The sequence below is a fragment of the Plecotus auritus genome, assembly GCF_963455305.1.
Source record: "Plecotus auritus genome assembly, chromosome: 9".
In the NCBI taxonomy this organism is placed as follows: Eukaryota; Metazoa; Chordata; class Mammalia; order Chiroptera; family Vespertilionidae; genus Plecotus; species Plecotus auritus.
This window is the reverse complement of record NC_137783.1, coordinates 132397083-132469171: the sequence shown is the minus strand read 5'-3', so window position 1 is coordinate 132469171 and position 72089 is coordinate 132397083. Positions and strand designations below refer to the sequence as shown.

Sequence of the window (72089 nt, the reverse complement as noted above, 5' to 3'; positions counted from 1 at the left end):
GCGTTGCTGTTTTTTCTCCAGTCTTCTACAACAGTAGTACTCTTCAATTATTATGACAACAAAAAGTGACTCCACAGATTTTCCAGATGTCACCTAGGGGTGGTATTTCTTTGAATAAGAACCACTAAAATAATATATTTTTATGTGTAGTGCCCAGATTACAGCAAAGGTGTAAAGTTAGTTACCTTTCATTTGTCACTTCCACTCTTGTTTCCCTTCATCATTTGCATGCACTGAGGACTTACAAAAGGGTGGGAGGACAACTATGTCCAAATCACCGCCTTGGGAATAAGGCAATGAGAAAAGCAAACATCAGTTAACTAAAAGAAAATCCATTCCCATTCATAGGGCCCTTAGCCATTATTGTTTCCCTGCAAGACATCTGTATTCTATAAGGAAGCACCTCCACCTACTTAACTTATTGGTAGATGGGAACTTCATCATGTTCAAACAATTTAGAAGCAGCTGCCAAAGGATTAAGGGAATAGTCTTAGTTGTGTTTGCTTCAAATGGTATTGAAAACAAAGGTGTCATCAGACTTCCCTGTGGGCATCTGTTTTGTTTCACAGGGAAACTGAAAAGGAATTGCCTGTTAAGGAAGAGTGCATTTGGCCATAGGAATTCCAATGAGTATCTTTATGGTACTGACAGTAACCAGAGTCAGCTGATGATTCCGGGTTCTTTGGATTCTGTGTCCTTCGGGAATGACCACAAAACTTTGAACTTGGGACTGGAGGCCAGTAAAGGACTTTGGAGCGATAAGGTGATAATAAATTGGGTTAATTAGGGTCCTTCATGGAACTCATTTTGATGCTATTATCTCCCAGCTCAGAGTGCCTCATGGATGTTAACTCCTTCATCTTCAGAACTTTCTCTAAATTTATTATAGAATGAGACATGAGAGCGTTTCAAAAGATAAAGTATTTCAGGAAGGGAAAAGAACAATTTTGATGAACATACAGGTGGGTGGGTAAAAATCTCTAAGGTTCTGGAGGGGTGGAGTTTTGAAAAGATAATGTTGAGAACAAAATATCAGAATTAGATGGATGATGATGATGGTGATGATGATGATGATGATGATGATGATGATGATGTCTCCTTAGTACCGAGCAATGAATTAAGTGTTTCAAATCCTCATGGCAGTAAAAGGTACATTTTACCATCACATTTTACAGATGAGAAAAACTAGGCTCCAAAAGGCTAAATACTTTGCTAAAGGTCTGACAGCTATAATGATGGGTATATAGTGAATGTGCCAGCTCCATATGTATGAGCATTTTATCAGGAATAGAATCCATGATTACATAGCCTTTGAGTCTTCCATTTCCCTACTCTCTCTCAGGTGTAAAATGTCCTAGAGTAAGTTCTTACTTTCCTTGGCACTGAAATTGTATATAATAAAATTTAAAGGCAAAAAAAGTTTGGTAAATTTGACCACATAAAATTAAATTTAAAATTCTCAAGTCAAGAAACACCTTTTTAAAAGGTCAAAAAATAACTTACAAACTGGGAAAGAAATATTTGCAGTATATACCACAATGGGTTAATCCACTTAAGAAACCTAAAGAGCTCTTAAAATGTGAGGGATAAAAGAATCAAATGCATGATGCAACAATGCAAAACAAAACACAAGATATAGAATAGCTTTTAAACATAAAAAAAAAATACCCACCAATCACTATTAGAGAAATGCAAATTAAACTAACATTCATCTTACACACTTTTTTTTGCCTATTAGATTGGTGAAATTAACCAGCAGACAATACATCCTATTGTCAAGACTATGGCGAAACAAGCACTCGTATAAATTACTGATGGGACTCCAAATTGATACAACCATTCTTAAGTATAATTTGGCAATGCCTAACAAATCTATGTAATTATTTTTTGATTCAGCAATTTTACTTCTAGGAATTAATACAGAATATATATGTCCAGCAATGTATAAATACATATTCATAAGGTCATCTATGTTCTCATTACTTGTAATTGCAAAATATCATAAAGAACTTAAATGCTCATACATATGGAGCTGGCACATTCACTATATAACCATGAAAAAAAGAATTGGATTAACTTCTGGAATATGTTGTTAAATTTAAAAAAGCAAATCATAAAGGGTATTTATAGCCATATATATGTATGCATATGCTCATTTGTGCAAAAGAAATACAGAAAGGCAAAATTAGAAAGTAATTGAATTAATTACTGAGAGGTGGTGGGTGGCAAGAGGATGGAAAGAATGGGGTAATGGGAAAAGGGTAGCTGGGATGGGAGAGAGTGACACTTCTCTGAGTGTATCTATAATAATAAAAGCGTAATATGCTAATTAGACCAGACAGCCAAACAACCTTCCGGACAACCTTCTGGACATCCTTCCGGACGAAGCCACGGCTGCGAGGGCTGAGCCCCTTGCACGAATTTCAGGCATTGGGCCTCTAGTTTTTAAATAAATAGCTCTGCTATATTTAGCATACCCCCAAAATAAATTTAAAAAGTTAAAATCAACCAGGATGTGAGTAGATCCCCAATGGAATACAAATAATAAAAAAGAACCTAACTATATGACAAATTAATAATATATATACTGAAAAAGAGAGAAGAGAAGAACCAAGGTAATTTTGGAAAGGAGTACTTAGTTATTATTCAGCTAAAGACAAAAATAATTCTATATAGATACTGTATTCCAGTTGGTAAATTTAATTTTCTCACAGGGGCATGGGCTGGCAATTCTGAAACTCTTTACATATGTTCTATGCTTGAACAAATAAATAAATGTATTGTAGTTAATGAAAGCCAGGTCTCTCAATGTGGGAGAAAATGGTTATAAATCAGAAAAGAGGGAAGACCAGAATGAATATTTTAGAGCTTAATTAGAATCAGGTATCAGCATGAAGTCATGGTGATAGATGATAGATAGATAGATAGATAGATAGATAGATAGATAGACAGACAGTAGACTTGAAAATGAAGATATGTATGATTGCATGTGTGAGAACACTTTGTATATTTTCAAGCTCTGTCCACTGAAATGGCCTAGAAGCAATGATACCCTGGTCGCAACAGGCACGTCTTGTGCCCAGATCTTGGTTTTTCTTTAGATAAATGTTTGATTCAAGGGCTGGGAAAGGAAAGCACAAAATACTTCTGGAATATCTTGTGTGCCAGGATGTAAAGAAATGCTAAAAAAGGATGGGGGCATGTTAAAAGGACACAGAAATGAACTTGAAGGGGCTCTGAATGATCAACTCTGGGCTGGTTTGAGAAAACAATTATAGTAATGAACAAAATAACTAATCATTAGTCTATACCTACATAAAATAATTGAATACATAAAAGGAGGCAAAGGGACAACTCTTTCTTATAGTAGATTCCCGATTAGCAAATGTGGAATAAAAGAAATAGAAAAATCACCATTGGGAAAACACAACAGTTATAGACAAACAGCATGATGGATACTAAAATTAGTAGGCGAAAGTATGTTGAGAAACAGGATTTTCATCATCTCAAATTATCTTCCCATAGATACCGATTAAGTGAGCAAGGTTAACAAGAGCAGTATAAAATAGATCGACATAATGTAACTTCTGATATGATGTGCTGAGAGGGGCACACCGTGACTTCCATGATATTGTTTGCCAAAATGTCAGAAATGCATGAACACAGCCTGAAAGCACGCTCACAAACTCAAGTTGGGGAACATCCTACAAATAACTCGGCAGGACTCTAAAAAATCAAGTTCATTAAAGACAAGAAAAGACTGGAAAACTGTCACACAATGTGACAGAAACAAACAAACCACAAACCATAAACCTGGTGGCTTATAAACAATATAAGTTTATTTCTCACAGTTTTGGAGACTGGGAAATTCGAGATCAAGGTGAAAGCAGACTTGGTGTCTGGTGAGAGCCCACTTTTTGGTTTATAGATGCTGTCTTTTTGCTGTTTTCTTATATGGAGAAAGAGGTAAAGGGATATTTGGGGTCTCTTTTATAAGGGCATTAATTCCATTCATGAGGGCTCCATTCTTCTGACCTAATCATCTCCAAAAGGCTCCACCTCCAAACACCGTCACAGCTCAGATTAGGTTTCAACATTGCCAGAAGCCAAATCCAGCATGTCAGCAGGGTTGAATCATCTGGAAATGGCTGAGGACATTTCCCCAAACCTGAAAAGGATGCATAAATGATTGTTTGCTGCCAGACAGCTGAGGGCATTTCAATCTACATGTTATTGCCTCCTACTGGCCAAACACCTGAACAGCTGAAGGCAATTCCTCCAATCTGACAATGGATTCTGTACACTAAACCCTGGCCTTTGATGTATATCCGCCTTGCCTTAGGACAATTGGTGTTAATAAAAAGCAAGGAGTCCTGAGACAAGGGAGAACTTGCTTTCTTTAGCCAAGCTCCTCTGGCCCCCCCCAAATGCCTTCCAAAATTATGTTTCATCTCTGGACTCTTGAGTAATTTACACACAGCACCTTCTCCAGATTCCTGAACCCTTCTAGATGCTGGGAAACACAGACCGGCACAACATAAGAATTTTGGAAGGACACAGACATTCAATTTATAGCTGTAACTCTTAAAATTATTTCAAAATAAAAACTTTAAAGGCCTATAATATTTTTTTCTCTGAGGAAAATTAACACCTGTTAATTGTGGAAAATTGGGAAAATTTAGAAAAGCACAAAGAAAAAATAAAACCATCAGTAATTTCATCACCAAGAGATCAAATCTACTATAACTGTACACACCTTAATCTTCTTTCCAAAATTAGGCTGATAAAATATTCATGTTATGTGATCTACTTTTTTTCCCCTACTCAACAATATATCATCAGCACTTATCCCATAGAATCAATCTTCTTGAACATTGTTTTCAATAGAAACAAAGCATTCCATAATACAGGTATAGAAATTCATTTAACCTAGCAGTTCCTGATGTATATTTTGCAGGGCATGTTATGAAATGTTATGTTAAAGAGGCTCCATGACCAAATGAATTTGAGAAACAGTAAATTCAACATTGTTAGATTTCTTTATTGCAGAAATTCTATAGAGAAAATTCTTGCTAATATGACCGTACCTCCTCAGAAGAGGGCTATAGTATGTTTATCTCAAATATTTTAAATTAAACAATTGTGTGTGTGTGTGTGTGTGTATGTGTGTAGACTATTAGGAGACCAGTTTCTACATAACACATTTTGTGGTATTCCAATCTCCTTTAGATTATTTTCACTATCATAAATAAAGCTGCTGTAACTATCTTGCTATATAAATCTTTCCATATTATTGTGTAGGCATCTCTGGTTTCCTTGTGATCAAATCTTAGAAGTACAATTGTTGGGTCAAAGTCCACAGAGTGTTTTAGAGTTTCCTGATACCCACTAGTCAAATTGTGCCTGTGGAGGAACGACTCACATTCCCACCAGCAGGGTAAAAATGGAGAGAGAAATTGGCTGGAGAGAGAGAATAGATTTCAGATGTCAAAGGAGAGGGCTGTGAACCTAAACTTTATCAGAAGCACTAGAGAAGAGTTCATTTTTCTTAACATTGTGTTACCCAAATTGGACTGGATTAGACCCTTTCTTAGCATTTTGGACTGGATTAGACCCTTTCTTAGCATTTTTTCATTCAATAGCTCAGTACTGGTACCAAAAAATGATTAGTTATACAGTAGTGGCTGGAATTAAGCTCAGTTTTTGCCAGTTTATAGCTACCCGAAATATTTCACTCAACTATCTCCATATTTTAATGTTTTAAAAATAATTTGATTCCATTAGATCAGAGAATTCCCATGCTTATTGAGAATCAAGACTGCTGTCAGGTCAGTTTCTGATTGGAGCTAAGTGGGACAAAGGAGGGTGGGGGGATGGTCACCCTCTTTGACATGGACACCCAGTACTGGGAGGCCATCTGTCTCAATTGCAGGCCCAAGCAGAGGCCCGTAAGAACTCAGAACCTGCAACAGTCTCATTGATCTTAATGCCTGGCCCAGAGGGATGGTGCTGTTTGGTTTCCTTTAGGGGTGAGGGATTTTTAGCTTACTTATAGCTACAGGTAAAGTCACAAAATCAGGAACCCTGAGCTAGATTTTAACAAAATTTCATAAAAGCTAAAAACCATGTAATGATGGTGTGTCTCAGGGACATAGCTGCATATGGAACCCAGTTCCAGTTTGGTTTTCAAGAAAAAGCAACTTTGGTCTCTGAAATCAATAAAAATATTTTAAAAAAAGAAAAGAAAAGAAAAAAACCGCCGAAACCGGTTTGGCTCAGTGGATAGAGCGTCGGCCTGCGGACTGAAGGGTCCCGGGTTCGATTCCGGTCAAGGGCACGTACTTTGGTTGCGGGCACATCCCCAGTAGGGGGTGTGCAGGAGGCAGCTGATCGATGTTTCTCTCTCATCGATGTTTCTAGCTCTCTATCCCTCTTCCTTCCTCTCTGTAAAATATCAATAAAATATATTTAAAAAAAAAAAAAAAACCCTAGCCGGTTTGGCTCATGGATAGAGCGTTGGCCTGCGGATGGAAGGGTCCTGGGTTCAATTCCGGTCAAGGGCACATGCCTGGGTTGCAGGCTCAGTCTAACATGCAGGAGGCAGCCAATCAATGATTCCCTCTTATCAATGATGTTTCTACCTCTCTCTTCTTCTCCCTTCCTCTCTGAAATCAATCCAAATATATTTAAAAAAGAAAAGAAAAGAAAAAGCAACTTTGGTAAATTATATGAAGATGGTTGTGAGGCAGAGTGGTATGGTGTGAGAACATTTTCCTGCAAATGTAGAAGCCAGGGTTTTCCTTTGGTCTCTTCTACTAAGCCAGTGGTCTGTTGACTAATGAGTTTGCCAACCACTGCACTAAGCTAACTCCTTAACTAGCTGTGTGACCTTGGGCAAATTACTTAACCACTCTGGGCATCATGTTACTCTGTCTCAAATTATGTCTTTAATTAACTCAATTTCCATCTCCAGACTGACAAAAACTCAAAATTATTGTAGGGAAATAAAGCACTTAATTTGTAATTGCCATAACTGCTTATGGCATGTCAAGGAGTTGGGCAACAGCATAGATTTTAAGTTTCTCCTTGAGAGGCCTCCTTTCTGACCTTCCAAACCACGAGGTTCTTTCCAGCCTCGGGGCGTTTGCACTTGCTACTACAAAATGGTTCCTTTAATCTGCAGCTGTTCCTCATTTCTCCCATTTCAGCTAAAATCTCCTCAAAAATGCATTATGTGGCCACTCATCAGTCACTATCCATCCCATCATCATTCTACTTTGTTTCCTAACATTTGAAATGATCAAACTTATCGATTTATTCATGCATCTCTTGTCTGTTTCCCTCCACAGAATATGAGATCCACAAAAGAGAGATATTGTGGCCTTATTCAAACTGTGCCTAGGACATTAAAAATGTTTGCCCAGCAGTAAAAATAACCCAAGGCAGGAAAAAACTTAGTGAGCCAGAAATTAGAAAGGAGGTCATGTGGCTGGCTCTTTTGGAGTGAGGAGAAAAGAGTTCAGAGGTAATGTGAGCGAGGTAGGCAGGAGTTAGACCACATAAGGACTTATTACTGATGGTGACTAGTGAGACTGATACTGTTATAGGTAAACCTTTGCTTCTTCTCACCTGTACATACTTCTACAAAGTAAACCATTTGCAAGTATCTATACTTTACCTACTAGTAGTTATCAACCACTTGAACCATGTTTTAGAGCTGATCACCTCATTGTTGTATGCCCCAACTTTATCTATAATATGCTAATTAGACCGGACGTCCTTCCTGACGACCTTCCAGAAGAAGCCCGGGTCCCAGGTGCCAGAGGGAAGCCAGTGCCAACAGCTGGGGGAAGGAAGGCCTACTCTTGCCTGAATTTCGTGCATTGGGCCCCTAGTAGCTTCATAAGATAATCTCAGAGGCAGGGCATCTCAACCTGGGCTCCAGGGAGGGGCTTCAGAAAGTTTGTGACCCTGAAGTAAAATGAAAAATTTTGCTTATAAGTGAAAGCACACACATGTGCTTCTGGGAAGAGGGTCCACTGGCTTCAGTCTCAAGGGGACCCTTTAACGCCCACATTTAAGAATCATTGATTGCCAGCTCTTAGCTTTCTCTGAATGCCTTGACTCTGACAGCACCTTGTTCTAGGCTGGTAGATATGCTCGCTGTCCATTTAAATCATAACTAAAATGTGTGAGCTATACTTTCTCCAGTAAGCAGGCAGGGAAGTAAATATGGAAAACACTTACTCTTCTAAAAGATCAATTAGCAAATGACAACACATGATCAGTCGGTGCCTGAGTGTTAAGTAACCTGAGTGCCCGTGGCAAGTGCTCATTTTCCTCCCAGTGACAGTGGCTGAAATATCCATATAAGATGATCTTTAAATATTTGACTGTTGCCTTAAAATAGCTACCTTGATTTTTTAAAAAGAACATAATTTTAAAATCCTTAGCTTATTTTAAATTTATAGTCCTTGAAAAAAATATAAGTGGCTGGCCCAATCATTTATATGCTTGGGCAAAAGCAATACATCTATATAAAAGTACAGTGATATATTTCTGTAGCTGGTTTAATGTGCTGCTCCTCGCCCTGTATGTTCTGATTCATTGGAGAGTAGCAATCATGTCGACAGGCGCTGTTCTTCAGTTCCCATCAGCGACAACTAAAGGCCAATTCAAGGTTGTGGTGGGGTCATGAATCTAACACAGTCGCTGATAGAACAATTTCCCTTCCACATAGCATTGTCAGTGGGACACACTGGGAATAGCCAGGGAGGCTGGCTGTGTGTATCTCTATCTTCTTGCCTTTCCTTTTGTTTCTGGGCCAGTGTCTGCTGTGTGTACCAATCTAGTGCCATTAGGGAATAGAGGGCCAGTCCATGGAAAATTGATAAGGGAGAAAATTTCTAATGCCTAAAGAATTTGGGCGGGGGGATGAGGAGGGGGGAATCCTGTCCCTCTGTGCAAACAAGTCATCTAACAATGCATTACAGGGGACAGGGGAGATGTCAAGAGCAGAGAGAATAGAAGGAGAGGCAGAAATAAAGGCCTGTGGGTTGAAAACAAGAGAGATCTTGGGGCTTTACAAAGAAAATATTTACATTCCAGAGACTCTGAGGGCTAATTAAATAACTGAGTTCTCTGTTTTTTCATTTCCCAAAGAGTGTCTAAGTAAGTGAGGATGCTGTCTGTCCCTGTGGCTGCGTTGTCTGTTCTTCTTATTCCTTCTAGGCTGCAGCCTGTAGTTGACCAGAGAGCCAAGCCTTACCACCATCAGTCCACAGGATGCAGGCAGGTTGAATGGAAAACGAAGTCTAAAAGGTAAAGCACGTTGGATGAGGCTTTCAGAGGGGGTGTCCTGTTTTCTGTGCGCTAAACCTCCAGTTGTCTTGAGATTAAAGACATCTCTGGAAAGTGGGGTGAAGGATGAGGATAAAGAACGAGGCTGGTGATCGGTCCCAAGTCACAGCATTCAAAGCGCATGGAGTGTGTTAGGTGTTACCGCATTTCCTAAAGGTTTTAAACATAGGCCTGGGATCCAGAGAAGGCACAGAAAGGTTAAGAACTCACTCAAGGACACTCTGGGGAGCATGGGGCTGGGATTTGAGTCAAGGCCTGTTGGAGTCCAGAGCTCACGCTCTTAGCCACTAGACTCAGAGCTCTCCGTTTCGGATGTCCACACAAGGAGGTTAACCAGGCACTTCCTCCCTTCCACGTGCTCCTCAGGACCCCAGGAGAACTGCCCTGAAAGCAGTCCTGGTTTTCAGACTGGAATTCTTTGATTTAATGGAATCAAATGTTTTTAAAACATTATAAAACAAATGTCAGGTAAACGAGTACACTGTTTTCGGTAGCTATAAACTGGCAATGATGAAGCTAGTTCCAGCTACCACAACATAACTAACATGCCTTTCTTCCTTTTATTACTTAAAAGGAATAATAAATAATAACACACACTAATTAAACACAGTTAATAAATCCATATAAGAGCCAAATCCTTACCTTTGAAATGATGTTTTCCCCATTATAAAATGAGTATATTATTACTAAAGAACATTTTGGAAGTACTGAAAGATAAAAGGAAGAAATAAACCAGCCTTTGTCCTACCGCACTATTAATAGTTTAGTTTATTTCTGCTTCACCTCTTGTATGTATAATTTTTGTCATTTTTAACAATCATGCTTCATAGGTAATTTTGAAACCTAATTTTGAAAGTTTACCATTTCTAAGCATTTGCCCATCTCTTTACAAACTCTTAAAAATATAGTTTTAATAGCTGCTTAATATTCCAACAAATGGGTATCCCAGAGTTTACTTAATGATTCCTTGATTACCAGACATTAGATGATTTGGTTTTGCTATTACAAATAATGTCATGATAAATATTTGTGGGCATTTCCCACATTTCATATTATTTCCCGAGGCCACATTTACAGAAATAGGATTGCAGCGTCAAAAGATATGAAAACATTTGACACTCTCAAGAAATATTGTCATATTGCTTTATAAAAAGGTTGGTGCTATTTTCACTGCCACTAGCAACTAATCAAGCAAACCTGCAAAGTGAACGAACACAGTTTATGGAGTTAGACCAGGGTTTCTCAACCTCAGCACAACTGACCTTTGGGGCTGGATAATTCTTCACTGTGGGAGAGATGGCCCTGTGCATTGTGGGATGTTTAGCAGCATCTCTGATATGTGCCCATTAATTGCCAGTAGCAATTCCCCCATTGTGACAGTGAAAAATAAATCTATACATTACCAAATGTCCAGGAAAGGGTGTAAAAATTACCCTCTCGTTGAGACTTGTTGTGTTAAGCAAACTTCAACTTGTATTTGAGCTCCTCCTCATACTAATATGCTAACATGGGCAGGTTACTTGATCTCTTTGGCTCATTATTTATTCACTAGAGGCCCAGCACGCGATTGAAATCATGTGAGGAGGTGCCCTGCCTCTCGCTGTGTGAGGAGGCACCCCGCGGGGGGCCAGGACCCACGCCTGACTCGTGCAGCGCCAGCCGTCGTGGGAGTCAGGCCAGACTGGCGCCGCAGGAGGCCGGGACCTGCACCTGACTTGCAGCATTCCCCAGCCACCCTGCCTGTGTCCACTCTGGGGCTGCCCCAGCTGCCATGCTGGCTCGGGCAGGCCCCCATGCCTCTGTCTCCGTCTCTGCTCTGGTCCTCACCTGTGCACGCAACCTCCTCCTGTCTGGTCATGACCCGTTATGGAGTCCCAGCCTAATTTGCATGATATATATATATATATATATATATATATATATATATATATACACACACACACACACACACACACACACACACACACACACATACTAGAGGCCGGTGCATGAAATTCGTGCACGGGGGGCGGGGGGGATGTCCCTCAGCCCAGCCTGCACCCTCTCCAATCTGGGACCCCTCAAGGGATGTCCGACTGCCCAGTGGGATTGGGCCTAAACGGGCAGTCGGACATCCCTCTCACAATCCAGGACTGCTGGCTCCCAACTGCTAACCTGCCTGCCTTCCTGATTGCCCCTAACCACTTCTGCATGCCAGCCTGATCACCCCCTAACCACTCCCCTGCCAGCCTGATTGATGTCTAACTGCTCTCCTGCCAGCTTGTGTGCCCCCAACTTCCCTCCTCTGCTGGCCTGGTCACCCCTAACTGCCCTCCCCTGCTGGCCTGATCGCCCACAACTGCCCTCCCTTGCAGGCCTGGTCCCTCCCAACTGCCCTCCCCTGCTGGTCATCTTGTGTGGCCATCTTGTGTCCACATGGGGGCAGGATCTTAGACCACATGGGGGCAGCCATCTTGTGTGTTGGAGTGATGGTCAATCTGCATATTACTTTTATTAGATAGGATAGAGGCCTGGTGCATGGGTGGGGGTCAGCTGGTTTGCCCTGAAGGGTGTCCTGGATCAGGGTGGGAGTTCCCTTGGGGCGTGGGGTGGCCTGGGCGAGGGGCCCATGGTGGTTTGCAGGCTGGCCACGCCCCCCGGCGACCCAAGCGGAGGCCCTGGTATCTGGGATTTATTTATCTTCTACAATTGAAACTTTGTAGCCTAGAGCGGAGCCAAGCCTTCTGCTTGCTCTGTGGTGGCAGCCATTTCTGTTGGGATTTATTTATCTTCTATAATTGAAACTTTGTAGCCTAAAGCGGAGGCCAAAGTAGGCCAGGGCTGCGGAAACTTGGCTTCCTCCATTGCCGGGGGCAACCCTAGCCTCTTGCTCTCTCCAGCTCTGTGGCTGCAGCCATTTTTGTTGGGATTAATTTATCTTCTATAATTGAAACTTTGTAGCCTTAAGCAGAGGCCTGGGCTGGCCAGAATGTGCAGAAAGCTTGGCTTCCTCCATCGCTGGGAAAACCCAAGCCTCCCTCCTGCTCTCTGTGGCTGTAGCCATCTTGGTTGGGTTAATTTGCATACTCACTCCTGATTGGTTGGAGGGCATGGCTGGTGGGCGTGGCTTGTGGGTGTAGCAGAGTGATGGTTACTTTGCATATTACTCTTTTATTAGATAGGATTGTAAAGCAGGGATGATCACACTCAGCTCAGGGGTTGGTTGGTAAGATTAAGATAACTGATGTACGGCATTTCACATACGGTTTGGCACATAGTAAGAGCTTGTGGTCATTTGCAATGAAGATCATGGTATTGATGCTATTAGTCTCCAATGAAAAGACCTGGCCTTTATATGTGAATGAAGGAGAGATGGAAATCTCCAATGGTAAATTATTGATATTCATTCATTCATTCACTAATTTAATACATATTTATTGAGCTCTTACTACACACCAGGCTTTGTTCTAGGCACCGAGGACATAGATATGAATAAAACACTGTCTTCATTCCATTGGGGAGCCAGACTAAATAAGAGTGAAAAAGCAAATTATATGGTGTGTCAGAAAAGAGGACAGGAATTTCTTGGGAGGTGGGGAAGGTAAAAAATTTAGGTAACGTAGCTCAGGATGTCTCCATTGAGAACATTACAATTAGGACTTGACTTCACCATGTGTACACTGTGGCGAGAGCAACTCAGACAGAGGAAATAGCAAGTGCAAAGGCCCTGAGGCAGAAACATGTATAAAATGTTCAAGAACTAACACATAGGGCATGGTGCCTGGAGGTTGGAAAAGGAATGATGTGGGTGGGGGTTGGCTGGAGGCTTGATGATGAGGTGCTTATAGAGACTTTTCTTTTACTCTGAGTGTGATGGGAAACCATTATTTTGTAGCGTTTAAAATAATTTCTGGTAAGAAACCATGGAAAGAGAAATAGATGATGTAAGATTATCTATCCAGGGGGTGAAAACTGTAAGCTAAGAGTGAAGAAGTAGAAACAACTTATTTCTTCTTGGCTTATCCAACCAAGCTCCAAATCTTGCCAGTTTGGAAATTCCATCTTATCTCCACTGAGAGATCTAACTTGGCTGAAGGCAAAGGCTCAGGTTTCATAAAGAGAGAAGATTGTATGAATCTTCTATCATTAACCAAGAGGTGGGCTTGTTTTTCCTGTCCTCTTGTTTGTGGGTGTGATGTCCATGGTCATGGATGCAATGGTCTCTTCAGAATATGGAACTCAACCCTCTCTCCTCTCTCTGTGTTAGCAAGAAGGCTTAAAACATCCATGGAAGGTATGCCCATTTCCAAACTGATTGGAAAATGAAGTATTAGAGTGCGGAACTGAATCAATAATTGAAAAGAACCAAGTGCTGTGCGGAGGGTTGAGCGTCCTCAACCATAGCTTGCTCTTATGGCTGCAGGGAGATGACACATGTCATTGCAACAAATTTCCCTTCTCTTGTAGGATATGGCAGATTGGCTTTCTTGGTAAGACAGTATCCGTGGTATGCATTTCTCAACAGTCTTTTCTTCCAGGTTATGACTCAGATTTAAGATATATCCTTTATGCATATCAACAAGTATAAACACATGCTTGAATGTTTTTCTCCTTCAGTCCAAGTTGATATTAATCAGAATTCATTTCAGATAAAAATCTCAACATGCACTTGAATTCAAAGGTGAGAGTGCATTCCGTTCTGTGCTATTTTATAGGGCCACTCTTCTGCCAGATCTGGCTTGGCAACTTGAGCCTCCTGCAAAGATGAGCGGCCACAGAGTGGGGAGCCTCTCTCACAGCCTTCCCAGCCAACCCCTTTCCCCCCACCCTGTCTTGAAGGCAAGAAAGGTCAACAGCTTGATGATTCATAAGGTTTGCAGCATTTGAGACAATTCTGTGAATTTTGAACTTTTAAAACATCTCTTTATATTTTTTGCAAAAGTGAAATTGTTTAATCCAATTCTGCATCCTGCTATTCATTGCAGCGTTATCTCAGGGGGATTTGCTCAAGGACCAAAGACAACTGCCAAACCCATAACAGGCAGTTTTCCTATATAAACATTATAAAGACGGAATGCTTGGGACTGCATTTATTCATTTCCCAATGTTCATTACCATACTTCATCCTGTATTCATTTCTTGATAATCTCTGCTTATCACTTTGTGAATTCTACCCCAAAATGGGAATTCAGCCACTGCTTCCGGCCAAGTAGACAGCCTTCATCTACTTGGGATGACAAAGATCCAGTCACCTGTTCCTTAGTCAGTATCCCTTTGGCAGAGGCATTGGAACTATTGGGAACACTCTGCCAACCTGTCTGATCTTGCCTTGTCACCTAATCTTGCCTTGTCACCTAATAAACCTGCCTTTTCAAAATCTATCACCTTGATTGCGAAGGAAAACTGGCTATGTGTGTAGCCATAAATGCCTCCTCAGACTCGAACACTTCCCCTCCTTGTATTAGGATGGTGATGGTATGAATTGTGACTGTTTGCTGCAGCTACTTTGACCCCACAAACTGCCCCATGAGATGGCACAGGAAATCCCTCCCCTTAATTCTCCAACCACAGTGGATGGCTTCAGTGGCTTCTGGAATCATCCACAACAGGAGTGCGGCTCATTCTTTGGTTTCATGGTGTAGCACCTGGTTTGTAGTGATTGGCATGGCAGACCAAACCTGAGGACAAGAAATGGGTTCAGGGCACAAGGAATGGAGGGTCCCTGCAGCAGGGATAAGCAGATATAGGTTCAGTCAGTTGTCACTTCTTTAGATATGTCTACCTTCTTGGGGTGGAGAAATAATAGGCTTCAAGCAATTGAAAAACCCAGAGCAATCTATACTGATTTGCGGAATCCTGAAAGGAATGAGATTCAAATAGTTTCTTTCACTGAAACCATGACAAAAACTAGTATCACTACCAAGCCTACTAACCCCTGCAAACAGCTGCTCTGAGAGGGAGAGTGGGTGTAGAAGTATTGAACCAGTGAATACAGACCAACAGATGAAAATAAGGACCAAATGATACAGAAAGAAAACCATATAATTCTGCACAGTAAACCTGAGCTGAAGAAAATGATATTAATCCCTTTTCAATAAAAAACTGAGCATTCTAGTAAATAAAATGATTTGGGGGAAATGTGATTCACTTTCATGGAAATATAATGTACCAACTTAAGGGTAACTTATATATAACTAGAGGCCCGGTACACAAAATTCGTGCACTGGAGTGGGGTGGTAGGGGAGTCCCTCAGCCCAGCATGCGCCCTCTTGCAGTCCGGGAGCCCTCAGGGGATGTCCGTCAGTCAGACACCCTTAGCACTGCTGAGGCGGGAGAGGCTCCTGCCACCGCCGCTGCATTTGCCAGCTGTGAGCCTGGCTTCTGGCTGAGCAATGCTCCCCCTGTGGGAGTGCACTGACCACCAGGAGGCAGCTCCTGTATTGAGAATCTGCCCCCTGGTGGTCAGTGCACGTCATAGCGACCACCGTTTGATCAATTTGCATATTAGCCTTTTATTATATAGGATTATCAAGGACATGAGAGACAGTGGAGTTCAAGGGTCCTCGTAATCTGTAATAAACTAAGTATTATAATGAGCAGCTTCCCCCTTCTCATGAGCCACATGGAAGAAGATGGATAGTCAGGCGTAGGTACAGAGGGGCAGCCTCCATGGCAGAGGGTGAATGTCCTTATTTTGCACGAGGTCCTGGAAATAGGACTTGGAATCTTCAAGGGGCAGGTGTATCTCTTTTTTCTCTTGGCAATTGAAAATCTGGAACATTCCAGCTGCCTCCAAAATTGGCAGCAGATAGGGTTAACCAGATGTAAGACAATGGAAAGGGTGTGCCTGAAGGGACACCCTAAAGGATTCTTTGGCCCCTTTTAGGAGGTTGTGTCCATCCCACACACTCCTCGCCTGAGGAAGGGCTGATGCTAGCTAACACTGGGGTTTAGAACCCACAGCTGCCGATGGCTTGTTTTCTGAACAAGTCCAAATCAGAGGCAGATCAAGGTTAAGCTCACACAGAGGATTTTTTAAGCGCAGGGTAAAACTCAAATTTTCTGATTAGAGAAACGAGAGCTCAGGCGAGATCATGCTAATGAAAGACTCCAGGCAAAGGCGGCAGGGCTGGCTGCCAGCTCACAGACCGAGCTTGGCAGACAGACAGTGGAACTCTGACAGGGAGTTTCTCTGTGCATTTTCGAAGAAGGCAGAATAGATCTAAATGCAGCCAACCTATTGATTTATTCTCTTTGTGCTGGACATGGCTTTTTATTAAAGAAAGCAGATATTCAATAGTGTTAACTAGTAATGGGAATTGACTTTTCACTAATTGCACAGACCTTGGCATTAATATACTTTAATGGAACCTGGGCTCTGCATCCCTCAGATCAATCCTGAAGTTTTTCTCTAAGCCTTTCTGGTCAAAGGACACGAACAACATTGTAACCGAGGGAAACCTTTTTAAATCTTTTTAAGAAAAAAATTCATAGAATGACTAGGCTGAGGGATTTTCTTTATTCCAGAGGACCAGAGAGAGGAATGGTTTTGTAACCTGTAAAATACATAGAAACTTCGCAGTCTGAACTGGTGTCTGCTGTTTGGAATTCAGCTATAAATGCTGGAAAAGAGTTTGGCTTCCCAGGCACCTGGCTGGGTCCTGCCCCTGCTGGATTCTCTGAGGTAGAAGACTCATCACTTATTTATCCTCCATTTGTTAGATTTACTAAAAGTAAATAGGATCCCTGACAGCTGCTGGGCTCACAGACAGGCCTGGAAGCAGGAGGTGAGGATGTAGGCTGCTCTCACAAGCCTCCAGCAGCATCTGACCTCACCCCGGCAGGACAGCGTGGAATATCAGGTCCTGCCGGGAGCGGGGACCTTCCTGGAGCTCCCAGATGGCAAAGGTCCATGTCCAGTCCTTTGGGATTCAGGGCTGCATGCTCCCCCGGGCCTTGCAAGGCAAAGATGCTTCTAAGACAAAGTGTAGGACTGTGAGATCGTCAGGGAGGATGCTTGTATCGTATTCATCTTTGAATACAATGCCTGGAGTCGGCGTGGCAAACGCCATTTAATTCATGGATGTACCTTTTTCTAGCTGAGTGGCACTAAGTAAACCAGGCTCTCTGAGCCTCTATGCTCTTATTTGAAATAAAAAAATTAAATTAAATTAAAAATAATTTAACTTAATTTTAAAAAGAGTAATAGAGTGTGGTGAAGGCCTAGGAGGGATGGGTGGGGGGCTGGAGGGGGTCAATGGGAAAAAACGAAATAAAAACAAAGGGGAGCCCTAACCAGTTTGGCTCAGTGGATAGAGCGTCGGCCTGCGGACTGAGGGGTCCCAGGTTCGATTCCGGTCAAGGGCATGTACCTTGGTTGCGGGCACATCCCCAGTGGGGGATGTGCAGGAGGCAACTGATGGATGTTTCTCTCTCATCAATGTTTCCAACTCTCTATCCCTCTCCCTTCCCCTCTGTAAAAAAATCAATAAAATATATTTAAAAAAAACGAAAGGGGATATCTGTAATACTTTCGATAATAAAGATAAATTAAAAAATAATTTTTAAAGGATAATAGAAACACATGCTTTGCAGAGTTGTTGTGAGATTACATAGGGTACAGTACGTAAAACTCTGGGCTCATGAAGGCACTTAGTAAACTCCAGCACATGATAGCTCTGATTATCATCGCCTTTGAGTCCTTTGCACTCAGGGCTGGGCATTTGGTAAGTTCAGTGAACAGGTTCATTCTTTGATGCAACTAGTTCTGTGCCTAGCATGTGCCACGCACTGTTTCGCAATGCACGGGCAGACCTATCCCTGACGTCATGGAGTGTACAGTATCGTTTGGTGGAGACACAGGCAATAAACAAGTAAATGAAAAAATAAACTATGTGAAATGTAATTTAGGGTAGTGATAAGTGCTGTGAAAGAAACTGAGCAAGATAAGGGGATAGAAAATGACTGAGAGACAGAGCGAGAGGGAGAGACAGAAAGAAGCTGAAAAATAAAGGGATGTTGGGGAGAGGAGTGAATAAGTAAATGAACAGGGATTTCTCCAGGAACCTATAATGCACCTTGCCATGTTTTAATTCCTCATATCATACGTTAACACAATCATTTCTCTTTACCTGAATTTTGGTGCTATAGGAGTTTCTCACTACCTAGTGAGGTGAGATAACGCCCGTTATCTGAGCCTCCTCATTCCTTTCCATTCCTGGCCTCACATCTTTTTCCTAAAGTGTCCCCCACCCAAACCCAGGACTTCCCCTAAGAAATGAACACCACAACCTGGAAATTCTCCTACATCAGGGTGACTTGCGGGGGTCAGGAAAACGCCCCTCTTTTCATATCTTACTTCTGTGCCTCCAGGCTTGCCTTCCAGAAGTGGACAGACATGGCTTCAAAATGTCTCGAAGTGGGAGGGTGTCTTCGCTTCCCATTTGCCTCTGCGAAGTGTTGCACCACTAGACTGCCGTATTGAATTATTTTCAGCCGTAGGAATCCTTCGGTGCCCCATCAGACCGGGCTCTAATTCGAAAGCAATAACATTTGGGCAAAGCTCAGATGCACTAAGTTGCTGCCCAGGGCTTGGTGGGTTTGGAGGTAATTGGTTTTACTCAGTTGCTGATGCTTCACTTGGACAAATGCGAAATCAAACTACAGCTCAGTTTGCAGAAGAGCCCACGTCAGCAGTTTAGTCTGACTACTATTTCAGAGCTTGTTATGTTATTGGCAATAAAATGCAACTAATATACTGTTAATTAATATTGCGTCCTACAGCTAGTTTATCACATTATTAATCAGAGTGATAAAGCCAAGGAAAATGCGGCTCACCTTACGTGTCTTTTCATCTCTTTAAAGCACTCGTTTTAATGCACAAATACATGTTTTGGTCAACACTGCCAAGTGTTTGGTTGTTCCTGGATGAGGGTATTCTATTTTCAAACAGTAACTTGCCCCTCAGGAATATTTTATTTAGCAAGACAGGACTTAAAGTGAAAGGGTAACCATTTCTGATCGTAACCTTGGCTTTGTGCTTCTAGTAATTATCCTTTAATTGCATTACCCTATTTGAAATAGAGTTGTAATTGGAAAAAAACAATTTGACATTCCCTGATGCTTACTCTGACATGCACTATTTGCTTTTTATTCAAATGTAAATTTTCTCCATAATACTTTCAAAGAAAGAAAAAAAATTAAGCAAAATTGAAATGTCAGTAGCAATTTCTGACATGCAGGCAATGCCATTCACTCGTGCTGTCTGGAAGGCAAGACTTTCCGTTCAGATGGAAAGGAAAAAAATGATGAAATTAGCATGCTCTGAGGAGAGGGAGAGATGGATGGCAGAATCACAGAGCAATCCCTCTGGGAGACGTGTCCACTTTGCACAATGCTTTCAAAATATCAAACAAGCTGCCAGTTATAATTTTTGGATGAATAATCCTCTTTGCTGTATACTCATCCTCCCCTCCCCCTGTTTTTCCTTAAAAAGTGAAGGATAATAACCTGACCTCTAGAGTTATTTCGCCTTAGGTGTCTTGAAGATGCAGTTTTAATTTGGGGCATGTGATATATGAGAAGCAACCTCTAAAATGGATCCAGGGTTTCAGTATCCAGACTGGCACACCCTTTTGTAATCTCTTCTGTTTGAGTGTGGCCTGGACCTTTTGACTTGCTTCTGATGAATAGAACATGGCAAAAGTAATGGGATGTCACTTCCAAGATTAGGTTACACAATGTATTTGGGGCTTCTGCACTGGGCTTCCTGGTCTTGCTGTCTCAGGTGCTCACTTCGGGGAAAGCCAGCTGCCATGGTGACCTGCCCTATGCAGAGGCCATATGGTAATTGAGGGAGGTCTCTGGCCAACAGCTAGGGAGGAACTGAGGCTCTCCACCAACAGCCAATGTGGAATCGAATCCTACCTATAGTTTGGAAGCAAATAATCACTAAGTCGAGCCTTCAGATGAGCCTGCAGCCCCAGCTGACAGCTGCTGCTACCTCAGGAGATATCTTAAGTTAGAGGCACCCTGATGTGTGGCACCTGGATTCCTGACCCACAGAAAGGGTGAGTTAATAAGTGTTTGTTATTCTAAGCTGCTAAGTTTCAAAGTAATTTGTTATGTGGCAATAGATAACTGATTCAGGGCAGGGGAGAGTGGTTATTAAAGAAATGAATCATTTTAGAACATGTTTGGCTTTAAATTTTGAAATTTAAAAAGTAGTATGTAAGCCCTCACTGTGATTATTAGGATTTAACACATCATTCTCTGTGTTAGCAGTGATGAGGTTATCTGTTTAACCCCTAGCACACTGAAAAGAAGGGAAACAGCTTGGGTAAGTTTTCATTGTTGAGCTCAGGGTGAAAGCAAGGGTATGTGATCAAAAGTTAAGCATATCCAATTCAAAATAGTTTGGGGGAAAAAGAAGAAGGAACTTTCTGAAAGAACAACACACTTAACCTAGAGTGGAACAAGGGTGGAGCTCTTCCTCAGGAAAATAGGAAAAGACACTCAAACTCAACCAGCATTTCACTTTTCTCCAGAGAGAGCATCCTTCTCTGTTATGTAGATTTCTTATTCCATACACTGGGAACCTGGCTGGTTCCCAGTATTCAAATCCTTCAGCTCCCAAAACCCAGAGGAGGCGGATCCTCTCCTTAATTTCTTTTTTTAAAAAATTTAATAAATATTTATTGTTCAGATTATTACAATTGTTCCTCTTTTTTCCCCCTATAGCTCCCCTCCACCTGGTTCCTACCCCACCCTCTGCCCTTACCCCCCCACCACTGTCCTCATCCATAGGTGTACGATTTTTGTCCATTCTCTTCCCGCACCCCCCACACCCCTTTCCCCCCGAGAATTGTCAGTCCACTCCCTTTCTATGCCCCTAATTCTATTATATTCACCAGTTTATTCTGATCATCAGATTTTTAATTCACTTGATTTTTAGATTCACTTGTCGATAGATATGTATTTGTTGTTCATAATTTTTATCTTTACCTTTTTCTTCTTCTTTTTTTTTTTAAATATATTTTATTGATTTCTTACAGAGAGGAAAGGGAGAGGATGGATAGTTAGAAACATCAATCAGCTGCCTCCTGCACACCTCCCACTGGGGATGTGCCCGCAACCCAGGTACATGCCCTTGACTGGAATCGAACCCAGGACCCTTCAGTCCGCAGGCCGACGCTCTATCCACTAAGCCAAACCGGTCAGGGCTACCTTTTTCTTCTTCTTTCTCTTCTTAAAGAATACCTTTTAGCCCTAACTGGTTTGGCTCAGTGGATAGAGCGTCAGCCTGCGGACTAAAGGGTCCCAGGTTCGATTCCGGTCAAGGGCATGTACCTGGGTTGCGGGCACATCCCCAGTGGGGGGCGTGCAGGAGGCAGCTGATCGATGTCTCTCTCTCATCGATGTTTCTAACTTTCTATCCCTCTCTCTTCCTCTCTATAAAAAAATCAATAAAATATATTTAAAAAAAAAAAAAAAAAAAAAAAAAAAAGAATACCTTTTAGCATTTCATATAATACTGGTTTGGTGGTGATGAACTCTTTTAGTTTTTCTTATCGGTGAAGCTCTTTATCAGACCTTCAATTATGAATGATAGCTTTGCTGGGTAGAGTAATCTTGGTTGTAGGTTCTTGCTATTCATCACTTTGAATATTTCTTGCCACTCCCATCTGGCCTGCATAGTTTCTGTTGAGAAATCAGCTGACAATCGTATGGGTGCTCCCTTGTAGGTAGTTAACTGTTTTTCTCTTGTTGCTTTTAATATTCTCTCTTTGTCTTTTGCTCTTGGCATTTTAATTATGATGTGTCTTGGTGTGGTCCTCTTTGGATTCCTTTTGTTTGGGGTTCTGTGCGCTTCCTGGAGTTGTAAGTCTATTTCTTTCACCAGGCAGGGGAAGTTTTCTGTCATTATTTCTTCAAATAGGTTTTCAGTATCTTGCTCTCTCTCTTCTTCAGGCACACCCATAATTCTGATGTTGGTATGCTTGAAGTTGTCCCAGAGTCTTCTTACACTATCTTCATATTTTTGGATTCTTTTTTCTTTTTGCATTTCCGGCTGAGTGTTTTTTGCTTCTTTGTATTTCAAATCTTTGACTCGATTCTTGCAATCCTCTAGTCTGCTGTTGGATCTCTGTATATTATTTTTTTTATTTCAGTCAGTGTATGCTTAATTTCTAGTTGGTCCTTTTTCATATCCTCCAGGGTCTCACTAAATTTATCGGCCTTTTCTAGGATATTCTTGAAAAGCATTATAACCGTGGTTTTGAACTCTATATCCAGTTATTTGCTTTCCTCCATTTCTTTCATTTGTGATCTGTTTCTTTGTCTCTGCATTTTCGCTGCTTCCCTGAATTGGTAGAGTAGCTTTGTGTGATAGGTGTCCTATAGGGCTCAGTGGCTCAGCCTCCCCAGTTACCTGAGGTGGACACTCTTGGTGCACCCCTTTGTGGGCTGTGTGCACAGTCTTGTTGTAGTTACATCTTGATTGTTGTTGGTTTCACTGGGAGGAACTGACCTCCAGGCCAATTGGCTGTGAGGATCAGCTGTGTCTATGCTGGGAGAACTTCTGTGCTGGAGACACCCTTATGAGACAAGGCTTACAAAAGCCTCTGTGCTCAGCTTGGATGGGGCGGAGTCCTAGTGCAGTGCAGACAGTCTTGGTTTCCCCTCAGCCCTGCCCTATGAGGCCTCTGGGTCTCAGTGTCCCTTGGTAATCTCTGTAAGCACCTCTAAGAGAAAGCCACCCTTGGGTTTTGCCCGCTGCCAGACAGTCTAGTTTCTCCCTGAATGAGTCTGGGTCCCCAAAGTCTCGCCCGGAACTGGAGTTCAGCACAGTCAGGAGCTCCCATCTCCTTCCTGCTTGAGAAAGGCAGCCACGCACTCAGCTGCCTGTGCACTTAGCAGTCAGTCCTTTCTGCATGCGCGCGCCTCTGGACCTCTGCCTTCCACAGCTCCCCTGAGTCCCAGTGTGCCTCTCTCTTTCCTGACAGTCCAGATTCACCCTGTATGAGTCTGGGTCCCCTGAGTCTCTCCTGGAACTGGAGTTCAGCGCAGTTGGGAGCCCCTGTCTCCCTCCTGCTTGAGAAAGCCAGCCACGCACTCAGCTGCCAGTCCTCTCCGCACGCGTGTGTGCGTCTCCGTAACTCAGCCTTTTGCAGCTCCTCTGAGTCTCAATGTGCTTTTCTCTTTCCTCCTAGTTGTAGAATTTCCACTCAGCCAGCTTTCCTGTGATTCTGGATGATGTCTGTTTTGTCTTTTAGTTGTAGTTTTGAAATTGTTGAGCGAGGCAGCAGTTTAGGTATTTACCTATGCCACCATCTTGGTTTCTCCCCTCTCCTTAATCTTAGTTCTAAACATTCCAGGGAAGGATGTTGATTGGCCTGGCTGAGATCAGATGCCTACTCCCTGGCCATCTGAGCCCAGTGCGGCAGAATCCCCAGGGGCCACATAGCAATGGCCTTCCCCAAAGGGGTGGAAACACATGGGAACACCTCAAATGCCCTGTGGCTGGGCTGTCACGTACAGTTGTGTGGGTTGCTCACTGTGCTGTAAACAAGAGCCCCACCTGCCTGGGGAGAAAACAACAGGCCAGGCAGCTGCATGAAAGCACTTCGTTTCCCAAGGAAATGCACCCTAAAAGGTGGCAGCAAAACACATCGTGCACAATGTTAGTCCTAATGAGGGGGTGGAACAAGTTTTCACTAGGAGAGAGAGTATGCCCGTGCCAGAGAGGCCCTCCTCAGCCCTTGGTCAGAGCCTAGGCTACAAGGACCCTGGACTGAGATGAATGACAATGGCATTCCCTCATAGTCAGAAACCCTCCAACCTTCCAAATCCATGGAGTTGGTATGAGAAACTCAATTCAGCCACTGATAAGAATGGAAACATGGGAAAACTACAAACTGGAAGTTCTCCAGTCAGACTTTAAAGAGATGATTGCCTTTCCCAATGTGCTGCTGGTGGCATATTTCACATCGTCTGGGTTGTGAATGCAGAAGGACTCCAGTCACTGTTGTTACCTACTGCCAGGAAAATTAAGTGGCACTGACCCCACTCTCCCTGTCCTGCTGCTGGGTTAATCTTCCTCAAGCCCACATGCTCCAATCCCCTCTCCCCTGCCTGCAACTCCACATCCCGGCACCCAAGGCCCCTCACACTATGACCCTATCTACCTTTCCAGGTTCATCTCACTTCCTCCCTCGTCTATGAGTGTAGACCTTTGTTGTTCCAAAATAGGGCAACCAAGTCTTGCCTCCAAGTCTGTGTGGGGGCTACTTCCTCTGCCTCAAATGTGCTGCCTCCTGAAACCTTCCTTGTTTGTCTTTGATGAAGCCTTTCCTGATTTGCCCAAGCAGATATAACTTCTCCTCTGCCCAGAACTCAAGGTTTGTACTTCCTTACAGCTCTCACTACACTCTGTATTCTTCCAGGTGAAATAATCCTTGAAAGGAGGTTGGAAAAAATGATGGGTTGTAAGCACGTATATTTCATACTATGTGCCAACACCTCTACATATGTTGTTTAATCCTCGTGGCAACCCTTTTTTACAGATAAAAAACTAAGGCACAGATTGGTTTAGTAACTTGCTCAAGGTCACACAGCTAAGCCAGGATTTGAACCCAGGTAGTGTGCCTCCCTGAGTCCATGCTCCTGACAACTGTTACACCAATTCTCATAGAGGCAGAGGTGCATTTGCTGTGGACCCAACAAAGCCCTTTCAAACACAGTGTACTGAATTGTTATTTATAATTTTATATTCTTTTCCTTTAAGGGGTCCTCAAGATTGTACTAACTTCAGGTTCTGTAAGACTGGATGGAAATGCAAGGTCTTGCTCATATTGTAATTCTGTTAAACCTCGTGTAGTGATGAAGAAGAAGAAGGAGGAGGAGGAGGAGGAGGAGGAGGAGGAGGAGGAGGAGGAAGAGGGGGAGGAGGAGGAGGAGGAGGAGGAGAAGAAGATTCTAAGACTTGTACAGAGCACTTACAAGGCATCCTCAACCATCTCACTGCATCCTTACAACCTGAATGTTAGGCACGGTCATTGCCACTTTCACCAATGACAAAACTGACCTCAGAGACACTGAGTGATTTTGCCTGAGGCTACTGAGCTAGTAATGGAGCCTGAACTGAAACTCAGGGCTTCTGATCCCATATGTCATGCTTCCTCCACTTAGGTATTTGTTGCCTTGGGTTCTGAGCGCCTTTCCAGGGCTTAGTGGATGGTGCTTCTCCCCACCCCTGCCCTCACCCCATGCAGACCCATTTGCAGAGCACTCCATCACATCCAACAATGATCTAAATTGAAGTTGTCCATCCTGCCTTTTAAGTTGTCCATCCTGCCTTTTAAGTTCTCCAGGTAATGAATCTTTTCAACCAACACAGGCTGCTTGATGCTAATCACACAGAGAGATGCAAACTCTATCTGTTCACTTTTGAATAGATTGGGCCTAAAAGGTATAGCTGATACATAAACATTTTCCAAGACCAGAGGAGCGCTGGATCGTTAGTAGTGTTTAAACAGTGACCCTGGAGAAATCACTGGATGGCCAGTCATGCAGAGAGGTACCTCTACCCACAGGCCCTGTCTCTTTCCTAGACTTCAGCAGTCAGTGAGAAAGAGGTAAACAAAGGCACTGGTCTAGAATTCAGCCTCTGGAGTTAGGCCAGCCGAGGTGTGACCCCAGCTTCACCTCTAACCAATGGTGTGGCTTATGCATATTGCCTAACTTCATTCATTGAATCAACATGTTTACTGAGCCAGCCAGTGTGTAGGTACTCAGACAAAGGAGTGAACAAAATAAAGCTATCTCATGGAATTTCAAATTGAAATAATTGAAGCACCTAGCTGGTAAGACTGTTTAAGGATAACAATTTAGCCTGGGACCTGGCTCAGACTTATAAAAAGGAATAAAACAATCTTCCACCTTGATTCTAAATGTAAAAAACAACAACTCAGGTTTGTTTCTTTATATTTAGATGCTCTCCAAACCCTAGTTTTCAGAAAATTCTTGAAGGGTATTCCTTGATGGGGCCCAGTGAATCGGGTACATAGTTTCTGGTGGTTCAGGCCGCGTAGGTAGAACTTTGGAATGAGGTAGGGCAACAGGGAGGAAAGTGCATTTGATAAAGCCAACCACGGTCAGATTTTGCTCAGGTGGCTTTTGCATAGAGAGTCACAGGAGCTCTTTATTTCCAGTTTTATTCTGAAGGGACTCTGCCGATATTATTTTACCCGTGGGGCTCTAAATGAAGCATTTAACCTAAATCTCTGATGTTGTGGCTCACATTCCTTTTCGTTCCTCTTCACCTCCATGTCTCAGTGGTGGGAGTTGAGATGGATAATGAGTGCCTCACTCCTGCCCAGATCTGGGCCCCTGTGCTCCTCCTTTTATTTCCTTTCCCCTTCTTTCGTTCCCAAAACCTGATTCTTACTTGGTCAAATTCACTTTCCCTACTCAAAGAAGAAAGGCGGGAACTGACTCTTTTTTGAGCAGGGAAAAGAAGGAAAGGAAAGGAAATATACCTGTTATACTCCAATATTAGTTTTATCTCAAGCTTCCTGGTTTCTTTTCATATTTTAAAATATTTTATTCAACAAAATTTATTGAATATGTAGTATGTGCCAAGCACTGTGTTTTATGCAACACAATAGAAATGACAAGGATCATCCTAAAGGCAGATTTCATATAATTTTGCTCAGATTGGCTGCTTATTCAGAAATTTAGAATATTGCCCTTTATTGAGCGAATGTCTGTGATTAGGCTCTTCATCTGATTTGCATGCAAGGAAATTGAGGCCTCTAGGAACCAAGCAATTTGTCAGAAGTCACAGGGCTTAGGAAGTAGTAGGGACAGCATTCAAACTTAGGTTTGTCTAACATCAAAGCCTACATTCTTCTCTTTGGATTATAAAGACTTATAACTGAAGTATGAACTGATTCTGAAATATTCCCCCACAATCTGAACTTCAATAGAATATTTGCCTTTTAGTTGAAAGAACAACTTATATTAAAATGAGGTGGTTGAGAAAGAAAATGTTTCTCTTCTCTACATAACATTTAGAAGAAACATTTTTCTCCTAAAGCACTTAAGCAAATAACACTCTGACTCTACCTTAAGAAGTTTAGTTTCTAAATGGTTATCTTCTGCAAAGCAAGTCAGAAGTCTCATTGGAAGTTTGTAGAGAAACATCGCCCTCTGCTGGATTTATAGGCATCATACAATTGGAGATGGACACAAAGGATTTTTAAAAGTTAGAGCTAAGCCCTAGCCGGTTTGGCTCAATGGATAGACCGTCGGCCTGTGCACTGAAGGGTCCCAGGTTTGATTCTGGTCAGGGGCACATGCCTGGGTTGAGGGCTCCGACCCCAGTAGGGGGCGTGCATGAAGCAGCCGATCAATGATTCTCTCACATCATTGGTGTTTCTATCTCTCCTTCCTCTCCCTTCCTCTCTGAAATCAATAAAAACGTATATATTTTTAAAAAGTTAGAGCTAAAATACAATTCAATTATGTGCCCAATGACAATGAGACGCTGTTGTTATCACTTAGCATGAGTATACTTTATTCTTCAAAGTGACTTCTCTCAACAGAAAAAAAAACATTTTGGAAATGGCAGAGCAATAATTTTTATGGAGGTGGCTTAGTGCTGGGGTAGAAGTAGGTAAAAGCTTTAACTACAGAACACACCTTAACTACCCATAACAATACCTAACTATAATAATGCTATAGTAATAAATTATAATAATACCTAAACCGTCATAGTCAAATAGTTCCAAAGAACCCTGAATAGGAATAATTTCATATGTGTATAATAAATGGAGAAAGTATAATAAAATGAATATAGGTTGGCATTTGCACTTTGGAGTCAATACACCTCATTTGATTTCCTTCTCTTCCATTTATAAGCTATCTGAGCTTAGGCAAGTTATTAAATTATCTGAGCCTCAGGTTCTTCATCTGTTAAGTCACAATTATAAAAGCAGCAGCTTAAGTGAAATAAACTAGACTGAGAAAGACAAATACTGCATAGTATCACTTATATGTGGAATTAAAAACAATAACAGTCAAACTCTTTGAAATAATGATTGGAAGAGTGGTTTTCAAGATGGGGGAGCAGGGAGAGGTTGGTAAAAGTGTACAATTTTTCAGCAATTAGATGAATAAGTTCTAAGGATATAATGTAAAACATGGTGGTTATAGTTGATAACACCGTATTTTAAAACTGGGGGGGGAAAGTACCAGGTAAGTAGGACTTAGGTGGGAAGACCTAATAGATTTTCCCATCTGTGAAAGTGAAGTGAGATAAAGCTTAAGAAAAGCAGCACATTGCTAAGAGTTGGACTCAATATGTGTGAATGGGTATTTCATTATTAGGTCTCTCCCAGATGTTAATTGCATAGAATCAGCTTTTTAAGTTTCAAAGTCCAAAGCCAACAATACAGAAGTATAAAAATTGCTTTCTCTGAAGTGTCTTTATTTTTACAGAAGTTTTGACTAGTGGCAAAGGTTTAGCAAACCAAATATTTCTCTAAATTATCTACATTTTAGAGGTGTATACTTTTTCAAGGGAACCAATGATATCCATATAAAGATGTTTTGGAGAGGAAACCTCAGAAATATGTGAACCTGTGAAATTCATGGCATGGATAATCTATACTTTATTTTATTGAATTTTAAAATTCAAAAAACAGTTTAAAAATGCATCCATGTAGAACATAAAAAAAAAATGAAAGCATCTGAATATCCCTATCATAAGTAAGAACTGCAGCTTTCTAAAAGACTATCAAGCACCAGAAAGTCGCTATACATTTAATTATTTGGCACCCTTGTCACTGGAAGTGACACACAGGCAGTGTTGATCGGCGTTGAGTTCCCCTTCCTCTGGTGAGAGCCTCTGCCTCACAGTCTCCTCTTCGGTCACGAAGAATTGTGTCTTGTAAGGGCAGAGGGAAGAAGCACCAGGGCTGTTAATGCTTAAATTTAACTTTCCTAGCAATGTATTATAAATCACAAATTTGAGGCAATTATATACCTTTAATTGCCTGACAAGTTAATTAATTCAGACTGAGCTATTAAAAATTTCTGATCATTTCCCCTACAACTGAATTGCAGCTATGAAACATAGAATCACAGAGAGAATGCTTCAGGTACACAAACAACTTTCAAACATTCTTAAGTGCTTTGAAAGCAAGTAATATTGCCCTAACAGTTTGGCTCAATGAACAGAGCACTGGCCTATAGACTGAAGGGTCCTGGGTTTGGTTCCAGTCAAGGTCATGCACCTTGGTTGCAGGTTTGATCCTGTTGGGGGCTTGCAGGAGGCAGCTGATCGATGTTTCTCTCTCATTGATGTTTCTAACTCTCTATCTCTCTCCCTTCCTCTCTATAAAAATCAACTATATATATATATATATATATATATATATATATATATATATATATATATATATCAAATAACACCAATCAAAATACCAAACATTGATAGTCTAAGTTTCTTTAGCATTAATTATTAATTACAAATCTCTTATTTTTAATTATAAAATTTCAGACCTTAGTAGCACATTACCACAGTATATGTCACATTTGTCCTTGAAAGGAAGTGGAATTAAGATCCGTGAGTGATCTGCAAGGATTTGGAGAAATAGAGATATAGTTGTAGGTCACAGCTGCTTGCCGCCCCTCCTTAAAATATACAGTAGCTCCCCCTCCCCAACCTATTCCCCAGGGACTATGTTTCAACCCCCAGCGGATGCCTGAAACAGTGGATAGTTCCGGGCATATACTAGTAGACTATGTTTGTTCCTATACACACATCCTTATGATAAAGTTTAATGCCTTTTCCATCTTAGCTAAGCACATCATACATGGTGGCTGTAACTCTGCAGTTTGAGGTGTGACAGCAAAACCAACACGAGCTTCTTTTTTCTTTTTCACAATTTCATAGATAGATTCGTTCTCACCATAAACCTTTCCAACCTTTGTGTATGATTCTTTTCCTTTCCTTATGAAGTCGAGAACTTTCACCCTTTTCACTGGAGAAAGCACTTTACGGCTTTTCTTGGTGTTTCTCTGAATTGCCAGCATCACCACTCTTGCACGCTCGGGCCATTATTAAGTAAAATAAGGGTGGCTGGATCATAAGCGCTGTGATACCACCACAGTCCGTATGATAACCCAGACGGCTCCTAAGTGACTGACGGGTGGGGGCCTGCACAGCGTGGAGAGGCTGGATGGTTCCCATCCTGGGCGGGAAGGAGTGACCCTGTGAGATTTCATCACGCTACTCAGAACAGCACCCATTATAGATTATTCATTTCTGAAATTTTCCATTAAATATTTTCAGACTGTGGTTGACTTCAGGTAACAGAAAGTGCAGAAAGTGCAACTGTTGGATAAGGGGGAGCTATTGTGCAGGGGTTTTAAACAGGCCATTTACCTTTGAACTCTAGTGGGTTTTATATTTCTACTAGAAGCCCGATGCACAAAATTCATGTAAGGGGCTTGTCCCCTCCTCCACTTTGCCCCTCTCCCCCGCCCCCCCCCGCCCCCCCCCCCCCCCCCCCGCTTCGTTGGGAAGGTCGCCCGGAATTAGCATATTCTGCTTTTATTATTATAGATGAACAGAGCTAACTCTCCATTCCATCTGGTCACTACCTTGTATTCACTTAAGGGACACTCGTGGGGAAAATGAGAAAATGATTGGCTGATGTAACTGAGTTCAGGGTTGACATCCGATGTAACTAAATCCAGGGACTCCTATCTTGTCTGTCTTGGACTTTGGCTTCTGTTTTACCTGTTTTCATTCTAAGGCAGATTTTTCTTAAATCTTGTCCAGATCAGCCACCAATAGATCCAGTCTTAAATCTATAAGCTTAGCAACCCTCTTTGAAAAAGAGCATCTCTTTTTCTCTAATCCCAGCAAAGCTGATGTTTCTTGGCTTTGATTGGCCTGGCTAGTCATGTACTGCCCTTAAAACCTTCATTAAGGCTAGGGCAGTGGTCGGCAAACTCATTAGTCAGCAGAGCCAAATATCAACAGTACAACGATTGAAATTTCTTTTGAGAGCCAAATTTTTTAAACTTAAACTTCTTCTAACGCCACTTCTTCAAAATAGACTCGCCCAGGCTGTGGTATTTTGTGGAAGAGCCACACTCAAGGGGCCAAAGAGCCGCATGTGGCTCGTGAGCCACAGTTTGCCGACCACGGGGCTAGGGAGATGCAGCACTCTCAAAGGCCAGGACTTAGTGCTGCGCCCACCCCTGGAACCACAAAGGTCAATGCCACCTGAACTACATGGTCTGAGAGTAAAAGGGTGGCTGCTCAAAGTTAAATTAAGTGCTAACACCAAAAAAGGAAATTAATACTGGGCATAAAATACACTATAGATTTTTAATGGGGTGGTAGAGAGAAAATGAAAATGAACAAAAAACCTAAAGCAGATTCAAGAATGCTTATACTAGTATATAGTCATTGACTCACTTAAGGCTAGATGTAAGGGGAAAACAAATCTAGTTAAGGGTTTATACTCTTTGATTTAAAGCCAGGACTTTCTGAGAACCAATTTGGAATGGAGACTAATTAGGTTATTGTACTAGCCAGGGTTCTCCAGAGAAATGAAAGCAAGAAGATGTATATACAGAGAGAAAGATTTATTGTAAGGAATTGGCTCACAAAACTGTGGGGATTGAGAAGTAAAAAATCTTCAGTCTGGGGAGCAAGGGAAGAGGTGATGGTGCAGCTTGAGTCTGAAGGCAGTCCGGAGGTCGGATTCCTTCTTCCCGGGGGCACATCAGCATTTTTTTTAAAAAATATATTTTATTGATATTTCACAGAGAGGAAGGGAGAAGGATAGAGAGCTACAAACATCGATCAGCTGCCTCCTGCACACCCCCCACTGGGGATGTGCCCACAACCAAGGTACATGCCCTTGACCAGAATTGAACCCGGGACCCTTGAGTCCCCAGGCCGACGCTCTATCCACGGAGCCAAACCGGTCTCGGCGGCACATCAGCATTTTTAAAGGCCTTACTGATTGGATGAGGCCCCCTCACATTAGGGAAGGTAATCTGCTTAATCAAAGTCTGCTGATACAAATGCTAATCACATCTAAAAAAACTTCACAGGAACATCAAGCGTCATGTTTGACCAAAAATTGGATACCATAGCCTAGCCAAGTAGACACAAAAAATCAACCACCACAGTTATCTTCTTGAATGGAGTGATCCCCACACTGAGCCAGAAGGAAGGTGGCCTCTCCGTGCTCAGGCTAAACCCCAGACCAATGAAATCAAGTATGTGGGAGGTGAGGCCCAGATAAAGGAATTTTTCTGATGTTCCCTAAGTTATTCCTATGTGCACACAAGGTTGAGAACCACCCTTGAAGAGCAGTGGTTCTTCAAGTGCGGTTCCCAGACTAGCCACTTTGACCTCCCCTGCAAACTGGCTAGAAATGCAAATGTTCTGCCCCTACTCCAGACCTACTAGCATGCAGCAGCATAGCATTTCACCTCCAGTCTCCTTTCTCTAAACCAGAGGGCAGAGTATCAATCAGTAAAGCTCTTCGGGTGAATGAACTAACTCCTTAAGGTTTTCTTTAGTAATGGAGTGTTTGTTGGAAGTATTCATACACAAATAAGAGGGATCTTGACTGCGTGGCCAGGCTTCATTGAGACTGGCTATTTCTGAGACATAACAGATGTATAAATCTCAGCAGTTCCCATGACTCCGTGGCAGCCCTAGCAGTTGCTGCCTCCCAAGTGTTTCTGTATAGAACCCTAGCATTCCATTAGAGTGCCTTAGCTATTCTGTCATTTCATCTCTCCTTATACAAACTGAATTCTTTCCCCTTTACCTTCTCGGGGTTGAGGGAGGTTAACCATAGAACTCATATGCATATATGCATAACCTATGGACACAGACAATAATGTGGTGAAGGGCTGGGGTGGGGTGGGTGCTGGGTGGAGGCGATCAATGGGAAATGCTTTCAACAATAAAGATAAATTTTTAAAAATTTAAATAAAGAAATCCCCAAATCTGATTGGTGCAGTTAATCACCTTCTCATTTGGGCAGTATTTCCTTAACATTTGTCCAACTTAGAAGCTTCTAGCTGAGATAAAGATGAGCTTTCCTTGGGTCAGGTCTCCCACCAACCCAGTCAGTTGGGAGCAGGGGAAAATGAAATTTGGAGTGTCAAGAATCTCCTAGGGCCATTTCTTTTGAAAGAGGGGCCTTCTAATGTGGGTTGTGAGTGTCACCGTGTGAGGCTTGGTTTCTTAGGGATCTTCATCAGTTCTCTGATGCTTAAATCTATGTGTAGTTCTTTGATACAAATACATCCAAGAGAATATATGCATTTGTTCAACTATATTGAAACAGGAATTTTTTGGGGTGAAAAAGACAGGTTTTAGGAAATTTTAGAAATTTTAGCAATTAAGGGGACGATGGAGGAAGCACCATGGGCTGCAGAGCAGCAGAAGGTATATTTCCATTGAATAGGGGAGCTGAAAAGCTGCAACAGGTACATTTCCTAGAATGAGGGAGCTGGGAGCAGCAAAAGGTCTACTAGTATATTTACAAAATAAAGAGAAGGAAGCCCTTCATCCAGAAGGAGAAGAAGAAAGCCCAAAGGGAATAAGAAAACAATAAGAAAGGAGGGGAGAACCTCACATGTCCCATGTGAGGTTTGACCTTTGAGCTGAGGAGTTACTATGGTAACCAGTCTAAGGGAATCAGATGGGATATCAAGGCACAAAGATCTGCAGCCTTTATAAGCCTTAGGGAAAAGGAACTCAGTGGGACCCTTTCCCCCTCCCCACGTGGGAGTCCATTCTGTGGGACTCTTTACCTCTCCCCATGTGGGAGTCTGTACTTGTTCTTCAATAAATTTCCACCTTCACTATACTACTCTCTGTCCGTGGATTCATTCTTCGGCTCTGGCGGACAAAGCATCTGGGTTCCAGTCCAAAAATTCTGGAATGAGTTGCAAACTTTTGCTGAAAAATTTTGGAAATGTTTCTCTTTTCATTTCAACATTTCCTAAAGGAACTTCCTCTTGTGGCCCAATTTAGGAATGCCATGAGCCAAATTATTTTGGAAAAAGAAATCTAATTTGCATGCCCCAAATAGTAGGGCCTATATTTTATGCAGAAATTCTCTTTGCATAATCTCATTCACTAAGCCTGAGTAACTAGAAGCTGTTGGCATTTTTAAAAACCTCATTTACCAAAAAGAAAAAAAAAAAAAGCTCAAGTGGACAATTCTCTCCAGGTCATTTCAGATTGGCAGTCTAAGCTCTCATTTCTTAAGCGATTTGATCTCACTATATTATGCTAAACTGAAAAACAGCAAACGTGCAATCCAAATAAAAAAGCCAACTAACCTTTGGGCAAGTCTGAGATCAAAAACCTTAACGATGCCACAGTTCACTGAACATCCTGAATCACTTTTTTTTTTTTTAAATCCTCACCTGAGAATATTTTTCCATTGATTTTTACAGCAGGTGAAAGAGATTGGGGTGTGGGGTGTGGGGGCGGGGGGAGAAACATCAATGTGAGAGAGACACATTAATTAGTTGCCTCCCGCATGCGCCCTGACCGGGGCCAGGGATAGAGCCTGCAACTGAGGTACATGCCCTTGACTAGAATACTCAGGACCCTTCAGTCTGCAGGCTGATGCTCTATCCACTGAGCCAAACCTGCTAGGGGTCACTTTACCTATCTTAATGCCAAAATTAAGTTTGTACTTTACCCAGAATCTCATAAAACCCTTTTCCATGGTACCAGTATTGCCATTATTTTATCTTAGACCACCAAAGACTACAAGTAAATACTACCTTTAAGTCCAAATAATAAACTTCAGCTACCAGAATTTAAAACAATTAAAACCAATTTAATTTGGATTTATCTCATTGTTCTGTTTGTTGATAACAAAAGATATTTACAGAGCTCCTATTTACATTTTGAATTGTTTCAAACGGTATCCAATTGAAGACTGATTTAAGGTTTTCAAACTTGATTTTAGATGTTTTCTTTCTCTTGAAAGGACAAAGATCCTGAACCCTGAGCTAACGTCTGGTTTTTATTTTATTTCATTAAAGTAAAATGTGCCTCTGAAAAGAATTGGGTAAAAAAAGTATTATCCAGCATGCTTCCAATGAAGATCATGAGTCTACAACTTCTTTTGTGTTTGCAGATGTTAGCTGAAGTTGGGAGTTTCAGGAGGTTTTGGCAGTTTTAGCAATGCTTGCACACACTTTAGTTTTACTAAGCCCGTTTATCTCAAAACCATAGCCTAGAAACTCTTGAATAAAACTCTGGCAACTCTTGAATAAAACAGTTGTTTGCTTGTAGTGAGGTGAAATGAAAAATTGAAGTTTCTAATCATTAAGTGTCCGATGAAGGAAGTATTCCCTCATGGTTTCAATCACGGGGAAAAACAATGTATTTTAATTGTGCCACTTCATAGGCTGTAGTTAAATATTTTCAAATTGCATTTAAAGATATAGCATTATTAACCCAATTGCTTTATCTGGTAAATTTCCTCCATCTTCTAGAAGTTAAATTATCTTGGTAAAATGAGTCAAACCTCAGAACTTTACCATCACAAAAAAAAAAAAAAAAAAAAAAATCTACAAGTTGGGATACATATTCTATGGAAGTCTATTATACCTTTTAAATTAAGAAAGTGTTCAATGAAATGTTTGACAATTTAAAAAAGATACGTAGATAAGAGCATCATTTTTCTAAGTTTTGCCACTTTATAAAAATAAAAGAAACACAAAAGTGCCTATGCGTACTTTTGCATCCTCACTCATATTCTTAAAAGTTAAACCTACCACGGTGAACAACTGCTGGGCAAGTCCTAAGAAGGCTAAAAGGAGACGCTTTTCTACTTTTAGAATTTTTTTTGTAATTTCCCATTTCAATGCAATTACCAGTGTTTAAAGTTTGACCTAGAAGACATGAGAGTTAAGTGGCTAGTAGTAGCAGTGGTTTAATTTTCACGAAGATACCAGCAGATGTCAGCAAAAACCAAGGCAGTGCCACATGCATTTGCGTGGAGGATGTTAAACTCTTTGTAGTAGGGAAACCCACAGTGAAATGGAAAATCTCTAATTACCAGAGCTTACTCCATTGAAGACACCTCAGTTTTCTACATTGTTACTTGATTTGTAAATTTCCTTTTTGGGGGCGGGGGGTGGGTGTCAAGGGTGAGAATGAGAGGCCACAGTGGGAGCTGAGTTTTTGCAACAGCTCTTTCAAAGAACTGAACTGCTCCGATTTTGTTAAAAATAAAAAAGCCACCTTCAACAAACCTAAGTACACTTCAGGCAGCCACCTTGGTTTTAAAAAAAATAACTGGTTTAGAGAATATTTCATTTTACTCAGGAACTCCAATCCATGTTCAGGGATTCTGAACATGGAGCATTTGTGATTACATGAATATTATTTTTCTGGGGAGAGACTTCATAGCTTTCATCAACTTCTCACAGGGGTCTCTGATCTCCGAAAAGTTAAAAACCATGCTAGAACTTAACTAAAATTATATTCTCTGTATTAATAAATCACTCCCTATATATGTATACATATATGTATGCTTCAAAATACATCTGCTAAAAATTACTTAGTTGAACCCATGCCAGGCAGTTTTAGAACAGCCTGTAACATTGAACTAGATAAAATATTTTAAAAACAAAAGAATCGTACATAAAATATTCCAGAGCTATTTTCTTATATTTGTAAAGGACACAGGAGAAAAATCACATGGGATGCCATTTATTTTATTCAAATATACAGTATGCACACATTTTTACTTTTAACATTTGTGGCCAAAACATTGTGTAAGATCAATGTTTGTGGTCTTATATTTTCTCCACCAGGAGCCACAGACAGCAGAAGTTAAATGTTTACTTAACTTTTATTTTTGCTTTTTAAAAGAGTAATAGCATTCTAAAACAATTTAGCCACCTTGAATCATCCGCAAAATGTCAAAAGGGCCTAGATAATCTTACTGTTTTCTGTATTTCTGAAATTAAAAAACAGTAAGTGGACATGTGATATAAATCAGATATATCGTTCTCTACAAACCTTTTGCATGCTCATTAAAAACTTGGTCTCCTAAATAGGCACAATAAACATATATTAGCATAATTGATAATTGTTATCCAAAAAATTTTCCCTTAAAAACTTACCATCTTTGAAAATAACACAAAAGTGTTCGTAATGCTGAAATTAAAATGTTTGAATTTTTTAAAGTCATTTATTTTGTTGAAAAGATATTTGTTTTAAACAGTCTCTAAGAAATGCTGGCAGAAATGCAATTAAGAAGGTCTAATGATCCTGAAGTTCAGACAAAATTGGAGTCTATGTTTAAGTCCTTTATAAAAACATATTTCCTTAATTTAAAAAAATCTAGCCATTAAGCATATGAAGCTAAAATATTCTTTTTGCCAGTGCTCTGTTGAAATGTTTTAAATGAAGGAATTAACGGCACTTTTGATAATTAGGTCAGTGAACAATTATATCTTAAAAATGACTGTTAATTTCATGGTTGAAAATGGCATTCCAACAAAGTAAAACTAATCTTTTAAAGAGATACTAAGAGTGTACAAAAATAAAAATAAACCTCTATTTGTCAATAAAACTGGCTATATAAATTTATAGTTTCAATGGCTAAAAAATATCTCAAGTTGTTTAAATCTCATCTGATTCAACTAAAGTACTATATTTAGGGAAGACAAAACAAAAACCTAGATTAGTGGCAGTATCCTAGATGATGAAAGATTTAGAATAGGTAGCTGTTTTAAAAAAATAAAGAGCAGATTGAAGTTATCACCTACCCCCATCCTCCAAACAACACCCATACAAATCCCAACATGAAGTTTCAATTTCCAAAGTCTCAACAGTGTTTCTCTATTTGTTATTATTACTCCCTTAAGGAGTCTTTTTTTAGTCCTCTAATTGCAATCAACATCTGCTTATATACTTATGTATATTTTTGCTTTATAGACAGAAATAAGATTTTTTGCGACAAAGAACATTTTCACCAAGAATGCATGGTCTAAACAATGAAAGGTTTATAGTATTAAAACATTTTAAGAGTTTAAGTGGGGAGAAGAAATGGCATATTTTAGTATAGATATGTGGGTTATTCCAAAATAAGTTTAGCACTCAACCACTGCATCAAAATTAATTTTTCCTAAAGTAGGCACTTTTCTCAGTTACAGGCAGTTCTTGCCTTGCATGATAGTATGGGATCCTAAAAAATGGCCAAACTATCTTTCTTAATAATCAATGGGGAAAATGATACTTGTTTTGTTCAGTTAAAATGTAAATGGAAAAATTATAAAAGTATTTATTTAGTACACTGTAATTTAAAACATTAGGAAGATTGAGAATTCATTTTATTTCATTGTAAAAAATTAATCTAGTCATTTGAACAGTGCCTGCTTTTTTTGGTCAGATAACTTATACCATAGCAAATCGCCATCTCCTTTCAGTTTGGATTAGTTTCCACCATTTCAGCATTTGTACTTTGAATGTAAAATATTTCTGCCATTTCCTTTAATGTGAAGTTTCTAACATCACTTCCTCCAGGACAAGACCTTTCCTCATTTATGTTGGGAAGTTTGCCGCCACTAAAATTTCTCTGGCTGCATATCCAGAGGCTCTAGGTTGAACAACAGTGCTGTCAACATTCCCAAGATCAGCGACTTCTTCTACAATACCATTGATGTTCACCTCGAATCTCAATTCTATCTGGCATTATCATTTTTCATTAAATTGACCGTACTTTTCATTACCTACTTTTATAAAATGTCACATGTGGGGCAAGGAAATATACCTGTATACTTTGCTGTCTGAAAGTGAACTGATTAACAGATGCGCAGTGACCAACCTCCAGCAGAATTTGAGAAGTAATGTGCTTGTCCACTGATCATAAAATAAAATACATCTGTTACTCACAGTGACTACTTCATGTACTTTACTCACCGTTAATATAACTGGTAACTGAAATTTGAACTGTACTGTCAGGGAACTGGTGTTATTCAACTAAGTCATTGTTATCGGAATTTGTGGCTTTGGGAATTGTGCAAATTGAGGACTGCTTATGCCTTACTTGTTTACATTGGCCCAGACAGGTTCTAAGTGGCTGCTGAAATAGCCCATCTAAATTTACAATATTAGCGAAGGTTGAGTGCATGTTGAGGTGGTTTTCAAATTTTTATCATTTGGCAATCAACTTTAAAATGTATTTGAGAATGACAAAATTTTAGAAATAGAGAAAGTACTTTAAAGATCCCATAATGAAATGCTACAAATTATCCAGCATGTTTATTATGAATTATTTCTCCTCCTTCAATTTCGATTTGCTCATAGAGCCACTTGCGGTCACAGCGGCATTCAGCTCCACATTTGGTGGAACCACAGGCAGGACAAGCATAGAAACAGCCTAAGCAATCTTCATCAAGGCAGTCGCAGAGGTCCATTCCGCTGAAAATCAGGAGACCCTGGCTATCATAGACCTTACTCTTTGCTGGTATCACTTGTCTGTAAAATAAACACAGGCGAATTACACCTCACAAATATATTACTTTTTGAATATTTCATTGAAAATAAGGTAATGAAAAAATTTAAGGAGATAAAATATTCTGAATTAGGGATGAAGTCCTACCAAACTGGTACATAACTTACCAGACTCAAGGCTACTCTACAGCTAGCAGTATATGAACTCCTCATCCGAACAGACCCTACTCTGAAGTATTGAAACAAATACAATAAGCCTAAAATTCCTCTCAAAGTCCATTGAAAAATCAACTCACAAAAGAATGGACAAGAACTTTGTCCAAAAATCGGTATATTGCTGTTAAAACTTCCCTTACCTTTAAGAAAAGGAAAATGGGTAGTTAATAGAGGTACTTTTTGTTGGCTACCAATCTCTTTACTGCTTTGTGAATATAATTTTATTTTTATTACAGTGTACTACCCTATTGGTTTTTAAGTTCTTTAATAAGTTCCAGCAAATCTGACCTAAAAATACTTATATGACTCAACAGAAAACCTTAACAGATAGAATAAATGTAATCTGTAGAAAATTCTGAATCATACTAATATTTTTTTTTTATCAATTTATGTTTTAGAAGTGCTCAATTTAAAAAGTCACATTCTAAACAATTTAGTTTCCTCATTCATTCTGGTGACTGTACCATAACTTTTCCATTTCACACCTATAAAGTTTCTCATAAAATTTACTTTCCTGATGCCACTCATACAGCAGATATACCAATTATATGATATCAATGCTTTTCAAAAAATTCAATTATTTTAATTCTGAGAATAATTTGTTTAAATTATTTTAATTCTCATGCCAAAAATATTATCTGTTCACTTCATTGATACTTTCTTAGAAACAAATTTTTCAAGTTGAAAAACATGTCAATTATTTATGAGGCCTTCAGATGTTCTTACCAATTCCAGATTATCCAATTTAAAATACTAACCCAGAAAATTCAAAACTTAAGAGAAAGATAGGGAAACAATACAGATGTGAGTCAGAAAGTTAACATATGACGGAAGTAACACATAGCCTACCTGTCTGAACCAGAGGTTACACTTTTTGTAAGCCTTCTTTTTTCTCTTTTACCAGTTTCTGGAGGAAATTCAGTTTGCTTTCCTGGATTTGCAAACTGCAATGACTTCAAAGCTTTAGCAGTTCTTCCCTGAATAAAGGTAAACAAATGATCAACTTGACATCAGATCATATTACTATTTCACTTACTGTTAATCCAGATTATTGCACCAAAAAAAAAAAAAAAGGTTTTAGAGCCCAAATGCAACAAAATTTACAGCCCTGGATCATATTAAAAATTTATTGGTAATTTACATGTAATACTTTCATTACCTAATTTTAATTTCTGGCATATAGGAGAGGAAGGGGACAGACACAATGAAAACTGAAGTAGCTGCTGCCAACATGGGAGAGAACAGAAAAACTGCTTTATAACCTGAGGTTCTTACTAATGATCCTGAGTCCTTAAGAAAAGTTTCTCTTGTTATTATATGTTTTCAAAAGCAGAGAATATGGTTTTAAGTCCTGAAATGCATTACAAATTTTTGATGGTTTAAGGGTTTAAATTTGTTACTTGGGGGAAACAGCTTTATGTGATACATTCCTCAAGAGCAATCTGGAACCCCTCAGGTGATGTTGGAGAGCCAGGGGCCCCACCATGCACCAGGCTTCTAGTGGATAAATAAAGTGGAGAAGACATCTGAAGTGACAGTAGCAAGTACCTAGTATGAACTGTAAGATACCACTGGGTCCTGGAGATATGCCTCTGGGGGGAGCACCAAAGGAAAGCACTACACATAATTCAAATTTTAATTACCTCTTAATTTGGCTTATTAATATAATGAAAAATTATAATTCTTCCCAGCTGCAAGAATTATAAATTAGTTACAAATGGAAATTTTAAGCAGTGCTCCTTTGACATACTTGTCCTTGTTCTACACCAAAGAGAGCTTTATGAAATCTTAAGTTGTTTTGATATGGTTAAAGAGAGTCTTGGGTATATTATGTTTTTCCTTTCCCAAACTTACTTTCTTTATCATTCGGTCTAGGTCAGAGATTTTCAACTGGTGTACCCCGGCACACTGGTGTGCTGCAAGAATTTTTAAAACATGCAATACCCGACTATTTAGTCAGGGGAACTGACCTCTTTTCCCTTAGATTGTCAAATAAAGAAATGATAACAGCCAACACAACAATAGCTGTCCAGTGTAAATGAAATAAAAATTATACTTGTATATTTTGTCTGTTGGCAAAATATATTTTTTGGTGTGCCACAGAGTTTTAGAAATTTCTTTATGTGTGCTATGAGATGAAAAAGGTTGGAAATTGCTGATCTAGGTATCTAGAAATACTTAGAAACACCATTTATTTTCACTTCCCCAACTTTACATTCACTGCATGCTGATTAGTATAATCCTATATAATAAAAGCCTAATATGCTAAATGTCCAGTCATCCATTCAACTAATCAAAGTGTAATATGCTAATGATATGCTAAAGCCACTCAATCGCTCACTATGATGTGCACTGACCACTAGGGGGCTGATGCTCCGACCAGTAGGTTAGCTTGCTGCTGGGGTCCGGCCAATCAGGACTGAGCGAGATGGGCAAGACACCCTGGAGCTCTCCCATGGTCCCTCCCAAGCTGGCCAACCTCCTGTGTCCTTCCCCAGCCCCGATCATGCACCAGTGGGGTCCCTCGGCCTGGCCTGCGCCCTCTCGCAATCCGGGACCCCTTGGGAGATATTGGAGAGCTGGCTTTGGCCTGATCCCACCAGCCAGGCTGAGGGACCCCACTGGTGCATGAATTCGTGTACCAAGCCTCTAGTAAATAACAATGTAAATATGATTTCCTTATAATTAAACAAAACCCCACGGTGTAGAAATAACATAGCAGAAAAAATGACTACTATACATACATCTGAATCAGGTTTTCTTTTCTGCCGGTCTTCAGAATCAACATCCACACTTCCATTGATTATCTGTGTGCATTTTGGACAAAGTTTCCAACCAGGTACAAGCTGTCTGCCAAATTTTGCACTCAGAAAAGTGGCATCATCTAAGTCAATTACATGCAAGTTTTTTTTGGCTAGTTTTTTATGTATGTTAAAGGGGTCACAACATGACTTCTGCAAATCCTCAAATCTTTCAATATAAATTTTTGCATGATGAAAGCAAATTGTATTGTTCCCAGAAAGTGTCATTCCAGTTCTAAGTTGAAGTAGAAGCATATCATTTGATGACAATTCTTGCAAAGTCTTGAAACCTGTATGACGAGTATAGTAGGTTTTATGGCATTCATTTGTGGTACGAAGCTGAACTCCAACTGAACATGGATCCATCATTCTTGACTGTAGCAAACTTCCTGTTTAATTCTCTCGAGCAACTGACCTCTCTCTAGTAAGTGATATGCTGGTTACCCTAAAGAAAATATTAAAGAGAGTCAGATTTGTGCAATAAATTTTTATCTGGGAAACTGAAAAGACATTTGATAAAACTCAATACTTGTTTAAAATAAAGAAAACTCTTAGCAACAAAGGAATAGAAAGGTATTTACCAAAAAGTCTACAAGAATCATTATATTTAATCATGAAACATCAAAAGCATTCCCTATAAAGTTAGAACTACATAATACCTGCTGTCAGTCACAGATTCCATTTAACACCATATTAAAAGCTATCAGAATTGAAAAGAAACAAGAAATATTACTTAAAGATTATTTAAATATCTACATGGAAAATATAAGAGGTTTTAGCAAACTATTAGAAGTAGCAAGATCATTTAACAAAGATACTGGAAACCAAAAACACTTTAAGATACCTTACAAAACATATAAATCTTAAAAAGACATGTAAGGCTTTTATGGCAAAAATTATCAAACAGAAAGACAAAAAAGATTCTTTTAATAAATGCTGAAGAAATATGCCTTGGAAAGTCTATAGTAAATATGTCAATTCTCTAGGAATTTATAAATCCAAAACTATTCCAATCAAAATCCCATTAGGTGTTCTGCCTACTTCCTCTTGGAATTTAGCAAAATGGTTTTTACATGGAACGGTAAAGGTCCAAGTGAGCCAAGAGAATCTTGAAGAAAAACAGAGTAAGACATTTACTATAAAACTATTATAATGAAAACTGGTATCAGCATAATATAGACAAATAGATCCATGAAAAGAGGAAGATGTATAACATACAGTATTATAAATCAGTGGGCATTACACAGTAATGGAAGGATTTAATGAAAGATGCTTGGAAAACTGCCTAACCATGTGGAAAAGGGCAGAATAAGATTTCTCTTTCACAAACAAAAATCAATTCCAGTTGGATTAAAGAATTAAGCATGAAAATATATTTACAAAAAAAAAAAAAAAACAAACACAGAAGACTTTGTGATACATTTTGTTTGATATGTGCATTTTTGTTTGAGAAATTCTTCTCTGTCCCAGTATCACAAAGTCTTCTGTTTTTGGCACACTTTTGAGTACTGTATGTAATTTTTGGAGGAACACCTGAAGGAATTAAACTATCTGCACAATTACACTGTTTTCTAAGCACCCATCCCTTAGGTGTCACTGTGGGTTAGAATTATTTGCTACTGGAGTTGCCAGATAAAATATAGAATGCTCAGTTAAAGTTAAATTTTAGATAATGCACAAATAATTTTCACATTAATTATGTCCCAAATATTGCTAAAAAATAAGCTGTTATTTGTCTGAAATTCAAATTTAACTGGGAATCCCATATTTTTATTTGCTAATTCTAGCAACCTCATTTTTTATTTGCTAATTCTAGCAACCTCATTATTATGCAATTTTTATTTATTTACTAGAGGCCCGGTGCATGAAATTCGTGCACGGGGGTGTGTGTCCCTCAGCCCAGCCTGCACCCTCTCCAGTCTGGGATCCCTCTCACAATCCAGGACTGTGGGCTCCCAACTGCTCACCTGCCTGCCTTCCTGATTGCCCCTAACTGCTTCTGCCTGTCAGCCTGATCACTCCCTAACCACTCCCCTGCCAGACTGATCGATGCCCAACTGCTCCCCTGCTGGCCCAATTGCCCCTAAATGCCCTCCCCTGCCGGCCTGGCCCCTAACTGTCCTCCCTTACAGGCCTGGTCACCCCCAACTGCCCTCCCCTGCCGGCCTGGTTGCCCCCAACTGCCCTCCTCTGCAGGCTTGGTGGCCCCTAACTGTCCTCCCCTGCAGGCCTGGTCACCTTCAACTGCCCTCCCCTGTTGGCCCAATCACCCCTAACTTCCCTCCCTTGCCAGCCTGGTTGCCCCTAACTGCCCCCCCCCCCTGCTGGCCATCTTGTGGCGGCCATCTTGTGCCCACATGGGGGCAGCCATCTTGTGTGTTGGAGTGATGGTCAATTTGCATATTACCTCTTTATTATATAGGATTTTTTGGCATTGTCTAGTAAGTAGAGATCTTTCTTTGGTGCCAGCTTCAAATTAGGTTCCACCTCTTACCTGTTATTAAAAGAAATCTGAACTTCCTATGAACAAATTATAGGAGCTGCTCAGTTTAAAATGAAACTGTCTGAAAACAATAGCAGAGGGAAGTGCAGATTAAAAAGGAAACTATTTTTCTTCCCAAAATTTTTAGGGGACGTGTAGTAATACTATGTTCCAATGTGTTGATTTCTCATTAATACAGCATTTTACTTGACCAGTCTCCTAATTAGTGGGAACACTAGTATTAAGAGGAAATTTAACCAAATAAAAAATTTACTGAGTTTTTTAAGTCAAGAAAAATGTCCTTTGGGGGTAGGGGTGAAGTATAAGTTCTTATAATTTGTCAAGCATTTTCTAAGTCATCTCTTATTTAATGAAAATAAAGTATTTTCATTTACCCCTACTATGCACACATAAAAAAGTCATGCTTCTTGTAACTGTCAACTTTTTGTCCCAATTACCTTCAAATATTAACTATGTACATTACATAGGCACTAACACAGGGACTAAAGAGCCAAGACGAGATAATCTCAATTCTCAAGTAAAGGCCAAGAGCCAATAAGAAAGGTAAAGAGAATTTAAAACAAATATATAGCCCATAGCACCATTTAAAAGATTTCTAGTAAGAGCTGGGTACACCGATAGCACAAACACTGAAGTATAGGCACTCCATCTTGCCCCTGTAACCTCTATGCTGGGAAGAACTGCTGTTTGAAATTTTAACCCTGCTATTCTTGGCTTCTGTAAACACGCTTGCTTGCTTAAATGATAGGGAAAATAAGCTCAACTATCTGACCTTGCAAGCCGCTCCGCTGCCGTTCCTGGCTACTCCCACACCAGGTGCCCTCCAGTTATCTGAAATGTATTATGCTCAAGGCTACTGAGTTGTGCTGTGCACAGGTTACAAGCTTCCTGCAAAATATCTACATAGGGCTCTTTGTAAAGCCTACAAAAGGTCCGGAAACCCTATATTTGGGGGACAAAGAGACCAATGGGGTATAAAGGGAAAGCTCCCTCCATATTGCTTTGCTCAGACTTTGAGAGACAACTCCTCTGAGACCGCTAGCGTAATAAAGGCTCCGAAATTCGGCTGATTGATTAAGGCGTCCTCTGTTTAGCTCACTGATTTACAAGATAACATCATCTCATTAATCTTTACAACTCTGAGGTACTATCACCCCCATTTACAGATGAAGAAACTGAAGTTTAGAGCTCTAGTTTCCAAGCTAACACAATGGCTGATATTTCAGAGACATGTAAGTATTAGCTGAATGAATTAAAAGCACACATATCCAAACCAAATTTTACTTTATATGAAGAATCCGTTAATTAGGCTCACTCAAAGCACTTCCCTCAGATTTTTTAGTGCTCTGTCCAGTGTTGTACTTTCAGATCATTTTTGGAATTCATTTGCAATTTGTCACTATTCCTCTGGTCCTTAAAGGCCAAAGAGAACTAAGTGAAGGGGGACTGCAACAACAGAGAGGCAGTTTCCGGACCAAGAGTCATGAGCAAAGCTCTCCTCATTCCACCTTATTCTGGATGTCACCAAGATTGTCAAACAATCACTGGTTCACGCTATGGATGCTGAGTAAATGATTGTGAAACGGAACTGTAATCTGTTGAAAACACTTTTTTTTTTTTTTTACCACTTTGTAGAAAATAAAGTCTGGGCTCTTTAGAATGCCATCATTTGTTCTAAATGCCACAACACTGCCGTCAAAACTACACTACCTGCGAAGTTCTTTTCTGTTGTATGCCTTTATACTGTTCTCTTTGCTTAGAAAGCCCCTGGGGGGGGGGGGGGGCGGTTACCTGGGTACGGGGTTCAAGGCCACCATATTTTAATCCTCACCCACCTAACCCATCGCTTTGAGGGCTCCCGGGCTGACTAATCCTTCCAGACAGTGCCAGTGTCTCCACCGATCTGCTGGGCCTCACCCAGATACCACTGTTCCAGGTCCTCCTTCCTCTGGCTGCACACTTCACTGTGAGCTGAGCGTCACTGTGATTTCTCAGCTGTTGGAAGACAGGAGCTCTGTGGTATCACTTTCTTTCTCATCCAGGTGGAAAAACAAGCACTTCGGGGGCTTCCCTTTTCATAGCACTCACCACAGGCTAGTTATTTGTTAAGTCTCCTCCCCCTCCCCCCAATACATATTAAGTTCTGTGAGGGCAAGAAATCACCTGGGTCCCATGTACAGTTGACTTCTCTAGCACAACACTGACACTTACTTAGTAGACTCTTCACAACGTCTTTTAAACGAATACATGTCCAGAAACTATACGCATCTCACCCAAGAAGCCTAAATCTCCCAAAATCAATGTGACTAAGTCCCCAGGATCCTGCAATTCTTCCCACCCCCAACCCTAAGGAGGTCACAGGCCTAACGCCCAACCCCCCCGCCCCCACCCCGAGTTCACGGCCTATCCAAACGTTTCAAGCCACCAGATACGTCCAAGGAGCACCTACTATGTTAAGGTACCGGGATAAAAACGACTACTGCTCCGCCCCCGGCCTCAACCACACATCTAGGGCTGGGAGGACTCTGATTACAAAGAATAAAAACAAAATAGGAGAGATAGACGCTGGGTACGGGGTTCAAGGCCACTATATTTTAATCCTCATCCCTAACCCATCGCTTTGAGGGCTCCCGGACTCCGGAAGAGAGGCGACAACTCGCAGGCGCGACAGATGCGACGGACACTGCGCTGGGCCTAGGCACCAAGGGGCGCCGATGAAATGGGGTCGGGGATCGGGGTATCGGGAGGTTGCAGAAAATTCCCCTCCCGCTTCCGGGCCTCCTCTCCCGCCTCCGTGACCCGGCCCGGGTCCCCCTCCTTTCCAGGGACTCGTCTCCACGTTCCCGCTCCTTCCCTCCCAGAATCTCCCCCGCGGCCCTTTCCACCTGAGCGCGAGCTCCTCCGCCCGGGTTCGCAAAGAACTTGTAACCACGCACCACAACCTCCACGGCCCGCTCCTCGGCGCGTCCTCGCACTACCACCGAGAGGACGGCGAGCGAGAGCTAGAGGGGCCCGGCGCGACCATAGAGAGAGACGAGAGGGAAGCCTAGAGCGGAAGGAGCCGGGCGCCCCCCGCGGCGGAAAGGATGGGGCGGCGTCAATCGGCGAATGATTCAAGGTGAGGCAACAGTTGCTTCTTGCGCTGACTAGATTTTGTTGTTTTAGGGAATTGTTTGGTCCCGGGGGCCGTCTCTTCCCAGGTGCAGATTTGGCTAGCTTGGATTCTGTTCGCAAATCTCGACGCCTGATCGTGGAAGCCAAATATTTGCACCCCAATCTTTCTAATCCGCGGAGTAGAAGGGCTTGTGTTAAAAGGACCTCAAGAACAGACCCTTTATTTAAGGTCTCACATTTTATTTCATTAATTTTATTCAAGCTACAAGTATTCCAGAATGCATCTCTTTTAAACTAGTAAAAAAATAGCTGATTATTACTTGGAGTATAATATGGGCTCCAAGAAGATGCTTGTAAATGTTTTGAGGGGAGAAATAACTCTTTCTTGTATCTCTAAGGTTTGCCACAGTTTAGGTACTCATTCATTTTAAAGTGGATTTCATTCATTTAGAATCTTTGAGAGCTCAAGATCCCTTTAACTAAAGGGACTCAGCCTTCATTCATTTTCAGGTGGGAGTAGGAGGGAAAAGCCTCCCAGCCCCTCTGTACTGTTTTTGTAGCCACCCATGTGAGAAAAAAAAAAAAAAGTGAGACAGGAAAATACAGTCCTCCAAGGCCCGAGCTTTCTAGTAATGCTATACACCCTTAATGTAGGTTGCCCTCTGCAGGGAGCCTACGGCTCTTGCACCACCTCCACGTTGCTGTGTAAGCAGGCAGGGTTTTGCTACTCACTATATCACACCAGTCTTAGAATTGGGGAATGAAAGAAAGGCAACAACAACAGATAATCCATTCAACTGTTTCTTCAGGAGGTCACATGCAGTAGCTTTTTTAGTAGTTACTTTACGGTTGGCACTTTGCTAAGAGAAAATGAGACAAAAGAATAAAACTTCTCCCTCCTTTCAAAGAGCTCACAGACCAGAGAGAGAAACAAAGGAGTAAAGAGCTAACCCCAGTGTGGCGTGATTAATGCCATAATGGAAACACAGAATATGAACAGGATAAAATGAGAGTTACTAAAGCAGAGGCAATCTGAGAGGAGATTATTGCTTGAATTGAGCTGTCATATGGAAAACTAACCTGATGCAATGGTGGCTTTCAGGCAAACTACTACTAGGCAAGCTATCCTAGAGGTAATGAAATAGAAGACTCACAACCCAAATTAAGATGCTTGAATAAAATGGTTTATTGACTCCATTTTAATACCTAGTGAAAAGCAAGGGAAAAGAGTAGGAGTGCATTGACACATTTAGGATAGGATGCAAACAAGTGGAAGGATAGCACTTGAATCCGTAGTTAAGCAATGTTCATATGTTCAATCAACCTCTTCCATCGACGATATGCTTATGAGGGCCAGAGTTCAGGTCACAGAAAGGAGGCCCATGCTTGCTCTGTTTGATAGGTGCAGGGAAACATGTCTGGCCACAACCGGAGCTCACTAATTAGCCTGAACAGACGTGCGTTTATTTGCATTAATTAATTAATTAATTAATTTATTTATTTATTTATTTATTTTTGGGCTTGAGCACATATGAGATTATACTAGGTGTCACCTCTGGATGAATGATTTGGTGGTGGTATAGCTGTCAGCTCAGAGATGGCATAAATATTCATAGCCTAGTTTTTCCACCAGCACCATCCCCCCATTTTTTATTTTTATTTTTTTACTATAAATGTCCCTCTGTTCCATGATATTTTCAACTTATTTTAACTTTGGCATGCCTTATAGTTTACTCACTATGTATATTTAATGGAATTCTGCCTATGTTTCACAAAGTACATGCTTACTCATATTCTCTATATAAAACACCCTATAAATTTTGCATTTATCTCATAAGCTGCCAGTGTATTTAACACTTTTTCTGACTAACACTTCTTATGACTTTCATCCATCCCTAAGGAAACTGCAAGGAATTCAGTATAGCTGGAGTGGGAAGCTGAGAAAGGTAAGTAGAGGACAGATAATACTCTTTTTATGTCGTATTAGAGATACTAAACTTTATTCTGAACTGAAGTGGAAAACTGTAAGGAGTATGGAGAATAGGGAAGAGGTACAGTACTGGGCAGGAGAGCCAGTACTCTTTTGCCCTAATGCAGAGATTAATAATGATGTCCTCCATCAACTCAGTGTCTCTGGGGGTGAGGTGATTCCTTTTTCCACCCCTTCCTTAAACATTTAGTAATGTCTGGAAACATTTTTTTGTTTTGTTTTATCAGCTAGGGGCTGCTACTGATATTTAGTGGGGTGAGGACAGGGGACTTGCTAAACATGCCACATTGTGGAAAACAACCCCTCACAAAAGAATGATCTGGTTCAAAATTTCAATAGTGCCACGATTGAAATACCCCAAACTAAGGGAATTAAGAAAGCATAGAGAGGATAGAAGTTAAGCAAGCAGGTTTAGTAACTGATTAGATACAGATGTGAGGAAGAAGGAGAAAATAATTTTAGGGTCCTGGCTTGGGTAATTCGGAAGGACAAAAGGAGAAATGGGTTATGGAGAATAGAGAGAAGGAATTAACCTTGGACATGTTAAATCTAAGACAGACAAGTGAAGATGCACAATATGCAGTTGGAAAGAAGAGGCAGGTGATGAGAGGAATTTGAGCTGAAGATCCGTTTTGGTAAATGTTAGTACTAGATCAGTCTTTACAGATAAACTTCAAGAAAGAATCTGAGCCCTAGCTGGTTTGGCTCAGTGTATAGAGTGTTAGCCTGCTGACTGAAGGATCCTGGGTTGGATTCCAGTTAAGGGCACATGCCAGGGTTGCAGGCTTGATCCCCAGTAGGGGATGTGCAGGAGACAGCTAATCAATGATTCTCATCATTGATGTTTCTCTCTCTCTCTCCCTCACCCTTCCTCTCTGAAATAAATAAAAATATATTTTAAAAAAAGAAAGAATCTGAGATGTTGGCAAGCAATTACACAATTTTGCAGCATGCTAAAATTTGCAAACAATAGATTTATGTCTTGGAGGAAGTCGGAGAAGGAGGAGGCAGTGAGGTAGCCAGAAAACAAAGGCAGAGCAAAGTCCTACCTACCCAGGAAAGAAAGAGTTGAAAGCAGGGCTCTAGCAGTACGAGAGGGAGAGGTTGCTACAGAACAGTACTGGCCTTTAGATGTATAATGAGAGTCACATAAGTAATTGTAAATTTTTTAGTAGTAATGCTAGAAAGGTAAAAAGAAATAGGTAAAATTAATTTTACAAATATATTTTGTTTAACCCAGTATATTTAAAACATTATCATTTTACCATGTAATGAATATAAAATTATTAATAAAGTATGTTATAGCCCTTTTTTATACTAAGTTTATTTTAAAATCTGGTGTGTATTTTATACCTCCAGCACCTTTCAATTTGGACTAGCCACATTTCAGGTACTCAGTTGCTCCATGTGGATAGTGGCTACCATATTGGATTGCATAACTGTATAAAATCAAGTAAAAAAGAGACTAAAATAAATTCTTTAGGGCAATTAGATAGTTATAGATAGTGTGATAAGAGCTCTTTCAGTGAAGTGGAGGGTAGAAGCCAGAATATAGCCAGTTAAAGAGTGGGAAGTTAGAGATAATAGCTACCATAGAGAACATTTTCAACAGCCTTTACTATTATTACTATAGTATGTAGGGCTTTTTTTTTTTTTTTTTTTTTTTTTTTTTTTTTAGTTTTGAGTATGATTAAGAATAAACAACACAATTCAGTTTTTTAAATAGGTTTTAACAATTACATTTGGACTTTTGCTTCTGCAGATTGCCCTCCTACTGAAAACAACTATCTATATATATAAAAGCCTAATATCCCAGTCTCCTGGGATTTTGACCAGGAGACTGAGAGTTCGATCGCTTGCTATGACGTGCACTGACAACAAGGGGATGGCATGGAGGAAAGGAAGGCCCCAGCCGGCACCTGGCAGAAGGGGAAGGGAGGTTCCAGCTGGCAACCGGAAGGCCCTGATTGGCCCTGATTGCCGGCCAGGCCTAGGGACCCTACCCATGCATGAATTTCGTGCACCGGGCCTCTAGTTTTTAGATATTGGAGAATATCTAAATACAGAATTGTGGTCCTGAAAGAAGAGAAACAACTAAGGTAAGTCCTGCCCTAGCTGGTTTGTCTCAGTGGATATAGTGTCAGCCTGTGGAATGAAGGGTCCTGGGTTCAATTCTAGTCAAGGGCATCTGCTGCTTGCAGCTTGATCCCCCTGGCCCTGGTCAGAGTGCATGTAATGTGTCTCTCTCACATTGATGTTTTCTCTGTTCCTCCCTCTCCTTTCCACTCTCTCTAAAAATCAGTGGAAAAATATCCTTGGGTAAGGATTAACAAAAAAAAAAAAATAAAAAAAAAATAAGGTAATTCCTATAGTGATCCCAGCTTACTGCCTGGAGCCAGAGTTCAGGACACAGAGCAGGTAGGGGAACCTAAACAGAGACGAGTGGTTTCACCAAATGGAGGAGATAGAGATGGAGATTCAGAGAAGCTGATGGGCTGGTATCAGAGAGGAGGAAGTGGCACAGAGTCTTGGAGGTCTCCCCAGGTGAACCTCTCTCCCGCACCTTTCCTCTCTCCCGCACCTTTCCTCCCAAATACCAGGAGTGGGGAATGTCCAGCCCAGGACATATAAGGCCCGAGAAATCATTCGTTCTGGCCCTGCAAAGGCATTTGGAGTGAGTTAATTAAATGTTTGACCAAATATAGCAGGCTAATTTTTAAATTGATAATTTTGTATGGCACGTGAATGATATAAATATCCAAATGGCCCTTGGCAGAAAAAAATGTTCCCCATCCCTGCTTTATACCTTTGCCTGAGTATTGATCTGTGCAGTGGAAGGGTGAAACTCTGGGAGGTGTGCGAAAGAACCGCCAAAAAGTAGTAGGCCAAACAATTTCTAATGTTGAGAACAGTTTGTGTTCCCAATCAGCCATGGTAGAGGGATCTTGTAATAAGCACTTTGTCCCTATCAATCAAAATAAAAACAGGGGAGCCTGGCCAATGAATGTTCCTCTTTCTCCCTCTCTCCCCCACTCCCTGCCAGCATGCTAGCTGTAAGGGAGCGGAATTTATTTGCTTGGTGGCTCAAGGCTTCTGGTGCTTATGCTCCAGCAAGCAAAGTGAAAGCTGCTTCATCTTTTATGACCCATCCCCTGGAGTCATGAATTGTCACTTCCACCTGTTCTGTTGGTTATATGTGAGTCACTGACTTGGCCCAGATTCAAGGAGAGGGAACATAGTTTCCACCTCTTGATGGGAGAAGTATAAAACAATTTGCAGATACGTTTTAAAAATGCATAAAATGGCATAGTCTAGTACCAAATCTAATAACGACCATACTTTCAAAGTAGTGATGAGTATAAATGGTATTTTGAGTTATCTGTAACAACTATAATTTGATACACAACAATCTGTGATTTCTATTGGTGATTCTATATGATATTGGAGACACAGTTATTAATACTACAGCAGTGCTAATAGGCACTGCTAGCAATACTATAATTCGTTGTCTGCATTTGTAAGTAAATGAAATACTCAATTTCATTTAGAGGCTAGGGGAATAAAGAGATAACTATAAGGGCATATAAAAGCAACATTTAGAGTCTTTATGAAGTTAGAGAGTATGAAGATGTAGAGACATAAATCTATGATGTGAAAATTTCAACTCCTCTTCTAGTGTGAAGGTGTCCTTGTGAGGGACAAATAACTGCATTAATTCAAGATAGAGGAATTGTCAATTAGGTGTATCAGAAGGGATAACGGAGTTTAGAATTTTGTCAAGGAAGTCACTGGATGGTAAGAGTTATGGAAGAAGATGCCATGTTGGTTTGGCTTACTATAGCATTCCCACAGCCTAGGACTGTTAGTTGAGTAGTTGGAATGGTTAACCTTGTATGTCTCCCTCTGCTGGCTTCTTGGCAGAATTGCTCTTCAAAGCTTTGCTTAATATCCCAAATAAGGGTTCTCTCATGGAATCCCCAGAATATTTAGAATTGTTCATTTTGTCCATATAAAGAAGCTCCCCCCTCAATTCAGAGCATCCCCATCAAAGTCATCAGTATCTTCTCTTCCTATTGCTAATAATGGCTAATATAGAAAAGACAAAACCTGTAGATACTAATGGCTTGACTCCTAATTTTCCTAGAGAGTAATTAGAAAGAAACGAGATATATGTAAACACTGCATTTTTGAATTAGAAGGCCTGGCTACGAGTCTTGGCTTTCCTTATTTCTTACTGGTTGTGCAAACTTTAGGAATATTACTTTTATATTGGTTGTGTAACATTACCATTCTGAGTTTAATCAACCTCTGACGCTATGCAACAGAATTCTGGATACTTTCCTAATTCTAATATTTTGTTATTCTAAGTGCTGTTGAATTACAAAAATTTAATGATTTATTTCTGCTGTTTCTTTATACCATTTGGATCATTTTCAGACATGAGCAAAATGGTTAAAACCATTCCTGTAATCATCACCTTCCTTTCTTGATATAGTGCCAAACACACTGTGGACACCCAAATGAATCTTAATTGATATAATAATTATTATGATGGCAAAAAAAAGCCCTGGGGTTTTAATTTGAGCCAAATTCTCTCCTGGTTATATGGCTAGTATTTTGAGTAGCAGCTGAACGGATCTGTATTTCCTTCCCCATGCCACCCCCACAATAGTCTGAAATCTTTGCTTCAAATGAGAAAAACCAAAAGCCAAAAATGCAGTTTCAATCTGTCTTACTTCCCAGTCAGTAGTTAAATTCTCTATATCACATTTCTTTAGATCAGTTGACTCTTGAATGCTATTGCAAGAAATGAGGATACAAAGTGGTGGGAAGGAAGTCAGGAACTACAGGATCAAATAACTCCACTTCTCAGTTTACTATCCACCGTTCAAGATTAAAATATAGCATGTCAGGAAGTGTGAGCTGATTATTCCAGTGTTCCCAGATATAATGGGATGTCCATAAATAGTAGCAAGAATAATTATAGCTACCAGTTATTGAGAGCTTACTATATGCCGTATATATATGAAGGAGGTATATACATATATATTGAAGGGTATTGTGATCTACAATAAAAATATTTACTAGTATAGTTGTTTTTGGTCACCTTTCCTGACAGAGAACTTCTAAAATCCTTGCAATTTCCTAAGAGATAAGAATGATAAAGGTGTCTTTGTTATTCATAAAAAGACCTTTACAACAATACCTGAGTTTGTTAGTGAGGAGACTATTAAAATGCCCCAAATGATGGTTGCCAGGGGAACCAACCATGTGATTAGAGGGTTGGAACTTTAGGCCCCACCCCACCTCTGAGAGGGGAAGGGGGCAAGAGATTGAGTTCATTCACTAATGCCTGATGACTTAATCAATCATGCTTACTTAATGAAGCCTGATAAAATCCAAAAGGATGGGGTTCAGAGAGCCCCTCAGGTAAGTGAACACATGTAAGGTTCTGGGAGAGTGCTGTACCCTAGAGAGGGCATGGAAGGCTCTGCGCCTCTTCCCACATACCTTGTCCAGTGTGTTAGGGTCACCAAAGGAGGAACGCAGGAGGCCCAAGTGGTAAGGGATTATAAATGTATTAGGTCATCTGGAAAATAAGATGGACTGAGCCCCCAAATGGTTCTCACCTAGGGACAGGGAGTTTGAGATTTAAAGGACTCTAGGCAGACTTTTTCTGGGTGGAGAATTCTCTGGGCGGTCCTGAGGGGAAAGATGATCTTAGCAAGTGGAATGTGGTCTTAGCAAGTGAAATATGGTCTAAGCAAAAGGGTATGTCAGAAAGGTGGGGAGTGGGGGAATGGGACATATCTGTAATAATATCAACAATAAAAAATGCATTAAAAAAGGGAATGTCCGTTGTAAAGTGGTCTAAATGTCATGGAAACTGACAATTTTCCATGGAAACTGACAATTTTCAGAAGCATATGTAACAACCTGGACTTATTTATGATTAAAGTCTGAAGTGCAGAAGGGGCGTTCTTGTAGGACAGAACCCCTAGCCTTTAGGATCTGAGGCTATCTCCAGGTATTGTCAGAATTCAGTTAATATAGTAGGACACCCAATTGGTGTCAGAACTATTTGGTGTGTGGAAAACCAACACATCCGGTGTCAGAAGTAAAGGATTATATAGTGTAAAGGAAAACACAGGAGGTGGTGTGTTTTTTTTCATAGCCCTGGGGTAGTAATGCAAAGAACACAGACATCCAACCCAGTAAGGGAAACCTGGAGTGCTTCCTGGAGGAGGGCCACCTGAGCTAAGTCATAAAGGTTGAGTAGGAATGTATTCTACTCCATATATTTCTTAATCTCCCTGACCTCTTTCCTCAGCTTTTCTTGGGGCTTCTGTCCCCCATCTACATGATTATGGCAAGAGCAGCCATTCAGTGTACTTGCCCCAAATTTTTGTCCATGATTAGACACCTGAAATATGCTAGAGCAGTGTTTCTCCCTAGTAGTTTCTTTTAGTAACTGCATTATCATTTTTTTCTTTTGCAATTACAGTTGGCATTCAGCATTATTTTATATTAGTTTCAGATGTGCAGCATAGTGGCTAGACATTTACATAATTTACAAAGTGATCTCAGTAATTCTAGTACCCACATAGTGTCATACATTGTAATTATAATATTATTGACTATATTTTCTATGCTGTGTTTTACATCTCTGTGTCTATTTTGTAACTACCAATTTGTAATTCTTAAGCCCTTCATCTTTTCACCCAGTCGCCCGAACCCCCTTCCATCTGGCAACCATCAGTTTGTTCTCTGCATCTATGAGTCTGCTTTTGTTTTATTTGTTTATTTTCTTTTTTATATCCCACACATATGTGAAATCATATGATATTTGTCTTTCTCTGTCTGACTTATTTCACTTAGCATAATATCCTCTAGGTGCATCCATGTTGTTGCACATGCTAAGATTTCATTCTTGTTTATGGCCATGTAATATTCCATTGTATATATGTATCACACCTTTATCTAATCGTCTATTGATGGGCACTGAGGTTGCTTCCATATCTTGGCCATTGTAAATAATGCTACATTCAACATAAGAGTGCCTATATCTTTTCAAATTAGTGTTTGGATTGCTTCAGATAAATACCCAGAAGTGGAATTGCTGATTCATAAGGTAGTTCTAGTTTTAATTTTTTGAGGACCCTCCATACTGTTTTCTATAGTGGCCACACCAATTTGCAATGCCACCAACAATGCAGGAGGGTTTCCACATTCTCACCAGCACTTGATATCTGAAAGGTGTGAGATGATATCTCATTGTGGTTTTTTAAAATTTGCATTTGTCTGATAATTAGTGACATTGAGCATCTTTTCATATGTTTATTGGCCATCTGTACATACTCTTTTGAGAAGTGTCTATTCAGGTTCTCTGCTTATTTTTTAAATTGGATTGTTTGCTTGTTTTGGCGTTAAGTTGTATGAATTCTTCATGAATTTTGGATATTAATCTCTTACTGGATATATCATTGGTGAATATCTTCTCTCAATAGGTAAGTTATCTTTTTGTTTTGTTAATGGTTTTCTTTGCAGCACAAAAACTCTTTAGTTTGATATAGTCCTATTTGTTTCCCTTGCCTGAAGAGATATATCAGAAAAAATATTACTAAGAGCTATGTCAGAGAGTTTACTGCCTATGTTTTCTTCTAGGAGATTTATGGTTTGGGGTCTTACATTTATATCTTTAATCCATTTTGAGTTTTTTCTTGTATATGGTGTAGGAAGATTGGCTAGTTTCATTTTTTCTACATGTATCTGTCCCATTTTCCCTACACTATTTATTGAATAGACAGTCTTTACCCCATTATATATTCTTGCTTCCTTTGTCATATGTTAATTGACTATAAAGGTGTGGGTTTATTTTAGGCTCTCTATTCTATTCCATTGGTCCATGTGTCTGTTTTTATGCCAGTACCATGCTGTTTTGATTACTATAGCCTTGTAGTATATTTGATAACAGGTAGCATAATACCTCCAACTTAGTTCTTTCCCAAGATTGCTGCAGCCTCCCTAGGTTATTTTCAATATGGGACCCAGTAAAACTTGAGACTGTCAATTGCTTTGTTTTCTGGTCTTTGGTAGGTGGAAACAATAATAACAATAGTCTTAAATGACATTGACATATACAGGAAGAAGCAGAGACAAGCTGTGGAGAGAGCCCATTCTCCCAGCATTCAAGCCTCTGGTTTAATGTTACCTACAAGAGATGTGCAGTGACTTCCTTGCCCTTCTGTTTCATGAGGCAGCCCATTATCCTTATATTAAATTTCTCTTTTCTTAAGCTAGTTTGAGTTTGCTTTATTTTTTTTTGCAGCCACAATGATCCCAGCTAATCTAGAATTACTAAGGCAGAGAGAGGGTGAAGGAAGTTTCAGGGGCAAGAGGAGCGAAGACATAGAAACATTTTTAAAAATAGCATGTATAGAGAAATACAAATTGGTCAGTATTATTGAAACATAAAATATGAGAGAGAGAGAAAGCGAGAGAGAAAGAGAGAGAGAGAGCTAAAAGATGAGGTGGGAGATCTGTCATTTTAAGGAGTTTAACTTACCCTTACTCAATGAAGAGTCAGAATGGCACAGTGACTGATATAGTCAGATTTGTGGTTTAGATCACTCTGGCAGGAGTTTTTTCAATACTTCTCTCATCTCTGGTCTTATGGTATGTTGTTTCCTCACCCAGTACCCTAGGGGAAGGGGATGAGTCTTGGAAAATGTATTCTCTCACTAACCAGAGGAAACCCTGCGGTCATGACTTTTAATCACTTCCATTTAATTACTGTGTAACAGTCTGTCTTCCCCTCCATTCTGAAAGTACACTTGAGCAGGGGCTATGCCTATTCTGTCCATCATGAGTTCTGAAGGTCTATTGTAGTACCTGGGATAAGTGGTCATTCAATAAAAATTTGCTAAGAGAACAAATAAGTGGAGTAAACAGTGATAAGGTAGTGGAAATAAATTCATGATGTATTTTGGAGGTAAATAGTAAGGACCTGATGAACGTGATAAAGGTATCTACACTTATTGAACATTTATTATGTATTAAGCAAGAAGCTGAGAGCTTTGCATGCATTACCTTATTTAATCTTTAAAACAAATCTCTGTGTAATATGTACCATTTATAGATAGGGGGGAAATAAGCTTAAAAAGACTGAAGTACTAGGTTGAACTATATGAAATTTCTATCCAGTAACTTTGGCCAATATAGTTAATGAATCAGGAGCAAGGACCTGTTTAGTACTAATCTCTGAATCACCATGCTATTTACACTACTGCACCTAGAAGTGAAATGTGAGGGAGAGGAGGGAGTCAAGAATGATTCTTAGCTTTCAATCACAGGTGGATACAAGTAGAGAATACAGACCTGGAGTACTTTTGCAATGGAGATGATGAATTTGATTTGGGGCAGGTTGAGAATGAAGCCTGTGGAATGACTACAAGACAGTGTTCAGCTGCAAGTTAATGGGCATGGGTTAAAAAAAAAAATCTAACCTTTGCTAAAGAATTTGCTTCATTGGTCATTAAGTTGTCAATGAAAGATATTAAGTGGTCTATTAGGGAAAGTATGAGTACTGAGTGGAGGAGAGCACCTTGGGAGATAGTACATAGAAGACACAGAAGTGATTGACAGAGACAAGAGAACCCAGAGAGTAGAGTGCCATAGGAGAACAAGGAAATAGGAACTTTAAGAAGGGAGGAGGGAATGATCTACAGGATTGTGTACAGCAAAGAGTTCCTGTGAAAATGTTGCTGAAAGTTGACCATTGGATTTAAAAACCAGGAGTCTATGATTGACCTAAATAAGACCACTGTTGGTAAAATGGTTGGACAGAAATTAGACTATGTATGGTGTCAGATGGGTACTACACTTATCAGGGTGATCACTTTGTAAGATAAATAAATATCTACTCACTGTTTTGCACACCTGAAACTAATAATATTGTATGTCAACTGTAATTGAAAAACAAATGTTCAAAATGTCCCCAGTTTAAAAAGGAATCATTTGCTTATTCTCACCTATGTTTCTTCACGCATAAGCATACCAACTATATGTGTTTATTTTAACTGGGTACTAGACATTTAGAATATAACTGATTTGTATGCTCAGAATGACAGGGTGTGGGAATCTGGGAAATTCAGTGGTCCCATACAAGAAATAACAAAATCCTCAAGATGAAATTCTAGAGGCATGGATGTTTGTGTGTAGGTTATTAAAATTCTTGTGCTTCTTATTTCTACAGTGATAAAAACCAATAAATGTGAATAATTAGGGATCCAGTAAAATATTTAAGAACAATCTCTGATTTATTGACTAGGCATTTTCCAGCCTCCTTCCCCAACTCCCAAAGTCCACTTGGTGTATTATGAATCATTTTTAATTTTGTATCTTTTTTTATTTGACATTGTCCCAAAATTTTTTGGACTCATCTATGTTGGCTCTAAACTTAGAACAATCTCCTTGGGAATCTGATGCCCTTTCAGTTCACTTCTTAAATGTTCTTAAATATTGACATCTTCAAACTCCTTAAGTCCTATCATTCCACATGGATTTTATACCAGGTCTGATTTCTTTTCTTATTTGTACTTTCCATTATAGAGGACATTATAACTAGCACTAGAATTTTCATGCACTGGGCGGGGCCCTCAGCCCGGCCTGCCCCCTCTCACAGTCTGGGAGCCCTTAAGGGTGGGAGGCGACCTGGCGATCAGGGGAAGGCGATGCCCCATCACACCTCTGCTGCTGCCACTGCTGGCAGCACAAGCCTTGGCCAGCCCTGGTTACCTGAGCCTTGGGCGGCCCTGGGCAGGTGGGCAGCCACCATCTGAGGCTTGCCTGCACCTCAGGCCGGCCCTAGGCGTCTGGGCAGCTGCCATCCAAGGCTTGCCTGCGCCTTGGGAATCGGCTGGGCAGCCACCTTCCAAAGCTTGCCTGCACCTCGGGCTGGCCCTGGGTGGCTGGGGGGCTGAGGGCGGGTCCAGCTGCACTGCACGTCTGCCACCTCCCCAGCGGGGCTGAAAGGACTGGGGGACTCCGGTGGGGCTGAGGGGACTGGGCGCCGTCATCTTTGTGATGGCGTGATGGTCAATTTGCATATCCTCTCTTTATGAGATAGGATGTTGCCCTAAATACTTATGCTCTACCTTAACCCTTCTTTAAAAATCTAAATTGATATTTTAGCAACTGGCTTCTCAGCCCACAGAGATTTCAGAATCAATGAACATTTGAAAGGAAAAACCAGTTCTATTTCTTGTGCATTTATTGTGTGCTAAGAGTTGCTGGGTGCTTTATTCCATCAGGGCAGTAACCAGGTATGCTTTTTCCATAGTCCATTCTCAGTAGTATTTAGCCTTCTGTCTGAAACAGAATGCCCACCGAATTTTATGTTTTGAAAGCTTGAATAAACACCCATGCTGCAAGGCTAGATGGAAATAGCTCATGAAGCGTGGGCTCTTCTCCCTGTTTTATTGAGTGTCTTTGTGAAGCAGCCCTGTTTGTATACCTGTAAAAGAAAATCTTTAATAAACCTGGATTACTTTAATCTGTTTTATCAGATCCATCTGGGAAACCCTGGCAGAACTTTTATTTTTGAACAAGTAAGCTTTCGCCTTTGCAGTTTTCAGTCCATCTTAAGTCTAGTGGATAGGCATTGGGGCAGTACATAGAGAACTAAGCTTACTCTACAAGTGATGTATCTGGAATGCATTCCCTTTGTCAGATGTTGTTATTGCAACTCCTTTAACACTGCAAGGCATTATTCTTTCAAAGATACTGTTTGGGTTAAATTACAGACCTACCCGCATGGATAACAGTTCCACGGGAGGAAAATTTCCTCTTAAAATTTAAATTTATACATTTTGGGACAAACTCAGGCTAGTTTTCATTTGGCATTTACTGATGTTTGTGTTATCCACAACACTTCTTTCCATTAGCACAATTAATCAGGGGTTGATTACACCGCCTCCACAAAGCCACTTGGTTTCTCAGTTTTTCCATCTTCCATCACTTCACATGCCTATGACACAGCTCGTGATTAATCACTCACTTTAAATATTTTGAACAACAGAACTGCTGCCTTTCTCAACCCTGGGGAGGGCTACCATCACTTCCAGCACACGTGAAGAGGTACATCACAATAGCCTCAGGGTCTCCTGCAGCTCGGAGGTAATTTTTCACAGAAATGTACTTTATAATTCGAGAGCAGTCATTTGCCTTTTCTTCTAAATTGATGAGCGATGTAATGTGTTTTTAATGTGAGAAGCCATTTGCATTGTCCTGAAGTGTTACAGCCTTTAAAACAACCACACGATTGCACTAGGCTCCATTTGTTCCCAGATTCCGTGTGCTATAGTAATGGTGAAGGAAAAATCATACTCATTTCTCAAACGCTCTTGGCTGTTTCTGTTGCTACTAATGCAAAGGTTTGGTTTTTAATTTGTTGTTGGTTTCTGCAAAGCACAAATCATATTATTGGTTTTAAATGGTGCTAGATGCTATTATTTTATATATGTGAGAAAACAAAATAAGATTGTAGTGTGAAAATTCAATTTTAATTGCTTGATTAATTTATTGTAGTGGCATATAGCAAAGACTATTTTTTATTATGCTGCAATAAGCCAATTTACTGTAAATCAGCCTAACAAATGAAATGCCTAGAGCTACCTTATAAATTGAAGTACTGTTTTTGCTATAGTGAATATAAATGAATTAAATGCAAACTCCTGAGACAGTTTAAAAATGTTTCTAGGAACTTATGTATATAAATCATTGACCCAACTTTCATACTCAGTTATATCCAGCTAAGATTTTGTTTGTTTATGTCTTTTCAATGCTGAAATTGCCAACCATTTTGAACTATAGATTTCCTTCCCTTTTTTGCATAAGGAAGGTTGTTCATATTTCATTCTCACAGGCCATGCTATAGACTCATTGTTTGCCTTCCCTCCAAATTTATATGTTGAAACCCAATTCCCCATGTGATGGTATTTGGATGGGGCCTTTGAGAAGTAATTAGTCAAGAGGGCAGAGACCTCATCAATGGAATGGAATAAATGCTCTTATAAAAGAGGCCCAAGAGAGCTCCTTTCCTCCCCTGCCACTGTGCAAATAGAGCAAAAAAGACAGCTGTCTATGAAACAGGATGTGGGCTCTCACCAGACACCAAATCTGCTGGTGCCTTGATCTTAGACTTCTCAGTCTCAGAACTGTGAGAAATACATTTCTGTTGTGTATAAGAGAGCCAGTGTGTAGTATTCTGTTATAGCAGTGTGAACTGAGTAGGACAGGCCAGAAGATAGCTTGAATGAGAGGGTGGGAAAACTTTCATAGAAATGTTAGTTGACAACTAATTACTATGTAGTGTCAATGGAAGAAACATCTAAACCTGTCCTAGAGGAAACTGAAGTCCAGAGAATTTAAATGACTTGTTCAAGATGACACATCTGGTCAAGAAGATTAAGACAACTTAACTCTGGGGCCATTGCCCTGTACTACCTCTAATGGGAAGGCAATTGTTTTGACTTCTAAAAGTATAGGGAGAAGGAAAAGGCTATGCTATAATTTAAAGCATTTTGTCAAAATTTGTTATTATAGCCCTAATTTCAATGTGTCAAAATATTGTAGAGAATATAGCTGTAAGCCACACTCAATACCAGATTTGAATGGACAAAGCTGATTATTAATTCCTACAGTTTTTCATCGATCCTTGCCATGATGACTTCTTAGTATGGGGGCTAGTCACAGGAGAGGTGGGCTAAGAGCTAGGAAGCCAGGGTTCTAAACCTGGTACTGCCATGAATAGTCTTTGTGATGTTGACTGTGATCTTACATCCTTGATCTTTAATTTTTCCATGTCCAACATTTAAGAAATGAACTGGAGAATCTCCAGGGCCCTCACCCACCCTGTGATTCTCCCTTTGCTTTGTTTCCCTATTACATCAGGAAATAACTTCAAAAAATGACAGGAAATTTAAAGAAGTACTTTTAGAAATGCGACCAAATCATTTTTAATATTTTCAAAGGCGAGAACATAAAATATTTACAGAAGCACTAGGAATTATGTGTTAAGATTTTTTTCTGCTACTATTATAAACATGCACATATGTTAGCTGTTTGTGAAAAAATTCAAATTTATGACTCTAATGGCTAGCATCTTTATTTAAAAAAATAAAGTAGGATTGAATAAGTTACAGTAGTTAAAACATTTTAAGTGTGAAACAAGTATATAACTTAGAGAGGTAACATCTTTAAAAAAATCAACTCATGAAATAGTTTCAATATGTACCTTCTTGTAAGAAATCATAGATTTCAAAGAACGCGAATAAACAAAATAGAAGACTGATGTAGAGAGGATTCTAGAAAACAAGTTTTCTTTTTCTTCATGGCTAATTCTTTCTAAAAGAGCTATTTATTTACACAAATGTATTTGTAGATAAGATAAATGCACTTAATAAATTGCTAAAATTGCTTTCAAACCTACGTTCAAATCCCCTTCTATTCCAAGGAGCAAGTTCAGTCCAGAGGGCAGGGTAACACATTTTTGTTTTCTTTTGTTTTACTTTTTAAAGGGAGTTTTGCAGGAGCCTGGCAGAATTTGTTCAATTTATTTAAATGTTGGAATAGATGTGGGCTAATTTCCATAGGCCCACATTAACATTTCTTGATTTTGCCCTTATCTAAAGGGCTTGGTAGTAATAGCTTGGAAATCTTAATTCCCATCTGTACCGAGCAGTTCATAGAGGTACAACCTGTCCCGTGTGCCAGAGGAGGAGAGATGAGGTGGAACTGATGCCCTCATTCCCATGGACTGACTGGCATTGTTGGGGCAGCCTCATCAGCCATCCTTTTTCAGTGTTTTCCTACTCCCTACCTTTCTGTTCTTACTTTCTTTAAGGAAGCCATTGTTGAGTTTCTCACTAAATTCCAGGCATGGTGTTAGATGCCAAGGCTACAATGATGAAGAAGATGCTGGCCCTGCTTTTGAGGGCCCAAGAGTCCATCAGAAGAATGCAGCATCTAGTACTTTCACCCACTCCCATCTCATTTCCTCCCTCTGGGTGTAGGTATCCCTATCCCAAGGGGAAGGGATTGACTAAGAGGTTTCTAAGATTAATAAACAGAAGGTACCCATGTGTCTATAAGTTAAGTAAGACTAAGTAAAACTTAAGGAACCCGACCTAAGATACAGGGTGGAGCGGTGCCAGGTTCCCGGCTCCACCACTCTCAATTCCTGCACTCTCAAGCTCTGGAGAGGCCGGGATCAATGGGGTCGGATGCTCCCCTAGCCCACAGTGGCTTGCAGCCTTTGCATGTTGTACACACATGGACTTTTCGGATATCTTGGTCCTTCAGGACAAGGGTAGGCAGCCTAAAATGTCCATTGCTCCTTATTCTTTTATTTCACTGAAGGAGCAGTAGCTGGGCCCTAGGCCTTGCACGGTGCAGTCGGTACTGTCTCTGTTACACTTGCCACAGTGACATTCAGTGGCTACTGGGTACGTATACACGGAGTCTGCATGGTGAGCACAGCCAGGCACTCTCACTGTCTCATACAGCAGCTCCTTGAAGGTACATACTTTCTGGGTATTGCGCCTGGTTGGGTCCTTGTACACCAGATCCTGAGGAGTTTAGGAAGGAGAGAGTTAGGTTACAGTATTCTGGGAGTTTCTGCTTAACTTAATCAAAATGAGATAGGAATTTAATACTGCTTGCTCTAAAATTTACCATTAAAGCTCACTTAAGAAATACCTAACCAAGGGAACATGATTTCATAAATGACCTACCTATATGCTATACCATGTTCCTGGTTGTTCTGGAAATCTTACAGAAAATATAATTCATTCCTTTTCCTCCTCCTGTCTATATCAAAATGTTAATTATTTCTCAAACCATAGAGAAACTTTGAATATATAGACTATATCAAAATGTATTTTTCAATATAGAAAAATGATGAGGAAGGGAGACATGACAGACATTTTAAGTTGACTTTTTTTGTGTTGTTGTTAATCCTCACCTGAGGATATTTTTGCATTGATTTTTAGAGATAGTGGAAGGGAGGTGGAGAGACAGAGAGAAATATTGAAGTGAGAGAGACACATCGATTGGTTGCCTCCTGCACCTGCCCCAGTGCTTGCAACTGAGGTACATGCTCTTTACCGGAATTGAACCCAGGACCCTTCAGTCTACAGGTCGATACTCTATCCACTGAGTCAAACCAGCTAGGGCTTAAGTTCATTTTTTGTACTTAGTTGAAAGCTGTATTAATGACAAACCATAAAACACTGAAGTTTAATTTCTCAAGAAATGTTTACAAATACATTGTCCCTGTGTGTTTTTAGAAGGTCAAAGAGACATAATATGGAATGTCAATGCTTAGTTTAACATGACTATAAAGGCTCACAATAGATTTTAAATATTCTACAGTCCTGTAGACATTTTCTTCCCTTAAGTGCTTTATATTTTTGCAGTGCTCTCAGTTTCAAAGGGCACATGGTTTGCATATAAGAAATTTTAATCCAGGAAGAACAGGTGTGTCCCAACACTTTTGAATAAAAAAAAAAATTATATGCACTGAGGGAAGAAATTATCACAGCTGCTTAATTTATTTCAATATCATGCTACCAAGTCTATATCCTAAGAAGGTACAATAAACTATACATTAAGTGGAGGTTGATCATACTTATTTGCCACCAATAAAGTGTATTTCATTAAAAAGTTGCTATTTTGCCCTAGCCAGTTTGGCTCAGTGGATAGAGTGTTGGCCTGAGGATAGAAGGGTCCCAGGTTCGATTCTGATCAAGGGCATGTACCTCGGTTGCAGGCTCCTCCCGGCCTGGGCCCTGGTTGGGGCTGGTGCAGGAAGCAACCAATCTATGTGTTTCTCTCACATCGATATTTCTTTCTGTCCTTCCCTCTCTCTTCCACTCTCCCTAAAAATCAATGGGAAAATATCCTCGGGTGAGGATTAAAAAAGTGAAAAACAAACAAACAAAAAACCCACCACACACACAAACACAAAGTTGCTATTTTCAGTTTCAGTTTATAGAATAGAATTCTGCATAAAAAAACAGGTGTTATAGGGGACAAAAATAAAGAAAAAGTAGGAGCTGCCTTCTTACTTGGATTGACGCAAAGAAACTGTGACTACAAACTAGTGGTTTTATGCCTCTGTGCCTTGGTTTTCTCAATAGTATAAAGATGTGAGTGGGTTTACAGATTCATTTGGTTGTAACAGTCTGCAAGGATTGAATGTGTTCTCAGGACGGTTGCTGGCATTTGTATTCAGGAGGGACAATACGGCAGTGTTTACTAGTATAATGTGGATGTTTGTGTTTTTATGTGGCTTAGAAACATATTTTGGTACTATCTCCATTGCAAATATATAGCTTCAGTTACATGGAAATAGAAATACATAACATACATGAAATACATCTTCCTAGAAATTAGCTTTTGGCGAATATTGTAAATCTTCTATTACTAAATACATGTATGCTTGCATGTTTACCTCTCTATATGTAAAATCTATCATAGAATTCCTTTTAATTTTAATGCAGAGTTGGCATACTGCCTGAATGATCAAATCAGATCTGAGGCCTCGCTAAATTTACCCAAATATCTAACTGATATCATGGTAATTAACCTTAATCATAACACAGTATTTGGTAAGGGACTCATGGCTATTACTTTGGAAACTTAAAATACTAATAAAATGGGAATTAATAAAATTTGTCTTCTATAGACCCTCAGCACCCTCACTTCTAGCAAAGCAGATTTCCTACCCGGGTGTAGCAGTAGCCTGCACACCAAGTGGTGTTGATACTGAGGCAGAAGCGACATTCCTCTTTCTCCACTGTGATGGTAATGTTGGTCAGCTCACAGCTATTGCAGCACATTGCTTTCCAGCAACAGAAGAGAAAGCACAACTGGACTGACTTCATCCTGGACTATGAAGCAAACAATTAAGGCCATAAGAAAACAAAACTCAAAGAGTTATAATCATTATGTAAGTTGACCAAACCAAAATGAATTGGTTTACTCATCTGCCCCAGTCACATTTGCTGCAGCAATTATTTTTCTTCCTAGTTTCTTGAACAAATAGTTGTTCTTACCCTCCTCCTTCTTCATTTTTTTTTTTTTTTTTTGGTCAAAGTAGAAACATAGGTCAAAACTCCAATATAATGATGTAAGTAAAGCAGTATTTAAAGATTAGAGCATTACTGAATTAAAGTGATTACTCTGAAGCAAGTAATTGTGATCATCATATTTGTTCTTTTGTTATTTTAAAGATTATTTTTGTTTAAAAAGAAGAAGAAAATTCTGAACTACAAAGTTACTTCATCATTTTTAGCATCTCATAAATATTTTCATTTGCTTTTACTCACCTTTGTTTCAGAGGTCTGTAAAGTCAATTTCTTGCTAACAGGGAGTATACACTGTATTAACCATATTTAAGAAGCTAGGTTGACAAGCACAAATTTCCTACATGACAGTTCAAAAGCTCTAGATTTGTTCTCCAGATCCTGAAAAATCTGTAATTTGAAAGTAACTGTCACCACTTGATAACTGTAGTTGCTGAGACTCACCTGTGGTCCGCTGCCTTGTCTGGGGAAAGCTGTAGACTGAGTTAAGTCTCAGTTCACCTTTTATAGAATATTGTGTGCAACTAACACCTTGTGGATTTATCAGGAATTAGTAAGACCAATGTTATCCTGAAGCTTACTGTAAGTGATTCGATGTTTAGATAGACAGGGAGATCAAGCCTTACTAAAGTAGTCTAAACGAAGTAGATCAAGAAAAATAATGTTACCAGAGGTGATGGTTTTATACAAATTAAATTTGTTATAGTAGCACACCCAATCCTTTACCTTGTCAAATTAAATGTGAGTTTAGGTTTTTCTTTTGTATCTTTAACTTAGGGGAATCAGATTCCTTTCCAAGTATTGCTTTGGCCCTGTCGAGGAGGTGCATCAAAATTACATGATTATTTAATAAATTGCTCTGCAATCATATTGAAAACTGTTAGGAAAGAAACAAATAGAAAGTGTTTCATGATCTGACTCGTATCTAAAGTATAAACCATATTTATTTTTGCCTCCTACATCCAGATTCCCTTATCTCAAATGTTATTTTTTGATGCTTTATTTGTAATTCTGTAAATATTCTGCTGATTCATCTCTCCAGATCTTTGCACTTGCAATGCTTGTCTGCCTGAAAAGTCCTTCCTTCCTTCCTGTGTTCTCTAACATCACTCCCAGCCTTCACAACTTTCTCAACTTTTAATATTCACCTCCCAGAGTTTTGAATGGGAGATCTTTAATTACCACCTCCTGTTTGTAATCATTTATCTACCTCTTTTTTTTTTTGTCCAGTAGACTGTGAGCTCCTTGGAGACTGGGTTTGGTTTGTTTAAAAATACTTAACTAATCAGTGTGTCTGGAGCAAAAGAACAATGGTGGAAATATTGGGATATGATGTCAGAGATACAACAGGAGTAAAATCATGTCGGACCATTTAGGCCAATGAAATGACTTTGGTGTAGACTGTCTGTAAGAGGGGACCAATTGTAGGATTTTGAGTAGAGGAGTGACGTGATCTGATTTAGGTCTAAAAATATCCTTCTGGCTGCTGTGTAAGGAACAAAAGTAGTAACAGGAGACCTATTAGATGCTATTGAAGCAACCAGGTGAGAAATGATATTTGTTCAGACTAGTGTGGTAGCAATGGAGGTAATCAGACATAATCACATTCTGGATATATTTTGAAAGTAGAGCCAACAGAATTTTCTGATGGATGAATGTTGAATGAAAGAAGAGACAATGATGATTCTAAAGATTCTGGACTGAACAACTTGAAAGGTAAACTTACTGTCAGTTGAAATGGGATGGCTATAGATATAGTAAGTTTTTGGAAAAAGATAAAGAGTTCAGTATGGACATGTTGAGCTTGTGCATTATATATCCCACGGTAGGTCAACTGATATAACTGTGAAAATAAAGTGAAAAGCCCTCTGGTTGCCAATGTTTATGAATATGAAAATATAATAATGTACTCTATAGTTTTCAGTGAAAGAGTCAGGAGGGTTAGTTTTCATATTAGCAGGTAAATGGCTTGTTCTCATCCACTGGAGCAGCCAGATGGAACTTCATTTCATCAGATGATATAGTAACACACTGTGAACAATGAAATGAAATGTAATACTCATCTCTGCTGCATTTTCTTTTCCTTTCAGCAAGATGGAGCAAAGTGGCATGGCATTCTCTTGATAGTTCCTTTTAAAGCAGTAATGGCACTCAGAATATTCCATGACGATGTTCCAGTAACAAGTCAGTACATTTGGTATCAGTCAACTGATAATGCATGAAGCTAGTAAAAATATTTCATAGGCTTTGCAGCAATTGTATCTTGCATAGAGTAATCATTCAGTAAATACTTGTGGATTTGATTTTTGTTTTGATGCTGGTTGGCAAGCTTCTAGAAACTAAAACAAAAAGCACTTAGAATGGGATGTACATCCAAGTAACTAACAATGTATTGATGCTTGATCTAGGCTATGCTGAAAAGTAATATACTGATGGGCCTGGCATTATCCCCAGCACAAAATGCACATTCCAGCTGTTTTTACATCATTTTGTTTTAGGAAAGAGCATCTTATATGCAGGGTTGGGCAAAAGCAGGTTTACAGTTATTCATATGGAAAATAATACAAGAATTAATAATACTACAAGAATAAACTCTGTATTTTTCATACTCACAACTGTAAACTTACTTTGGCCCCACCCTGTGTATGTACACACATGAACTCACACACATATACATATAGACATACATAGAAAACACTGATATAACAGTTTATGATGCTTTCATAGCTTCCTTAAGGTCATGCATGTCTTTGAGGAAAGTATTATTGTTCTCATTTTACATAGTACAAACCTTTATTGAGCATTTACTCGGTACCAGTCACTGTGCTAAATCCTTACATGCATGACACCACTGAGTGTTTTCAACAGCCTAGTGAAGTACATATTTCTATCATCTATATACTACAAATAAAGAAATGAGGGTCAGAACAGTGCATTAAGATGCTCAAAGTCAGAGTGAGTGGCAGAGCAGACAAAACCATAGCATCTATACAAGTTACCTTTAGTAAGACGCCCTTTGCCTGAAGTTGTTCCCTTCCTTGAAGCAGTTTAGATTACCAGGGCTTTGCACACATTCCATATTTCTACTGCTTTTCAACAAACAGCAACAGAAGCAACAATAATGGCAGCAAAACTAAAAATTCCAGAAAATTGCAAAAACACCAGCTGATTTTATAGCTGCTCTGTTTGTCCTAAATGGCCAGGATAGCATCTTTTGCAAAACAATTGCTAGAACCTAGAATTTTGCCTGGAAAAAAATAGCTTCTGTTATGAAGATCTACTCCGTTATATAATAACTATAGTCCTGGTGCACGAAATTCATGCACAGGGAGGGGGCTGTCCCTCAGCCCAACCTGCACCCTCTCCAATCTGGGACCCCTCAAGGGATGTCCGAGTGGGATCGGGCCTAAAGGGGCAGTCGGACATCCCTCTCACA

General features: G+C 40.1%; 2 protein-coding genes and 1 long non-coding RNA gene across 6 annotated transcripts; 1 reads left to right on the top strand and 2 right to left on the bottom strand.

The window, feature by feature from the left end:
* Positions 1-37113: 37113 nt before the first annotated feature.
* ARL14EP (ARF like GTPase 14 effector protein) lies at positions 37114-48399 on the bottom strand. 4 transcript variants are annotated; one of them, XM_080687673.1, is made up of 5 exons: positions 48286-48382; positions 47236-47395; positions 42841-43342; positions 40946-41073; positions 37114-39904 (listed from the first exon to the last, which is right to left on the bottom strand). In XM_080687673.1, the coding sequence occupies exons 3-5, from the start codon at positions 43264-43266 to the stop codon at positions 39676-39678; spliced, it is 783 nt and encodes a 260-aa protein (XP_080543799.1). In that variant the 5' UTR covers positions 43267-43342; positions 47236-47395; positions 48286-48382; the 3' UTR covers positions 37114-39675. The 4 variants fall into 4 exon arrangements, with proteins under 4 accessions (XP_080543799.1, XP_080543800.1, XP_080543797.1 ...); XM_080687674.1 differs by having other exon boundaries at positions 48337-48376; XM_080687671.1 differs by lacking the exon at positions 47236-47395 and having other exon boundaries at positions 48286-48399.
* LOC308257623 lies at positions 47947-52832 on the top strand. Its single transcript, XR_013961619.1, has 3 exons — positions 47947-48518; positions 50415-50460; positions 52267-52832. It is a non-coding gene; the product is annotated as an uncharacterized lncRNA (long non-coding RNA).
* Positions 52833-65902: 13070 nt separating this feature from the next.
* FSHB (follicle stimulating hormone subunit beta) lies at positions 65903-68452 on the bottom strand (the record flags this gene model as incomplete). The annotated part of the gene is made up of 2 exons (XM_080687675.1): positions 65903-66133; positions 68294-68452. The coding sequence occupies 2 exons, from the start codon at positions 68450-68452 to the stop codon at positions 65903-65905; spliced, it is 390 nt and encodes a 129-aa protein (XP_080543801.1).
* Between the last annotated feature and the right edge of the window lie 3637 nt (positions 68453-72089).

Coding starts and splice junctions, on each gene's coding strand:
- ARL14EP (XM_080687671.1), bottom strand. CDS start 43,266: ATGATGGATCCATGTTCAGTTGGAGTTCAGCTTCGTACCACAAATGAA. Junction 41,074..42,840: donor AAAGAAAACCTGATTCAGAT/GTATGTATAGTA, acceptor ACCTTTATTCAG/GGAAGAACTGCTAAAGCTTT. Junction 39,905..40,945: donor GTAACCTCTGGTTCAGACAG/GTAGGCTATGTG, acceptor TTTATTTTACAG/ACAAGTGATACCAGCAAAGA.